This window comes from Triticum urartu, chromosome 5A (genome assembly GCF_056163025.1).
Source record: "Triticum urartu cultivar PI428250 chromosome 5A, HENAU_Tu73, whole genome shotgun sequence".
NCBI lineage: Eukaryota > Viridiplantae > Streptophyta > Magnoliopsida > Poales > Poaceae > Triticum > Triticum urartu.
This window is the reverse complement of record NC_141877.1, coordinates 171,648,345-171,720,433: the sequence shown is the minus strand read 5'-3', so window position 1 is coordinate 171,720,433 and position 72,089 is coordinate 171,648,345.

Genomic DNA, 72,089 nt, shown 5'->3' with positions numbered 1-72,089 from the left:
CCTAATATGAAAGGCACCCAAGAGGGATATAATAAAAACTTTCATTTGAAGTGCATTGATTACTATGAGAATTTTGACTCCTTATGATTGTTTTGAGATATGAAGATGGTGATATTAGAGTCATGCTAGTAAGTAATTGTGAATTTGAGAAATACTTGTGTTAAAGTTTGTGATTCCCGTAGCATGCACGTACGGTGAACCGTTATGTGATGAAGTCGGAGCATGATTTATTGATTGATTGTCTTCCTTATGAGTGGCGGTCGGGGACAAGCGATGGTCTTTTCCTACCAATCTATCCACCTAGGAGCATGTGCGTAGTACATCATTTCGATAACTAATAGATTTTTGCAATAATTTTGTGAGTTCTTTCTGACTAATGTTGAGTCCATCGATTATACGCACTCTCACCCTTCCTCCATTGCTAGCCTCTCTTGTGTCGCCCATCTTTCGCCGGCACCATAAACCCACCATATACCTTCCTCAAAACAACCACCATGCCTACCTATTATGGTATTTCCTTAGCCATTCCGAGATATATTTCCATGCAAATTTCCACCGTTCCGATTATTATGACACGTTCCATCATTGTCATATTGCTTTGCATGATCATGTAGTTGACATCGTATTTGTGGCAAAGCCACCCTTCATAATTCTTTCATACATGTCACTCTTGATTCATTGCACATCCCGGTACACCACCGGAGGCATTCACATAGAGTCATATTTTGTTCTAAGTATCGAGTTGTAATTCTTGAGTTGTAAGTAAATAAAAGTGTGATGATCTTCATTATTAGAGTATTGTCCCATGTGAATAAAGGATGATGGAGACTATGATTCCCCCACAAGTCGGGATGAGAATCCAAACGAAAAAGGAGGCCAAAAAAAAAGAGAGAAGGCCCAAATAAAAAAATGAGAGAAAAGAGAGAAGGGGCAATGCTACTATCCTTTTACCACGCTTGTGCTTCAAAGTAGCACCATGATCTTCATGATAGAGAGTCTCCTATATTGTCACTTTCATATACTAGTGGGGATTTTTCATTATAGAACATTGCCTATATATTCCAATGATGGGGTTCCTCAAATTGCCCTAGGTCTTCGTGAGCAAGCAAGTTGGATGCACACCCACTTAGTTTCTTTTGAGCTTTCATAAGCTCATAGCTCTAGTGCATCCGTTGCATGGCAATCCCTACTCACTCACAGTGATCTCTATTGATGGGCATCTCCATATCCCGTTGATATGCCTAGTTGATGTGATACTATCTCACTCTTTTTGTCTTCTCCACAACCACCATCTATTCCACCTATAGTGCTATATCCATAGCTCACGCTCATGTATTGTGTGAAAGTTGAACAAGTTTGAGAACATCAAAAGTATGAAACAATTGCTTGGCTTATCATCGGGGTTGTTCATGATTTAAATATTTTGTGTGATGAAGATGGAGTATAGCCAGACTATATGATTTTGTAGGGATAAGCTTTCTTTGGCCATGTTATTTTAAGAAGACATAAATTATCTTGTTAGTATGCTTGAAGTATTATTGTTTTTATGTCAATATTAAACTTTTGTTTTGAATCATACGGGTCTGGACATTCATTCCACAATAAATAAAATTACATGGATAAATATGTTAGGTATTCCACATCAAAAATTCTGTTTTTATCATTTACCTACTCGAGGACGAGCATGGATTAAGCTTGGGGATGCTTGATACGTCTCCAACGTATCTATAACTTTTGATTGTTCCATGCTATTATATTATCTGTTTTGGACGTTTTATATGCATTAATATGATATTTTGTATTAGTTTTGGGACTAACCTATTAACCTAGAGCCTAGTGCCAGTTCCTGTTTTTTCCTTGTTTTAGAGTTTCGCGGAAAAGGAATACCAAACGGAGTCCAAACAGAATGAAACTTTCGCGATGATTTTTCTTGCACCAGAAGACATACAAAGCACTTGGAGTACATGTTAGGAAAGCCACAAGGCGGCCACAAGGACGGAGGGTGCGCCCAGGGGGTAGGGCATGCCCCCACCCTTGTGGGCCCCTCATGACTTCACCAACCTATTTCTTCTGCATATATATTCCCAAATATTCGAAAACCTATGAGGAGAGCCATGAAAACACTTCTCCACTGCCACAACCTTCTGTACCCGTGAGATCCCATCTAGGGGCCTTTTCCGGCGTCCTGTCGGAGGGGGATTCAATCACGGAGGGGTTCTTCATCAACACCATTGCCTCTCCGATGAAGCATGACTACTTTACCACAAACATACGGGTCCATAGCTAGTAGCTAGATGGCTTCTTCTCTCTCTCTGATTCTCAATACCGTGTTCTCCTCGATGTTCTTGGAGATTTATCCGATGTAATACTTTTTTGCGGTGTGTTTGCCGAGATCCGATGAATTGTGGATTTATGATCAGCTTATCTATGAATATTACTTGAATCTTCTCTAAATTCTTATATGCATGATTTGATATCTTTGCAAGTCTCTTCGAACTATCGATTTGGTTTAGCCAACTAGATTGGTTTTTCTTGCAATAGGAGAAGTGCTTAGCTTTGGGTTCAATCTTGCGGTGGTCGATCCTAGTGATAGAAGGGGAACCGACACGTACTATATTGTTGCCATCGAGGGTAACAAGATGGGGTTTTCATCATATTGCTTGAGTTTATCCTGCTACATCATGTCATCTTGCTTAAAGCGTTACTCTGTTCTTATGAACTTAATACTCTAGATGGAGGAAAGAGTCGGTCGATGTGTGGAGTAATAGTAGTAGATGTAGGTAGGAGTCGGTATACTTGATACGGGCGTGATGCCTATATTCATGATCATTGCCTTAGATATCATCATAACTTTGCGCTTTTCTATCAATTGCTCGGCAGTAATTTGTTCACCCACCATAATATTTTCTATCTTGAGAGAAGCCTCTAGTGAAACCTATAGCCCCCGGGTCTATTTTCCATCATATAGCTTTCCGATCTATAATTATTGTTTCCAATTTACTTTCGGAATCCTTTACTTTCTGATCTATAAACAAAAATTACCAAAAATATTACTTTACCATTTATCCATCTCTATCAGATCTCACTGTGCAAATAACTGTGAAGGGATTGACAACCCCTTTATCACGTTGGGTGCAAGTTGGTGTTTGTTTGTGCAGGTATTCGGTGACTTGTGCATAGTCTCCTACTGGATTGATACCTTTGTTCTTAGAACTGAGGGAAATACTTACTCTACTTTGTTGCATCACCCTTTCCTCTTCAAGGGAAAAACCAATGCAAGCTCAAGAAGTAGCATGGTGTAGAACTTGTCAAACGCCTCACAAATGTCATGCTTGATGATGTCCCAACATGCGCGGAGGAACTCAGCCGTGAATCCATCCTGGCCAGAAGCCTTCCCCATCGATAGGCTTTTCACGACCCGCCAAATTGCATCCTCCATGAAGGGTGACTCAAGATCGGAGAGTTCTAAGGGTGCATCGCGCAGTAAGGACTGGTCTAGAGAGAAGGCACGCTCGCTGGTCGAGCCGAGGACGTCGGAGAAGTAGTTGAAGACTGCCTCGGCCATAGCGTCATGCGCTGAGACGAGCTGATCATATGCACGGAGAGAAGTGATGAGGTTGCATTGTTTCTGGTGCAATGCATGCACGCTGAGGTAGGAGGTCGGGGAGTCGCAAAGCCAGGAGAGACGTGATCGCTGGCACGATATGGAGCGGTCAAGGGAGGCCAATCCAAGGTACGTACTCTTGAGCTTGCGCCTAAGTCATGTCTCATTGATGGAGAGCGAGCGATAGTGTTGCGCAGCATCGAGGTAGGCAATCAATTCCCACGCGACCTTAAGCTATAATGAGACGCTGCCTACCGTGCATGCACTCCAACATTGGAGGTGACTCGTGGTGGCCTTTATATGAGCCACAATATGCCAGAAAGGATCCACGTCTGGGGGAACCGAGATCCTGGCCTCCGAGACCACATCATGGAAGCCTTCTAACTTTGGCCAGAAGCGCTAGAAGTGGAATCTACGTGCTCCCGGGGGGCGGGCCACACAGTCAACTACCAGCGGGCAGTGATCGGACGCGGTGGAGGAGAGGCAGTGGAGTAGACAGTGGGGTTGGGAGATCTCCCATATGGACGTGCAAAGAATTATGTCGTTCCGCACGAGAGCCGACGTGTCACGCTCACTAGACCAAGTGTCGCGGCGCCCCGTGCAAGTACATATCGCGGAGCTCGTCATTGGCGATGAATCGCTGAAATCTATTCATGACACGGTGATTTACATTCGAGTTATTCTTGTCGGCCGCCAAGGTGATCATGTTGAAGTCTCCGCCAAGGAGCCAAGGCCCGGTGCGTGAATCACGCACGTCATGGAGGTCAGCAAGGAAGTCGAGTTTGGCCTCGTCATCTTGGGGGCCGTACACGCCAGTGAGCCACCAATGACTGTCCTCGGCGGCGGGCGAGACTAGGGCGGTGATATGATGCTCGCCAGTTAGGGGGTTGGAGAGGGAGACGTGGGATCTATGCCACACGAGGAGCATGCCTCCGCGGGTGCCGGTGGCCGTAAGTAAGTAGAAGTCCTCAAAAAGGGGGCCAAGGGTGTCAAGGACGGTGGAGCTTGAGATGTGAGCAAACTTGCTCTCTTGCAAACACATGATGGCAGGGGTGGTAGCGGAGATCACGCTGCGGACGGCCGTACGCTTAGCACCAGAATTTAGACCGCGCACATTCCTGAAAAGATTTTTAAGGTTGCAATCCATAACAAGATTTTGGGGGCGTTGGGTACGCAACAAGGGGTGTCGGCTATGCCTCGATGAGACGAGGCGCTACCCAGGAGCATGAGGCCTTAACAGACGCGCGTACAGGGACTTGCCAGCCGAAGAAGTCGGCGAACGCCTCAACAACATCCTCGGCAAGGGGGCACTCAAACAAGAGAGCATACCTGTCCAACATCTCATGTGATATGGGAGCATCATCCTCTTTGATCAGCCCAGGGCAGCGTAGGAGCACACGCTTCGCCTTCATCTCGGAGTTGAGGCCCTAATCAGCTTTGGAAATCCGGAAGCTCTGGCAGGGTGTGAAGTTGGCCGGTAGCACCCGCCGGCAGTAGCATGGAGAGAAGAGGCTGGGAACGGATGAAGAGCACGTCCATGAAAGTAGTGATTGGGTTTGCATTTTCACATGCAGCTGCTATTGTGTTGGTGGAGTGATCAGCAGCAGGTAGCGGCGGCGTGCTGGAAAGCACACACGCATTGGCAGGCGCAAAGGTAGCTGAAGGGGTTTGCATGACCGCGTCACTGGGCAGTGGGCTGTCCCCAGGCGCATTGGCGACCAGTGAGCGCGAGCGAGTAGCATGGCTTCTCGAGGAAGCTACGGAGTAGATGGGATCCGATGCAGGAAAAACATTGTAGACATGCCCAGAGGAATCGGAGTGCAGGGTTGGCTCGGGCGCAAGCATGTCATGCACTGGATCCTATGCAACGGCAACGTTGTTGGCGGGCCCGGGGGAAGAATTGCATAGGATTGGTGCAACCAAAGTGGGAGACTCGGGGTGGTTGTCGGCTCCATCCCGTTGGGCGGGGCACTCGAGGAGGAGGAAAGACGCGCATGGTAGGCTTGGAGTGACATGCAACTACGGGACCACATGATCGGCGCGATCTTTGGGAGACTGGTCTCTATCGCGCGGAAGAGGGGAGGCCACGACAGTTGTGGTCAGCGCGTTCGAATTCCAAGCGGGCCAGGTCTCCCGAGCGGCCACATCCAGGGCGACAGATGGCGGTCGTTCACACGCAGCAGCCGTCACGCGATGGGGCACTTTTCTTTATATAAGAGTTTGTCCAGGCTTATCCTTTGCTACAAAAAGGATTGGGCCACCTTGTTGCACCTTTGTTACACTTGTTACTTGTTACCCGTTACAAATTATCTTATCACCAAACTATTTGTTACTGATAATTTCAATGCTTGCACAAAATACCTTGCTGAAAACCGCTTGTCATTTCCTTATGCTCCTCGTTGGGTTCGACACTCTTACTTATCGAAAGGACTACGATAGATCCCCTATACTTGTGGGTCATCATCAGCATACCAAGGAGTGTCATGAGAAGCATTTATTACAGCTAGTTGTTCATCAAGAAAACTATCATCAATTGGTAGTGGGTCATCAAGAATATTTTCTAACCTAGACAAGTTATCAGCTATGGGGTTCTCAGCTCCTTTCCTATCAGTAATATGTAAATCAAATTCTTGTAGCAAGAGAACCCACCTAATGAGTCTAGGTTTAGTATCTTTCTTTTCCATAAGATATTTTATAGTAGCATGATCGGTGTGCACAATTACTTTGGAATCAACAATGTAGAATCTAAATTTATCACAAGCAAACACAACTGCTAAAAATTCTTTCTCAGTGGTAGCATAATTTCTTTGGGCACTGTCTAGAGTTTTGCTAGCATAATGGATAACATTTAATTTTTTGTCAACTCTTTGTCCTAAAACAACACAAACAACATAATCAATAGCATCACACATAATTTCAAAAGGCAAGTTCCAATCAGGTGGTTGAACAATAGGTGCGAAACTTAAGGCATTCTTAAGTTTTTTAGAGGCTTCTACACAATCACCATTGATACGTCTCCAACATATCTATAATTTATGAAGTATTCATGCCATGTTTACAACAATTTTATATGGTTTTGGTATGATTTGATTAGAAATAACCTAGACTGATGCTGTTTTTAGCAGAACTACAGTGGTGTCGTTTTCTGTGCAGAAATAAAAGTTCTTGAAATGGGCTAAAAAATTACAGTGATTTTTTATGGACCAAAAGAGACCCCAGAAGCACCGGAGCTAGGCCAGAAGAGTCCTGAGGAGGACACAAGCCTCCAGGGCGCTCCCTAGGGGGGTGGGCGCGCCATGAGGGCTTGTGGCCCCATCGGGCACCCCCTGACTTGTTTTCGACGCCAAAAATTCTTATAAATATATAAACCTCCGAAAAGAAACCTAGATCAGAAGTTCCACTGCCGCAAGCCTCTACGGCCACAAAAAACCAATCGGGAGCCCGTTCCGGCACCCTGCCGGAGGGGAAACCATCACCGGAGGCCATCTTAATCATCCTGGTGGTCTCCATGACGAGGAGGGAGTAGTTCACCCTCGGGGCTGAGGGTATGTACCAGGAGCTGTGTGTTTGATCTCTCTCTCTCTTTCTTTCTTTCTCTCTCTCTCTCTCTCGTGTTCTTGATTTGGCATGATCTTGATGTACCGTAAGCTTTGTTATTATAGTTGAATCATATGGTGTTTCTCCCCCTCTACCTTCTGGTGATGAATTGAGTATTTGATACATCTCCGTCGTATCTATAATTTTTGATTGTTTCATGCCAATATTATACAACTTTTACATATTTTTGGAACTTTTTATATGATTTATGGGACTAACCTATTGATCCAGTGCCCAGTGCTAGTTCCTGTTTTCTGCATGTTTTTTGTATCGCAGAGTATCCATATGAAACGAAGTCCAAATGCAATAAAATTTTATGGAGAATTATTTTGGAATATATGTGATTTTTGGGAGTTGGAATCATCGCAAATGGAGGCCCACACAGCCCACAAGACACCAGGGCACGCTAGAGGCCCCTAGCGCGTGGTGGTGGGTTGTGCCCTCCTCGAACGTTGGTTGGAGCTCTACTTCGGGCGCAAGGAAGCTTATATCCGGGGGGAAAATCGTGTTAAAATTTCAGCGCAATCGGAGTTACGGATCTCCCTGAATATAAGAAACGGCTTTCGGCCAGATCTAAGAACGCGAAACAGAAGAGAACAGAGAGGGAGATCCAATCTTGGAGGGGCTCTTGACGGGGAACTCTCCTCCCATCTAGGGGTGAGGCCAAGGAAGAATAAGAAGGGGGGCTCTCCCCCCCCTCGCTTCTAGTGGGGCTGGAGTTCCACCGGGGCAACGATCGGGACGGCTATCTACATCAACAATCTTGCCATAGCCCACCTACTCGGGTTTAAGCTTCCAATAGATCCATTTTGTCATGTGGGTTAATCATGATCTTGGTTGTTATGATTGTATATTTTATTGATGGTGCTTTCCTACAGTGCCCTCCATTCTCGCGCAAATGTGAGGGGCCCCCGTTGTAGGGTGTTGCAATATGTTCATGGTTCGCTTATGGTGGGTTGCGAGAGTGACAAAAGCTTAAACCTAAGTAGGTGGGATATGGCGTATGGGATAAAGAGGACTTGATATTTAATGCTATGATTGGGTTTCACGACTTTAATGATCTTTAGTAGTTGCGGATGCTTGCTAGGGGTCCAATCATAAGTGCATATGATCCAAGTAGAGAAAGTATGTTAGCTCATGCCTCTCCCTCATATAAAATTGCAAGAATGATTACCGATAATTGTTATCGATTACATAGGGAAAAATAACTTTCTTGTTGACACAAACCCTTTTACTAAACACCTAAATTTTACTATCTTGCAAAGTACTTCTAGTTTTATTCTTGCAAAGTAGTTCTAGCATCACACCTACAAAATAGTTCCATACTTGTTTCCTATAAAGCAAATGTCAAGTGTGCGTAGAGTTGTATTGGTGGTCAATAGAACTTGAGGGAATATTTGTCCTGCCTTTAGATCCTCGTTGGGTCCGACACTCTTATTTATCGAAGAAGGCTACAAACGATCCCCTATACTTGTGGGTTATCAAGACATTTTTCTGGCGCCCTTGCCGGGGATCAATAGTGTGGGGTGAATATTCTCTTGTGTGCTTGTTTGCTTTATCACTAAGTAGTTTTCATTTCTTGTTCCAAGTTGTTCTCTATCTTTAGTTATGGATATGGAACATGAAACACCATAAAAATTAGTGGTACTTGCTACTCATGGAGATGGGGAACCTCCTAAAACCCTCGATGCTTGTTATGTGAAAATATTATGCACTACTTTGATGATCATGAGAAAACCCCATTCAACTTGATAATGGGAGTAACGTTGGATCAACGTGAACACTTTAGGGATTATCACTTGACACAAAAATGGAAACATTTATGGGATCAAATTTATATGTGCGTTGGTATGCTCGGGATCTTTGCTTGAGACATGATTATACTTGTTGCTCTAGAATGAATGCCCCACATCTTCCCTTTTCATGCAAATTTAATGATAATGAAGCCTTGGCTTCTTATGCTAATGGTATATATGATTACTATGATGTGGAACGAATAGTAGATTTTGTTGCTTTTAAGGGTGCATATGAAATTGAAACTTCATTTGAAAAGTTTCAAGATTTTGATGATTCAGTTTATAGACCTGAAAATCTTGCTATCCTTAAACACTGCTATGATAACTATAAATACAATTACGATATTGATGTATTTATTGAGAATAACCCCGCTGTCCAAGAAAAGACTAATATTTTGTAGGAGTCTATGGAAGAAGAAATTGATGAAACTGCGAGATCATGATGATGAGGAGAGCGAAGAACAAATGGAGGAAGAGCACCCATGCCCACCTTCTAATGAGAGTAACTCTTCAACTCATACATTGTTTAATTTTCATTCGTTCTTACCAAAGGATGAATGCGATGATAATTGCTATGATCCCGTTGATTCATTTGAAATATCCCTTTTGGATGAACTTGATGCTTGCTATGCTTATGGCCATGATGCCATTATGAATTATGATTATGAATATGAACTTGCTATAGATCCTTATGTTAAGAATGACATTGTTGCTATTGCACCCACACATGATAGTCCTATTATCTTTTTGAATTCTCCAAACTACACTATATCGTAGAAATTTGCACTTATTAAGGATTACATTGATGGGTGGCTTTTACCATTGCACATGATGATTTTGACGAGTATAGTATGCATGTGCTTGCTTCTCCTACTTGCAATTATTATGAGAGAGGAACTATATATCCACCTCTATATGTTTCCAACACGATAAAATTGCAAGAAACTGCTTATGCTATGTACTAGCATTTGCTTCATGTTCATGAAATGTTCTTGTATGACATGCCGATGCATAGGAAGAGAGTTACACTTTGTCATTGCATGATATATGTTGATTTGTGCTCATTACTAAATGCCAAATCATTGTTAATTAAAATTGGCTTTCATATACCTTGGGATCCGGGTGGATTCATTACTTGAGCACTTTATGCCTAGCTTAATGGCTTTAAAGAAAGCGCTGCCAGGGAGACAACCCAGAAGTTTTAGAGAGTCATTTGTCTCTGTTGAGTGCTTTTATAAATTTTAAAAACAAAAAAAATATAGAGGGGAACTTAAAAAACCTTTTCACAAAAGAGAAGCGATTGGAAGTTATGCATTGGAGAAGTGAGGGTCGACCTTGAACACTTGTGTTCATGCTCATGGAAACAATATAGAATTTTTCATGAAGATTCTCACAAAAATAATTATCCCTTGTACAATTCCATTGTATTATAAAATTATGTGCCAAGATTTGCCTTTAGGATGATTAAATTGCTTGTTGGTTAGTGCGGTGCAAAACAGAAACTTTGGTTGTAGTTCTCGATTTTACATTTTTTTACTGGAATGTCAAACGGTTATGAAACTTTTTGTACTGTATTTCTATACAAATGTTTATTTTGTCCTAATTTTTCAGAATTTTTTGAGTTACACAAGTATGGTGGATGTTCGAATCTTTACAAACTGTCCTATTTTCACAGATTACTGTTATAGCTTCATTATTTGTGTATGTTTGAATTCTTGTTGAAGCCTCCTTGACTTGGGGTCATAGAATTGTGATAGCATATAGTGGGTAATGTTTGTTTGTAATTATAAAATAATGTTACAACAGTACATGATGGGATTTCATTGCCATTTTCACTAACCCCGCCACTAAAAGTTTGGTTAAGTTTTGTGTGGATGAAGTGTTCGAAGATCGAGGAGGTCTCGATATGAGGAGAAGGAGGAGAGGCAAGAGCTCAAGATTTGGGATGCCCAAGGCACCCAAGTAAATATTCAAGGAGACTAAAGCGTCTAAGCTTGGGGATGCCCTAGATGGCATCCCATCTTTCTTCAACAAGTATCGGTATGTTTTCGGATTTGTTTCATTCATGTGATATGTGCAAATCTTGGAGCGTCTTTTGCATTTAGTTTTAATTTTTCTTTTATGCACCATGATGGTGTGAGATAGTCCATGGTTGATTTATAGAAAGCTCATTGCACTTCACTTATATCTTTTGAGTATTGCTTTATAGGATGCTTCATGTGCTTCACTTATATCATTTGAAGTATGGATTGCCTATTTCTCTTCACATAGAAAACCGTTGTTTGAAGAATGCTCTTTTTCTTCACTTATATTTATTAGAGCATGGCCTTTTGTAGAAAGAATTAAACTCTCATGCTTCACTTATATCTATTTAGAGAGCCAACAAGAATTGGTCAATTGCATGGTTAGTCATAAAATCCTACATAAAACTTGTGGATCACTGAATATGATATGTTTGATTCCTTGCAATTGTTTTGCGATATAGAGATGATAATATGTGGGAGGTACTAGCAAATGGTTGTGTTTAGTAGGAAAATTGGTGTTAGGGTTTGTAATTCCCGAAGCATGCACGTATAGTCTCTCGTTATGCTATGAAGTTGGAGCATGATTTATTATTGATTGTCTTCCTTATGATGGCGGTCAGGGACGAGCGATGGTCTTTTCCTACCAATCTATCCCCCTAGGGGCATGCGTAGTAGTACTTTGCTTCGAGGGCTAATAAACTTTTGCAGTAAGTATATGAGTTCTTTATGACTAATGTGAGACCATGGATTATACGCACTCTTACATACCTTTTCACAATTTGCTACCCTCTACGGTACCGTGCATGGCCCTTTCTCACCTCGAGCATCGGTGCAAACTTCACAGGTGCATCCGAACCCCGTGTTATGATACGCTCTATCACACACACTGGTACATCGAGCTCCTAAACAAACGGTTTAAAACCCCTTTCCACGACGGCATTTGGAACCGTCGCCAAGTGAGTGTGGGCGATAGTGGGGTCCTTCCCACACGACCAAGAAATCGTCGAGGATAGGCCCTTGTGGGACGCAGGCTGGGGCCATGTGTGGTCAGGCGAGGCATGGAAACCCAATCATTTCCGTAGGTATGTACATCCCACACGGTGAATCCCAGAAATCAATTCCGTAGGTATGTACATCCCACACGGTGAATCCCAGAAATCATTTCCGTAGGTATGTACATCCCACACGGTGAATCCCAGAAATCATTTCCGTAGGTATGTTCATCCCACACGGTGAATCCCAGAAATCATTTCCGTAGGTATGTACATCCCACACGGTGAATCCCATAAAATCATTTCCGTAGGTATGCACATCCCACACAATTCTTTGTGTGGAAACGTGTGTGCAAGGTGGCCTAGTGCAAACAGTTCGCTGCCGGAAGCCGTGTGTGATTGTTAGTTGATCGAACACGCCTACTTTCTAGAAACCGTGCGGGTTGTTTGAGTTCATCGCCCACGGTGTTGTCTGAGTAACCGTATGAAATAGAAAACCCCAATAAGCAGGGTAATTAGCCTATTATTGATAATCCATGTACTAATCAAACTGATATTTCTTATAAAACACGCCAGATATTTCATATCCGTATAAAAGCAACCAGGATGTCATAATCGAATTACATCAGATAGCTTCGGCACTCAGTTACGGCATTACACAACAGCACCAAGTTTCACCCGCAGCATCAAAAACCTTTGGAAAGTAGCATCATACACGGTAAATAGACAGATGAATCTCATCTGGGAAACTGCAGAAGCGGAAGGCAAATATTGAGCCTTCGGTGATGTTGGATGTCCTTGCAACTTTAGGCCAGTGGCTATGGATAATTGCACACCCAACCTTCGTCCTCTTCAGCAAGACTTCAATATTGTACCGTGGGTGTTGAATGAAGACCTTCCTCGCCTCTTGACCATGCAGGTGGTTTGAGAGGTAATCATCGGTGAACTGCTTTGATAAGTACTAAAAACAAAGCTATGCGTAAATCGCTGTTGTAAATTTTGAAATGGCGCAAGGGGTAAAAACAAGGTAAAAGAGTTGGTACCATCCTATAGTTGACTAATGTCTTCTTCATTGTGCAAACAAAGATCTTGTTGTTATTCGTCGCAAGTTTCTTCATCCTAACAATCTTTCTGAGTTTCTTGACTTGACTGATATTCATGGACATCTCATTTTCCCATATGCAAAATGGGTTGAACAGTAGGTCTAAGCCTCTGACAGCAGGACCTACATGTGCAAGACCAAATTGTAAGAAACCTAAATATTAGAATGATTCCTGCAACTGCACAATAATGTGCTATTAGCCAAAGGACCCTTCTTGAACAAACCTTGACGGTAAACCGTAGTGTCTCCCATTGTTTCCCTGCAACACACATAAGGAAGATCTTGATCAGGTTAACTGAGAGTTGCCATACTATTAGTAGAATATGTATTGAGTATAGCCAAATTCGATTGGTGTCACATGCATAACAATACAAAATTGTACCCACAACAAATGAAAATCAAATTGCAGAACTGAACCAAACAGTTAAATGGACATCAGACCAAATGAACCAAAATAGTTAACTGAGCACGACATTGCAGAATAGAAACATGTACTAGAAGATAAGACAGTTAACAAAACAAAGAATGCTTGAGAACAGTACTACGAAATGTAGCAATTGTTGGACCAAAGTGTTAACTGAACATTACATTCCAGGGGACCAAACTGTTAACCGAACATCAGATTGCATATTAACATTATAGAGGACAAATCACTAGAAGGCATTGGCGGTGGCCTCGAGAAAACATCACGAACTATATTTTAAAGGAGACAACCGCGTGGCGGTGTCGACGGTGGCCTCGAAGACGAGGTGCTCCTCCAAGATCTGGCGGTCGACAGCCATGTCAGCCATAGAGACCTCATTCGCGCGTGCGGCTGCATGCTACTCAACTCCACATTATACTGCATGTAAAATGACTGTGGGTGGCTCTTAATTGGAGGAGGGTGGCAGTGATTTCAGTGGAAGGTGTCGCTCCATCAGTCAGGGCATGTGGGACGGGAAAGGAGGAGGATGGTGTGGGTGGGATGTGGATTACCTGACCATATCGACTAGGCCGCGTAGCAAAGAGAAGGGTTGGCAGTGAGGAGGCCGCAGAACAATAAGAAGGGTCGCCGGCGTGGAGGCGGCGCTGCGAGAAGAAGGGTCGCCGGCGAGGAGGCGGCGCTACAAGAAGAAGGGTAGCCGGCGAGGAGGCGGCGCTGCAAGAAGAAGGGTCGCCGGCGAGGAGGCTGAGCTGCCAGTAAGCAGAAGTGAAGGTTTGAAATTGGAAAGCAAGGAGGAACATTGGAAATGTGGATTTTGGTAGGAGGGAGGGGGCGGAGAGATAGATATTTCCGTGGTGGAATTTTTTTTTGCTCGATGCCATGAGAAACTGGTGCGCAAGTGTGGTTCAAGAGGGGGCAATGGACTATAGACGATGAAGCTTCCTGCGTAAGCCAGACAAGACAGTGCGCCAAGATATTTTATATCACATCCCACACGATTCTTTCTAATAAACGGTTTGTGGTATACCTAATTTTTTTCATTATGTTTTGAAAGACAAAGTGGTGTTACGGAGGGAAAGGATGGTGTTTGAATTGCTAGAACATTTACGTACAGTGAACATGCAACTAGTACATGACTGTCGTGTTTAAATTTGGAATTATTCCGGGTTCATTTGGCATTTTTATGCATTAATTGAGTTTTCTGGGCATTTAATGTGCATAATTCAAATTTGAACTACAAGCACATGCTCTAATGCACCAAAGTTTGCTGAAAAATCACATGTGTGTCTTTGGGTGAATTTCTAGGTCCCATGCAAGAAATGGGAATAAAATTAAAACATCTGGGCTTCGTGGCTCAGCTGGAAAGATTGAAAAACTTGGTTTTTTAATTCCTGTAAATCCAAAACACGACTGAAAATCATGAAACTTGGCATGGTCCCATGACATGTCACCAACATGCTGTGGTAATTTTTTTGGTCGAATTGGGACAAGCTTTGGTGTAAGCTTCCATCAAGCTGGAGCTTCCCTCAAGAAGGCTCCTGGTTCCGAGAGGGAACGTGTCACCTCCGTTTGCGAAACGACATACATACACTGCCTTCTCCCACCTTAATTTTTTTTGCACAGGAAGATTAGACCAAATAGAAGTATCGTGCTAAAATTTGGAATTATTCCGTCTTCGTTTCGCCTTTTTAATACATCAATTGAGTTTCTAGGAATTTAATATGCGTAATTCAAATTTGAACTACAAGCAGATGCTCCAGTGCACCAAAGTTGTTTGAAAAATCACATGTGTGTTCCTAGGTGAATTTCTAGGTCCCATGCAAGAGATGGGAGTGATATTCAAACATCTGGGCATCGTGTCTCGGCCGGAAAGATTGAGAAACTTGGTTTTTTAATTCCTGTAATTCCAAAACACGCCTGAAAATCATGAAACTTGGCATGGTCTCATGACATGGCACCAACATGTTGTGGTAATTTTCCTGTCAAATTTGCGAAGGTGCACACATTAACAATCAAAAAATTCATTTTGGAACAAGTGTTGTCATGTTACAAATCGGAAATGCAAGTATTATTGAAACCGTGGGCATTCGACCTACCAACTACGTGCGTCCACGCGTCCCCTTTTTTTATTGGCTAGGATGTGCCATGCAGGCTTGCTATTTGAGTACGGGAGGCGTGCTATCAGACCCTTGTGCGTGCTCATTGGGAGGAGAGCCCTTTTGACCGCTACCAGCCGCGCACCTCCCTCCCAATGTCTCCATTAATGGCGCTTGAGCACCTGTTCTACGGCGTGGCTATATGTCTCACTAGACCGAGATTTAAGAGAGAAAAATGAAAATCTAAAAAGAAAGTTTTGCACGGATCTTGATGTAATATCCGACGGACCTATATAGCATCGACTGTGACTTATACCAAGCATGATGAATATAAGGATGATGACATTGGATAATAATTGTCTTACATATTTATAAACATAATTAAAAAAGCCACATGCGGCAATGCCCGATATACATAAGGGCAAAAGAAGAAGGAAGCCACAATAGGAACTAATCTCCGTGGCGGGCGGCGAGAGCATCCATGGATTCCTCCACCAGCCTTCTGCGCTCGATGCGTAGCATGGCATTCTTGTCCATAAGTTTCTCGATGATGACATCGGTCCTCTTCAACAAGGCAGTGGTCTGCTCCTGCTAGTCCGCACTTCCAACTATCTTTGCCCTCAGCAGGTCATGCTCAGCCCGGAGCTTCGCATTGCTCTCATTTAGTCGCCGGATGACGTCGGTAGACTGTTCAAACGAGGCTTGCAGGTCATCCTGCAACCTCGCCCACCTGGAGATCTGATCCATCTGCCTGAGGACGAGGGCACGCATGCTCCTGTAAGAGTCCTCGCCTGCCTGCGAGGCAATTTCCAAGGCCGCCGCAGCATGGGAGGACATCTCTGCTGCATTCATGGCACGGCGGGACATCTCTTCTGCTTCCGCGGCACGGCCGGACCAGCCTGCTGCATCGACGGTGCGGCAAGTCCTTCGTGCTGCTTCGGCGGTGCGGCGGGACCTCTCTGCTGCTACGGCCATGCGACGGGACATGTTGGTTGCTATCGCGGCGAGGCGGGACATCTCTCGTGCTCCGGCTTGCAGGCTTGCCTCTCCCTGGTTGCAATCTCTTGAGCTAGAACTCACGCTGGCCATGGCTGACGCACGGGAACGATGATGAATGACTTGTTTGTTTTTGACTTTTTGTGGATGAGGAGTTGAGGAGGAATGTGTAGTGATCTTGGAGTAGTAGTATTTATAATCGCATAGTAATACGCTCCAAAGTGGGAAACCATTTAGGCTTTGATCGGTGTGAAAAGGTTTGAAATTTGGAATTTGACGGGATGCATTCTCAAAATTTACTGACAGTTATAAGTGCAGCACTATTCCCGGAAGGCGTAACGTGGGCACGTACGCCTTCTCGGCCGCGTACGTGGTGTTTGCAAAATAGGGTGCACCACAATAGGAAATGTCAGCACACTTCTTTTAATTAGAATGGGTGTTTCCGTCTAGCGCACACACGTTGGTCTATTTAACTGTTTCAGTTTGTTGTGGCTAATCACATACAGTTCATCCATGTGAAGTGTATGACATCAATCGTAGACACTTTGATCTGGCTTACCCATTTCTGTTATGTTGCCTAATCACAAACAGTTAATCCTTCTGAAGCGTATGCCCTTAATCACACACACCTTGATCTGGCTGACCGTTTCTTTTGTGTTGCTGAAAGTGCGTTATATCGACTAGAGGGGGTGAATAGGAGATTTGTATGAATTCTTCACTGAGGAATTTGCAGGTGAGGAAAATCCTTAGCGAAGAACTACTAGCAGCGGAATAAGTACTCAAAAGTAAACATAACAGAACACAAGCATAGTCATCATGATGAAATGAAGACAAGCACAAAGTACAGACAGCGTAAACACAGGACAACACAGGATGAAGACAGACTGAAGAAATTGAACTGAGGAAATTGAGAAAGTCTCTAGTCAAAGTCTTCAAACACAGATACGAACAAGCACTCAACACAGTTATGAGGAAATGAAAGAGTTGAGGAAATAGAACCAGTGAGCTTGGTGAAGACAATGATTTGGTAGACCAGTTCCAACTGCTGTCTCAGTTGTACATCTGGTTGGAGCGGCTAGGTATTTAAACCTGAGGACACACAGTCCCGGACACACAATCCTCACCGTATTCTCCTTGAGCCAAGGTCACACAGACCTCGCCCAATCACTCGTGGTAAGTCTTCAGGTGACTTCCGAACCTTCACAAACTTGGTCACCCAGCGATCCACAATTCATCTTGGATGCTCAAGACTTGGACGCCTAACCGTCTGGAAGAAGCACAGTCTTCAAAGGTAACGAGTGTCGGATCCACGAAGGATCAATCTCTTCAGTGATGCTCAATCACTTGGGGTTTGTAAGTGTTTGGGTTTGGGTTTTCCTCACTTGATGATTTTTGCTCAAAGTCCTCGGAGGATGGGATGCTCTCAAATGACAAGTGTCAGTTTCTCTCGGAGCAGCCAATTAGCTAGTGGTTGTAGGGGGCGGCTATTTATAGCCTAGGGAGCAACCTGACATGATAAGACATAAATGCCCTTCAATGATATGACTGTTAGGTGGGTAGATATTTTGGGACAGCTGGCGCATGGCACAACAACGGTTGGAAATTTGAGTATCAAATTCCTTAGGGTTATCATGTTCCTCACTGTGTAGGCAATCCGCACTGGCGAATTCCTAACTCCTCAGTCAGAACAAATTCCTCAGAGAACAGAAGAACTTCATCTCTGTCACTGAAGGATATGACCGAACTGTATGAGATCTCCAATGGCTTCACTCGAAGGGATTGGTAGGTGTAGGATTTTGAGTTGAGCATCACATGGAATATTTTTCCTTAGTATTTCCTCGACCCCCTTTAACAGTATGGTGTTTCCTATGACTCAAGAAAGAGAAAATGAAACTACGAAAATAAAAGTCTTCATGCTTCATGTTCCTCAAATGAATACCAAGTCATCATGATTGCACCAATTTCTTCACTTTCAAAGTCTTCAAAAAGTCTTCAGAAATCCAAAGTCTTCAAGCAAAGAACTTCATTTTTAGCGGTCGACTTTCTTTGTAAATATCAAACTCCTCGTAGACTTATAGACCTTTGTACACTCAAAAACACATTAGTCCCTTAACCTATAAGTCTTCAATACACCAAAATCACTAAGGGGCACTAGATGCACTTACAATATCCCCCTCTTTGGTGATTGATGACAATATAGGTTAAGTTTTCAACGGGGATAAACATATGAAGTGTAATTACTGATATTGGGGAATTTGATTGCAAGATATAGAAGAACTCCCCCTGAAGATGTGCATGATGAGGAATTTGCTTTTGAAGCATTGCACACTTGAAGAATAGAATCATGGAGATATCCCCCTATATCTTGTAATTCATACATGCATTTGACATATCATAATGAGGAATTTGAAATGCATGATGAAATATGGTGACTAATGTAATTCAGCATGCGTGCATTAACATATATGAGGAATAAGCATGCACAAAGAAAACATCAAAAGTATCAGAGAACCATCGGGTTTAAGTTTACAACTCGATCCAATAAAGTTTCAGAAGAACGAGAGTTGTAACTTAGCAAAAAAACGCCCATATAGACAGACCCACTTGAAGACTAACTCAAAATTCTCCCCCTTTTCCATTGAATGACCAAAAGGATCGAAAATGAGGACTAACGCCCCTGAAGAATATCAAGTTGATGAAGGAGCGCCAGCGTTGTTGGGGTCATTTGTCGTTGAAGGGCCTGCCGCAGTGCCGTCCAAGTCCTCGTACTCGTCGGTATCGCGTGATGAAGAATATGATCTGGACACCAAAGAAGGAACCTTGACCTTCTTGAATTTCTTCAGTGGAGGTGCAGACCAGTCAAAATCTTCCTTGAGACCCATTTTCTTGAGATCTTCTTCACCATACAGATGTGATAGAATAGCCCAGGTGCGACCGAAGACTTCATGGAGGTAGTAATGGTTTTTCTTCACTTCATTGTGTGTAGCAGTCATGTTGTGAAGAAATGAACCAAACTGACGCTTAACCCATTTATGGTTTCGATCCACCTTCTGGTGAAGACTAAGCAGAAGCTCACGGTCAGTCATCACACGAGGAGCAGTGGCTTGAGGAGTAGACTTGGGTGCATTGGCAGCAGAGTCATGTGTGTGGCAGAGTCATCATTGGTGGAATAAGATGTAGCTTTGCGAAACTGACCATCCAATGGACGAATGCCTTCATCAATGACTGTAGGAGCCTTGCCCTTTTCATCAGTTGAAGTAAAAGCCTGCTTGAGGACTTCAATCGGGGGCAGGTAGCTAAGGTGATTCTGAAAATCAGCCTTGTAGTTGAGTGAATACCTTGTCCCGAGGAATCTCATGATCCAAGGTGCATAAGGTTTCAGCTCAAACGGAGAAAGTGCAGCATCTGCCAAAGTCCTCATGAAGAAATCGTCATAGTTGATAGGAATGCTATGAATAATGTTGAATAGAAGATTCTTCATGATGCCAACTATTTCCTCATCAGATGAGTCGTGGCCTTTGATGGGACTCATTGTCCTTGTCAGAATGCGATAGACGGTTCTGGGCACATAGAGTAAATCCTTCATGAGGAATTTGGTCCTTGGGGATTGACCGGGCTTCAAAGGCTTCATTAATATTTGCATGTAATGAGCTATGAGTTCCGGTTCATGATACAGGCAGCGAGCTCCTTCACTGGGTGGACTGATGGGCAGGGCGTGAAGCAATTCAGAGGTCGATGCCTTATAGTGAGTATTTTCGGTCATCCAGTCCAAGACCCAGGTGTTGATATCTTCAGGATCACCTGTGATATGCAATGTAGTGTAGAACTGAAGAATAATCTCTTCATTCCAATCAACAATGTCAGAGCAAAAGTTGAGGAGGCCTGCATCATGAAGAACACTGAGCACAGGAGAGAAGCAAGGTAATGACTCCATGTCCACGTGAGGAATATGCTCATGGTAGAAGAATTTGTCTTTGTTGAAAAGCAGTGAAGAATAGAAGTTGGCCTGGCTTGCAGTCCAGAAACGCTTCCTCCTTAGACGAGCAGAGTCATAAGGATTGTAGTTGGTGAAGAACACGTGCTCACCGAAGAAATCATCAGCCTTGAATTTCTGCTTCTTTGAGAATGGATCCTTTGGCTTGGGGTGAGGAGTGTCAGTCAATTGCATCACAACCTCTGGGATCTCGATCTTAGGTTCCACAGGCTAAGGAATTTCAGGTGCTGCTTCAATGGCAGCCTGGGACTTCAATTCTTCATCTACATGATCTTCAGCACTAGTGGCTGAAATGTCTTCATGGACAAACGGTGTGGTGTGTGGTTCATCAGATCCCATTTGTACAATAGTTACTAGGGACTGAGGAATTTGTTGCAATGGTGTGAAGAGTGGAGAGTTGGGGTGCTGACTTTCCCAAAATTCATCACTTAGCACGGGTGTGGTACAACCAATGTCCACATCTTCATCTCCCATTTCTTCAACGCCGGCCTCTTCAGAAGTAAACTAAGGCATAGGCGAGGAGACAACTAGTGTTGAAGGGATTGTATCCACTTCAATTTCTTCATCCATCTGCTCTGACGAAGCAACAGAGGGATTCTCTTCATCAGATTCACTTGGAATCACATATCCTTCATCAAAAGGAACAAGGTCCTTTGATGGCATGGTTGACATAGGAACAGCATCAATGGGATTTGCAAATGAGCTAGTCAATGGCTTCATCTTCTTCTGAGCTGAAGAATCTGATGCAGTTGATGCCTTCCTTTTCTTCACCGCTGCATGCTCTGCAGCCTTGGTCTTCTCCACATCTGATGCAGATGGAAGGATAGGAGTTGGTGTAGGTGCAGGAGGAGCAGAGGAATTGGGTTGAATTTCTTCAGGTACAACTGATGCAGTTGCCCTGACTTCTTCATTTTCTTCAGGTGCACCACTAGTGGATGCCCTGGCAATTTCTTCAGCGCCTAGAATGCAGTCATCATGCCTGGAACTCATATTTTCTTCAGCAACCTGATTGTCATCAGTGGTGCTGGCATTTTTTTCTTCAGTCGGCTGAGCAGATGCTTCAGCCTGAGGAATTTCATGTTGCGTTGGGGCTGCAACATTGGAAGTGAACTGTTCAGTTATCTTTACAAATCTGACTTTGGCTCCTAGCCAGTCGGTATAATAGCGATCAAATTCATCACTTAGTTTCTTGATTTCAGATTGAAGAGCAACAAGTTCTTCAGGTGAAAGCTTCAGAACGTTTTGCTTCAGAAAGCACTCTTTCTTGTACTGCGCTTTCTTCACCCTCCTTCCCTGTTCAAATTTCCATTTCTCTTCGTTAATGAAGTGAGTCAATACATGACTTTGACCAGGAGTGAGGTTCATCTCAGGCAGAGGTGTGTTGGGGTCCTTGTGTCACAAGTCAATGAAGTCTAGGGTCAACTTCGGATCTAGCATTAATGGCACATTACTGCCTTTGGCTCTAGCGGCCCTAAGTTGCCTGTCCCTGATGATTTCAGCAAGTTCTTCATCATCAGCTTCATCATCATCACAGGGCACTTGGAAAGCAACTTGTTTCTTGTGAGGACTTGGTCGAGGACCTCGTCCAGCAGTGGTCTTCTTCTTTAGAAGAGTGGGAGCAGCTGAGGAACTTGCAGACGCTCCTGAGGCAATAGATATGTTTGTGGTCCTTTGGCACGTGGCGAGATGCACAAGTGCTAAGATTTGATCGGAGCAGCCGAAGACTTCGGCGGAGGAGCTGAGGATTTTTTAGAAGCAGGAGCAGCGCGAGGAGTTGGCCGTGAGGGCTTTGAGGAATCTGGCCGTGAGGGCATAGCTGAGGATCTTGGCCATGAGGGCATTGCTGGTGAAGAACTGGGCTTGTGAGCAGGCTTCTTTGGCATGGCCTTCTTCGGCTTTACAGAGGCCTCAACACCAGCAGCGACAGCAGAGTCTTCGTTGAATTTCCTCACTACATCTTTTGCTTGTTTGGCCAACTTGGCCTGGCTCCTAGCCCATTCATCAGGACAATCCTCACCGCGCTTGAGGCTAGTGGGATCAGCTATTTGGCCATGTGCCAATGGAGGTCTTGGGCATGGAGTATTTAGTGCAAATTTCTTCATATATTTGGGAGTGACATATCTGTACTCCCTCCACTCTCTTGCCCATCTCCTCTCAATCTTTTGAATGTGCACCTTGCACTGATTTTTATCTTCCTCAGGGGGTGTGCAGTACCCAGCATAGATGTCCTTAGGTATTTCAAAGGCAGTGTTGACCTCAGGCCTCTTTCCTCCTTTCTGTGGCTTCTTACCATCAACCATTTTCTTCAGTCGAGGAATTTGAACAATTGAATTCTCTGAAGAGGTATGCAACTTTTCTTCGAGGAACACTGCAAATGAGTTAAGTTGATGAGAACCTAGTGATTCAGCAGCTGACATGAGTACCTGTGAATAGAGTATAGTTGTGAGAAATTTGGAGAGGTCATATGCGTTCTCAGAAGGTTTTTATAAAGAACACGTTTGAGGAATTTGACCAGATGAGTCTTGAAGAATTTCACTAAGCGTTCTTTGTCTTATGTTCCAGAGATGTATAGATCGAAAATCCACACATTTGAGGAATCTTGAAGAAAAACATAGCTTAGAGAAACGAATCAAGAACATATGACATGTGAGGTGTTTTAGTGTGTGAAGGTATGAAGAAAAACACCTTTGAGGATTTTCTTGAAATCATTTGAATCAAAGAGGGCAGTAAAAGTAACTTTTAATTACCTTGGACGAAGAACACGATGAATTGGAATGTGGAGATGTGAAGTTCGTCAGTGCAGATCTTCCACGGCCTAACTTGGTGGAGGAAGACAACTACGGCGACGGCGGAGTGAAGATTTCCACGGCCGACGCGAGTACGACGGCAATGAGGTCGAGGCAGTGAAGCTTTTCCTCACCGGTGACGATGATGTAGCGGCAGCGCTAGGGTTTGAGAAGCTCGAGCTGGAGAGAGGTCGAGCGGAGTAAAGGAAGTGAGGAAAGGGAAGAGGGGTATTTATAGCCACGGTGAAAAACTGCTCGCCCGAAGAATTTGGACGAACGTGCCCCTGACCCTTCTCATTCGCTTGACATGTGTCACCCACGTACTGAGAAGTGGAGATTGTGTGTGATCATGGGTGAATGGATAAGTATATCATGGGATGCGGAACGGTTTGAGCGGCAAAGCCGAAAATTTAGATAAGATAAGTTTTAAAGTTCCGTTCGCAATTTCTTCAGCTGACAAGGACACAGTGAAGATTTTGAACGAGTTTCAAATAGAACACACATGAAGAATTTGTGAATAGATTGGGTTGAGTATAGCATAGAGGGGGAAGGGTCCGATCACATTCACTCAGCAGAAAAACCAACTTGAAGAAATAGCCATAAGTGAATGCTGTAGAGGACATATATATATATATATATATATAGCCAATGAAGAAGGACGACGGAAACAGTGAAGACTAAGCAAAGTTGAAGAATTTGAACAACTGAGGAATTTCAACACAAAAAAAACTCAAATTGAGGATTTTCAACTTTTTGGTGGTGGCGTGACCCACCGTGTAAGAATGATGATTTCAGACACCGCGTACAATTGTCGTAGGGGTCTGAGAATCAAATTCTTCGTTAATTTCTTCACACTTAGAGTGTTATTCTTCATTGATTCAAGAAAAACGTTTCTTCATGTGTTGCACATCTAAGTCATCAATTTGCATAAGTGTTAGGATGAGTGTCCTTTTCAAATAACATTCAAAGATTCTAAGATATTTGGCTCACACCGGAACTTACTAAATCTCTTCTCATCCAAGGGCTTTGTGAAGATATCGGCTAGCTGTTCTTCAGTCTTCACATGCTCAATAGAAATGTCGCCCTTCAACACATGATCACGAAGAAAATGATGACGAATCTGAATGTGCTTTGTCTTCGAGTGCTGAACTGGGTTGTGAGCAATCTTGATGGCACTCTCATTTTCACAGTAGAGAGGCACATTCTTCATGTTAATGCCGTAGTCCTTGAGAGTTTGCTTCATCCATAGCAATTGGGCACAGCAAGAACCAGCTGCAATGTACTCAGCTTCAGCAGTAGATAGTGATACGCAGTTCTGTTTCTTCGAGGACCAATAGACCAAAGATTGTCCGAGGAAATGACATGTACCAGATGTTGACTTGCGACCCACACAATCACCAGCATAGTCAGAGTCAGAATATCCAACAAGATCAAAAGCCGAGCCCTTGGGTTACCATAATCCAAGTGTTGGTGTGTGAGCTAGATATCGAAGAATATGCTTCACAGCCTTATGGTGTGATTCCTTCGGTGCAGCTTGAAATCGGGCACACATGAAAACACTAAGCATTATATCTGGCCTAGATGCACATAAGTATAATAAGGAACCTATCATGGAGCGGTATACCTTATGATCAAAGTCAATACGATTTTCATCAGTGCACAGATGGCCATTTGTGGGCATAGGAATTTTGACGCCTTTGCAATCTTGCATGACGAATTTCCTCAGAACATCCTTGAGGTATTTCTCCTGAGATATGAATATGCCATTGCGTTGTTGATGAATTTGAAGGCCTAAGAAGAATTTCAATTCTCCCATCATAGACATTTGATATTCTTCACTCATCATATAGGCAAATTCATCACTATAACGTCGGTCAGTACAGCCAAAGATAATATCATCAACATATATTTGGCACACAAACAATTCACCATCATAAGATTTAGTGAAAAGAGTAGGGTAAAGTGAACTGGGTTTGAAGCCTTTCTTCATAAGGAATTCCTTCAAAGTATCATACCACGCCCATGGGGCCTGCTTGAGGCCATAGAGGGCCTTATTGATTCTGAAGACTTTGTCAGGATGCTTTGGATCTTCAAAACCTGGGGGTTGAGCAACATATACTTCTTCCTCAAGCTTACCATTGAGGAATGCACTTTTCACATCCATTTGATATAGAGTGATATCATGATGGTTAGCATAATCAAGTAATATGCGAATAGCCTCAAGTCTAGCAACAGGTGAAAAAGTTTCATAGAAATCAATTCCTTCAACATGTGTGTAGCCTTGAGTTACAAGTCATGCCTTATTCCTTACGTGGGCTCTGTGATAGAGACAAAAGCATAGTGCCCACAAAAGATAGATAAATGTGAAGCTTTTGAGCGTGTGAGAGGACCTGGCGCTTTAATGTCATTGATTATCTTTTCAACTTGCACTTCTTTTGCAATGCGAGGATGAGCTGGTTGTCATTGAGGAATTTGATCAGCATTTTCTTTAGTATTTTCTTCAGGTGCATTAGCTCGACGTTCTTCATGTTCTGGAATGAATTCTTCAGCAGATTCTTCAGTAGGAATGACATACTCAGTAGCCTTGAACTTGATAGTTTCCTCAGGTGCTGGTTCATCTATTACAAAAGGTTGGTGCTCTCTTTGTGAGCCATTAGTTTCATCGGACTGCACATCTATAGTTTCAACAACCTTGTGAAGAACGTAGTTGAAGACTCTGTAGGTGTGCGAGTCCTTTCCGTAACCAAGCATGAAACCTTCATGTGCTTTCAGTGCAAACTTTGAGTTGTGATGACGATCTCTAATCCAACATTTAGCACCGAAAACTTTGAAATAACTTACATTGGGTTTCTTGTCAGTGAGGAGTTCATAGGCAGTCTTTTTGAAGAATTTGTGAAGATATACTGTGTTGATGATGTGGCACGCAGTATCAATTGCATCATTCTAGAAACGACGAGGTGTCTTGTGTTCATCAAGCATAGTGTGAGCCATCTCAACAAGAGTTCTGTTCTTGCGCTCCACGACGCCATTCTGCTATGGAGTATAAGGAGCAGATAACTCATGAGTAATACCAAGTTCATCAAGATAGTCATCAAGACCAGAATTCTTGAACCCGGTTCCATTGTCACTTCTAATGTGCTTGATCTTCACACCAAAGTTGGTTGAAGCCCTCGAGGAAAATCGTTTGAAGAATTCCTGCACTTCATGTTTGTAAGTGACAATGTGTACCCATGTGTACCAAGAGTAATCATCAATAATAACAAAGCCATATAGAGATGGATCATTTGTAACAGCAGAATAATGATTAGGGCCAAAAAGATCCATATGAAGCAATTCAAATGGTCGAGTTGTAGTCATGATTGTCTTCGATGGATGCTTGGCCTTTGTCATCTTTCCAGCTTCACAGGCTCCACATAAATGATCCTTGAGGAATTTGACATTCTCAATGCCAATGACATGCTTCTTCTTCCCAAGCGTGTGCAAATTCCTCATGCCTGCATGACCAAGTTGTCGATGCCAGAGCCAACCTTCTGAAGCTTTTGCAAGTACGCACACGGCTGGTTGCGGTCCTATAGAGAAATCAACAATATACAAGTCTCCTCTCCTAAAGCCTTCGAAGACTGACTTTTTCCTTTGTCAGCGAAGATGATATCCTTCAGATGCGATGGTGATAAGGGAGCATCCATCAATAAATTCTTGTCACCAGTCATGTGATTTGTACATCCACTATCGAGGACCCACTTAGTGGCTTTGGGTTGATCATAATAGAAACATGTACTAGAAGATAAGACAGTTAACAAAACAAAGAATGCTTGAGAACAGTACTACGAAATGTAGCAATTGTTGGACCAAAGTGTTAACTGAACATTACATTCCAGGGGACCAAACTGTTAACCGAACATCAGATTGCATATTAACATTATAGAGGACAAATCACTAGAAGGCATTGGCGGTGGCCTCGAGAAAACATCACGAACTATATTTTAAAGGAGACAACCGCGTGGCGGTGTCGACGGTGGCCTCGAAGACGAGGTGCTCCTCCAAGATCTGGCGGTCGACAGCCATGTCAGCCATAGAGACCTCATTCGCGCGTGCGGCTGCATGCTACTCAACTCCACATTATACTGCATGTAAAATGACTGTGGGTGGCTCTTAATTGGAGGAGGGTGGCAGTGATTTCAGTGGAAGGTGTCGCTCCATCAGTCAGGGCATGTGGGACGGGAAAGGAGGAGGATGGTGTGGGTGGGATGTGGATTACCTGACCATATCGACTAGGCCGCGTAGCAAAGAGAAGGGTTGGCAGTGAGGAGGCCGCAGAACAATAAGAAGGGTCGCCGGCGTGGAGGCGGCGCTGCGAGAAGAAGGGTCGCCGGCGAGGAGGCGGCGCTACAAGAAGAAGGGTAGCCGGCGAGGAGGCGGCGCTGCAAGAAGAAGGGTCGCCGGCGAGGAGGCTGAGCTGCCAGTAAGCAGAAGTGAAGGTTTGAAATTGGAAAGCAAGGAGGAACATTGGAAATGTGGATTTTGGTAGGAGGGAGGGGGCGGAGAGATAGATATTTCCGTGGTGGAATTTTTTTTTTTGCTCGATGCCATGAGAAACTGGTGCGCAAGTGTGGTTCAAGAGGGGGCAATGGACTATAGACGACGAAGCTTCCTGCGTAAGCCAGACAAGACAGTGCGCCAAGATATTTTATATCACATCCCACACGATTCTTTCTAATAAACGGTTTGTGGTATACCTAATTTTTTTCATTATGTTTTGAAAGACAAAGTGGTGTTACGGAGGGAAAGGATGGTGTTTGAATTGCTAGAACATTTACGTACAGTGAACATGCAACTAGTACATGACTGTCGTGTTTAAATTTGGAATTATTCCGGGTTCATTTGGCATTTTTATGCATTAATTGAGTTTTCTGGGCATTTAATGTGCATAATTCAAATTTGAACTACAAGCACATGCTCTAATGCACCAAAGTTTGCTGAAAAATCACATGTGTGTCTTTGGGTGAATTTCTAGGTCCCATGCAAGAAATGGGAATAAAATTAAAACATCTGGGCTTCGTGGCTCAGCTGGAAAGATTGAAAAACTTGGTTTTTTAATTCCTGTAAATCCAAAACACGACTGAAAATCATGAAACTTGGCATGGTCCCATGACATGTCACCAACATGCTGTGGTAATTTTTTTGGTCGAATTGGGACAAGCTTTGGTGTAAGCTTCCATCAAGCTGGAGCTTCCCTCAAGAAGGCTCCTGGTTCCGAGAGGGAACGTGTCACCTCCGTTTGCGAAACGACATACATACACTGCCTTCTCCCACCTTAATTTTTTTTGCACAGGAAGATTAGACCAAATAGAAGTATCGTGCTAAAATTTGGAATTATTCCGTCTTCGTTTCGCCTTTTTAATACATCAATTGAGTTTCTAGGAATTTAATATGCGTAATTCAAATTTGAACTACAAGCAGATGCTCCAGTGCACCAAAGTTGTTTGAAAAATCACATGTGTGTTCCTAGGTGAATTTCTAGGTCCCATGCAAGAGATGGGAGTGATATTCAAACATCTGGGCATCGTGTCTCGGCCGGAAAGATTGAGAAACTTGGTTTTTTAATTCCTGTAATTCCAAAACACGCCTGAAAATCATGAAACTTGGCATGGTCTCATGACATGGCACCAACATGTTGTGGTAATTTTCCTGTCAAATTTGCGAAGGTGCACACATTAACAATCAAAAAATTCATTTTGGAACAAGTGTTGTCATGTTACAAATCGGAAATGCAAGTATTATTGAAACCGTGGGCATTCGACCTACCAACTACGTGCGTCCACGCGTCCCCTTTTTTTATTGGCTAGGATGTGCCATGCAGGCTTGCTATTTGAGTACGGGAGGCGTGCTATCAGACCCTTGTGCGTGCTCATTGGGAGGAGAGCCCTTTTGACCGCTACCAGCCGCGCACCTCCCTCCCAATGTCTCCATTAATGGCGCTTGAGCACCTGTTCTACGGCGTGGCTATATGTCTCACTAGACCGAGATTTAAGAGAGAAAAATGAAAATCTAAAAAGAAAGTTTTGCACGGATCTTGATGTAATATCCGACGGACCTATATAGCATCGACTGTGACTTATACCAAGCATGATGAATATAAGGATGATGACATTGGATAATAATTGTCTTACATATTTATAAACATAATTAAAAAAGCCACATGCGGCAATGCCCGATATACATAAGGGCAAAAGAAGAAGGAAGCCACAATAGGAACTAATCTCCGTGGCGGGCGGCGAGAGCATCCATGGATTCCTCCACCAGCCTTCTGCGCTCGATGCGTAGCATGGCATTCTTGTCCATAAGTTTCTCGATGATGACATCGGTCCTCTTCAACAAGGCAGTGGTCTGCTCCTGCTAGTCCGCACTTCCAACTATCTTTGCCCTCAGCAGGTCATGCTCAGCCCGGAGCTTCGCATTGCTCTCATTTAGTCGCCGGATGACGTCGGTAGACTGTTCAAACGAGGCTTGCAGGTCATCCTGCAACCTCGCCCACCTGGAGATCTGATCCATCTGCCTGAGGACGAGGGCACGCATGCTCCTGTAAGAGTCCTCGCCTGCCTGCGAGGCAATTTCCAAGGCCGCCGCAGCATGGGAGGACATCTCTGCTGCATTCATGGCACGGCGGGACATCTCTTCTGCTTCCGCGGCACGGCCGGACCAGCCTGCTGCATCGACGGTGCGGCAAGTCCTTCGTGCTGCTTCGGCGGTGCGGCGGGACCTCTCTGCTGCTACGGCCATGCGACGGGACATGTTGGTTGCTATCGCGGCGAGGCGGGACATCTCTCGTGCTCCGGCTTGCAGGCTTGCCTCTCCCTGGTTGCAATCTCTTGAGCTAGAACTCACGCTGGCCATGGCTGACGCACGGGAACGATGATGAATGACTTGTTTGTTTTTGACTTTTTGTGGATGAGGAGTTGAGGAGGAATGTGTAGTGATCTTGGAGTAGTAGTATTTATAATCGCATAGTAATACGCTCCAAAGTGGGAAACCATTTAGGCTTTGATCGGTGTGAAAAGGTTTGAAATTTGGAATTTGACGGGATGCATTCTCAAAATTTACTGACAGTTATAAGTGCAGCACTATTCCCGGAAGGCGTAACGTGGGCACGTACGCCTTCTCGGCCGCGTACGTGGTGTTTGCAAAATAGGGTGCACCACAATAGGAAATGTCAGCACACTTCTTTTAATTAGAATGGGTGTTTCCGTCTAGCGCACACACGTTGGTCTATTTAACTGTTTCAGTTTGTTGTGGCTAATCACATACAGTTCATCCATGTGAAGTGTATGACATCAATCGTAGACACTTTGATCTGGCTTACCCATTTCTGTTATGTTGCCTAATCACAAACAGTTAATCCTTCTGAAGCGTATGCCCTTAATCACACACACCTTGATCTGGCTGACCGTTTCTTTTGTGTTGCTGAAAGTGCGTTATATCGACTAGAGGGGGTGAATAGGAGATTTGTATGAATTCTTCACTGAGGAATTTGCAGGTGAGGAAAATCCTTAGCGAAGAACTACTAGCAGCGGAATAAGTACTCAAAAGTAAACATAACAGAACACAAGCATAGTCATCATGATGAAATGAAGACAAGCACAAAGTACAGACAGCGTAAACACAGGACAACACAGGATGAAGACAGACTGAAGAAATTGAACTGAGGAAATTGAGAAAGTCTCTAGTCAAAGTCTTCAAACACAGATACGAACAAGCACTCAACACAGTTATGAGGAAATGAAAGAGTTGAGGAAATAGAACCAGTGAGCTTGGTGAAGACAATGATTTGGTAGACCAGTTCCAACTGCTGTCTCAGTTGTACATCTGGTTGGAGCGGCTAGGTATTTAAACCTGAGGACACACAGTCCCGGACACACAATCCTCACCGTATTCTCCTTGAGCCAAGGTCACACAGACCTCGCCCAATCACTCGTGGTAAGTCTTCAGGTGACTTCCGAACCTTCACAAACTTGGTCACCCAGCGATCCACAATTCATCTTGGATGCTCAAGACTTGGACGCCTAACCGTCTGGAAGAAGCACAGTCTTCAAAGGTAACGAGTGTCGGATCCACGAAGGATCAATCTCTTCAGTGATGCTCAATCACTTGGGGTTTGTAAGTGTTTGGGTTTGGGTTTTCCTCACTTGATGATTTTTGCTCAAAGTCCTCGGAGGATGGGATGCTCTCAAATGACAAGTGTCAGTTTCTCTCGGAGCAGCCAATTAGCTAGTGGTTGTAGGGGGCGGCTATTTATAGCCTAGGGAGCAACCTGACATGATAAGACATAAATGCCCTTCAATGATATGACTGTTAGGTGGGTAGATATTTTGGGACAGCTGGCGCATGGCACAACAACGGTTGGAAATTTGAGTATCAAATTCCTTAGGGTTATCATGTTCCTCACTGTGTAGGCAATCCGCACTGGCGAATTCCTAACTCCTCAGTCAGAACAAATTCCTCAGAGAACAGAAGAACTTCATCTCTGTCACTGAAGGATATGACCGAACTGTATGAGATCTCCAATGGCTTCACTCGAAGGGATTGGTAGGTGTAGGATTTTGAGTTGAGCATCACATGGAATATTTTTCCTTAGTATTTCCTCGACCCCCTTTAACAGTATGGTGTTTCCTATGACTCAAGAAAGAGAAAATGAAACTACGAAAATAAAAGTCTTCATGCTTCATGTTCCTCAAATGAATACCAAGTCATCATGATTGCACCAATTTCTTCACTTTCAAAGTCTTCAAAAAGTCTTCAGAAATCCAAAGTCTTCAAGCAAAGAACTTCATTTTTAGCGGTCGACTTTCTTTGTAAATATCAAACTCCTCGTAGACTTATAGACCTTTGTACACTCAAAAACACATTAGTCCCTTAACCTATAAGTCTTCAATACACCAAAATCACTAAGGGGCACTAGATGCACTTACAATATCCCCCTCTTTGGTGATTGATGACAATATAGGTTAAGTTTTCAACGGGGATAAACATATGAAGTGTAATTACTGATATTGGGGAATTTGATTGCAAGATATAGAAGAACTCCCCCTGAAGATGTGCATGATGAGGAATTTGCTTTTGAAGCATTGCACACTTGAAGAATAGAATCATGGAGATATCCCCCTATATCTTGTAATTCATACATGCATTTGACATATCATAATGAGGAATTTGAAATGCATGATGAAATATGGTGACTAATGTAATTCAGCATGCGTGCATTAACATATATGAGGAATAAGCATGCACAAAGAAAACATCAAAAGTATCAGAGAACCATCGGGTTTAAGTTTACAACTCGATCCAATAAAGTTTCAGAAGAACGAGAGTTGTAACTTAGCAAAAAAACGCCCATATAGACAGACCCACTTGAAGACTAACTCAAAATTCTCCCCCTTTTCCATTGAATGACCAAAAGGATCGAAAATGAGGACTAACGCCCCTGAAGAATATCAAGTTGATGAAGGAGCGCCAGCGTTGTTGGGGTCATTTGTCGTTGAAGGGCCTGCCGCAGTGCCGTCCAAGTCCTCGTACTCGTCGGTATCGCGTGATGAAGAATATGATCTGGACACCAAAGAAGGAACCTTGACCTTCTTGAATTTCTTCAGTGGAGGTGCAGACCAGTCAAAATCTTCCTTGAGACCCATTTTCTTGAGATCTTCTTCACCATACAGATGTGATAGAATAGCCCAGGTGCGACCGAAGACTTCATGGAGGTAGTAATGGTTTTTCTTCACTTCATTGTGTGTAGCAGTCATGTTGTGAAGAAATGAACCAAACTGACGCTTAACCCATTTATGGTTTCGATCCACCTTCTGGTGAAGACTAAGCAGAAGCTCACGGTCAGTCATCACACGAGGAGCAGTGGCTTGAGGAGTAGACTTGGGTGCATTGGCAGCAGAGTCATGTGTGTGGCAGAGTCATCATTGGTGGAATAAGATGTAGCTTTGCGAAACTGACCATCCAATGGACGAATGCCTTCATCAATGACTGTAGGAGCCTTGCCCTTTTCATCAGTTGAAGTAAAAGCCTGCTTGAGGACTTCAATCGGGGGCAGGTAGCTAAGGTGATTCTGAAAATCAGCCTTGTAGTTGAGTGAATACCTTGTCCCGAGGAATCTCATGATCCAAGGTGCATAAGGTTTCAGCTCAAACGGAGAAAGTGCAGCATCTGCCAAAGTCCTCATGAAGAAATCGTCATAGTTGATAGGAATGCTATGAATAATGTTGAATAGAAGATTCTTCATGATGCCAACTATTTCCTCATCAGATGAGTCGTGGCCTTTGATGGGACTCATTGTCCTTGTCAGAATGCGATAGACGGTTCTGGGCACATAGAGTAAATCCTTCATGAGGAATTTGGTCCTTGGGGATTGACCGGGCTTCAAAGGCTTCATTAATATTTGCATGTAATGAGCTATGAGTTCCGGTTCATGATACAGGCAGCGAGCTCCTTCACTGGGTGGACTGATGGGCAGGGCGTGAAGCAATTCAGAGGTCGATGCCTTATAGTGAGTATTTTCGGTCATCCAGTCCAAGACCCAGGTGTTGATATCTTCAGGATCACCTGTGATATGCAATGTAGTGTAGAACTGAAGAATAATCTCTTCATTCCAATCAACAATGTCAGAGCAAAAGTTGAGGAGGCCTGCATCATGAAGAACACTGAGCACAGGAGAGAAGCAAGGTAATGACTCCATGTCCACGTGAGGAATATGCTCATGGTAGAAGAATTTGTCTTTGTTGAAAAGCAGTGAAGAATAGAAGTTGGCCTGGCTTGCAGTCCAGAAACGCTTCCTCCTTAGACGAGCAGAGTCATAAGGATTGTAGTTGGTGAAGAACACGTGCTCACCGAAGAAATCATCAGCCTTGAATTTCTGCTTCTTTGAGAATGGATCCTTTGGCTTGGGGTGAGGAGTGTCAGTCAATTGCATCACAACCTCTGGGATCTCGATCTTAGGTTCCACAGGCTAAGGAATTTCAGGTGCTGCTTCAATGGCAGCCTGGGACTTCAATTCTTCATCTACATGATCTTCAGCACTAGTGGCTGAAATGTCTTCATGGACAAACGGTGTGGTGTGTGGTTCATCAGATCCCATTTGTACAATAGTTACTAGGGACTGAGGAATTTGTTGCAATGGTGTGAAGAGTGGAGAGTTGGGGTGCTGACTTTCCCAAAATTCATCACTTAGCACGGGTGTGGTACAACCAATGTCCACATCTTCATCTCCCATTTCTTCAACGCCGGCCTCTTCAGAAGTAAACTAAGGCATAGGCGAGGAGACAACTAGTGTTGAAGGGATTGTATCCACTTCAATTTCTTCATCCATCTGCTCTGACGAAGCAACAGAGGGATTCTCTTCATCAGATTCACTTGGAATCACATATCCTTCATCAAAAGGAACAAGGTCCTTTGATGGCATGGTTGACATAGGAACAGCATCAATGGGATTTGCAAATGAGCTAGTCAATGGCTTCATCTTCTTCTGAGCTGAAGAATCTGATGCAGTTGATGCCTTCCTTTTCTTCACCGCTGCATGCTCTGCAGCCTTGGTCTTCTCCACATCTGATGCAGATGGAAGGATAGGAGTTGGTGTAGGTGCAGGAGGAGCAGAGGAATTGGGTTGAATTTCTTCAGGTACAACTGATGCAGTTGCCCTGACTTCTTCATTTTCTTCAGGTGCACCACTAGTGGATGCCCTGGCAATTTCTTCAGCGCCTAGAATGCAGTCATCATGCCTGGAACTCATATTTTCTTCAGCAACCTGATTGTCATCAGTGGTGCTGGCATTTTTTTCTTCAGTCGGCTGAGCAGATGCTTCAGCCTGAGGAATTTCATGTTGCGTTGGGGCTGCAACATTGGAAGTGAACTGTTCAGTTATCTTTACAAATCTGACTTTGGCTCCTAGCCAGTCGGTATAATAGCGATCAAATTCATCACTTAGTTTCTTGATTTCAGATTGAAGAGCAACAAGTTCTTCAGGTGAAAGCTTCAGAACGTTTTGCTTCAGAAAGCACTCTTTCTTGTACTGCGCTTTCTTCACCCTCCTTCCCTGTTCAAATTTCCATTTCTCTTCGTTAATGAAGTGAGTCAATACATGACTTTGACCAGGAGTGAGGTTCATCTCAGGCAGAGGTGTGTTGGGGTCCTTGTGTCACAAGTCAATGAAGTCTAGGGTCAACTTCGGATCTAGCATTAATGGCACATTACTGCCTTTGGCTCTAGCGGCCCTAAGTTGCCTGTCCCTGATGATTTCAGCAAGTTCTTCATCATCAGCTTCATCATCATCACAGGGCACTTGGAAAGCAACTTGTTTCTTGTGAGGACTTGGTCGAGGACCTCGTCCAGCAGTGGTCTTCTTCTTTAGAAGAGTGGGAGCAGCTGAGGAACTTGCAGACGCTCCTGAGGCAATAGATATGTTTGTGGTCCTTTGGCACGTGGCGAGATGCACAAGTGCTAAGATTTGATCGGAGCAGCCGAAGACTTCGGCGGAGGAGCTGAGGATTTTTTAGAAGCAGGAGCAGCGCGAGGAGTTGGCCGTGAGGGCTTTGAGGAATCTGGCCGTGAGGGCATAGCTGAGGATCTTGGCCATGAGGGCATTGCTGGTGAAGAACTGGGCTTGTGAGCAGGCTTCTTTGGCATGGCCTTCTTCGGCTTTACAGAGGCCTCAACACCAGCAGCGACAGCAGAGTCTTCGTTGAATTTCCTCACTACATCTTTTGCTTGTTTGGCCAACTTGGCCTGGCTCCTAGCCCATTCATCAGGACAATCCTCACCGCGCTTGAGGCTAGTGGGATCAGCTATTTGGCCATGTGCCAATGGAGGTCTTGGGCATGGAGTATTTAGTGCAAATTTCTTCATATATTTGGGAGTGACATATCTGTACTCCCTCCACTCTCTTGCCCATCTCCTCTCAATCTTTTGAATGTGCACCTTGCACTGATTTTTATCTTCCTCAGGGGGTGTGCAGTACCCAGCATAGATGTCCTTAGGTATTTCAAAGGCAGTGTTGACCTCAGGCCTCTTTCCTCCTTTCTGTGGCTTCTTACCATCAACCATTTTCTTCAGTCGAGGAATTTGAACAATTGAATTCTCTGAAGAGGTATGCAACTTTTCTTCGAGGAACACTGCAAATGAGTTAAGTTGATGAGAACCTAGTGATTCAGCAGCTGACATGAGTACCTGTGAATAGAGTATAGTTGTGAGAAATTTGGAGAGGTCATATGCGTTCTCAGAAGGTTTTTATAAAGAACACGTTTGAGGAATTTGACCAGATGAGTCTTGAAGAATTTCACTAAGCGTTCTTTGTCTTATGTTCCAGAGATGTATAGATCGAAAATCCACACATTTGAGGAATCTTGAAGAAAAACATAGCTTAGAGAAACGAATCAAGAACATATGACATGTGAGGTGTTTTAGTGTGTGAAGGTATGAAGAAAAACACCTTTGAGGATTTTCTTGAAATCATTTGAATCAAAGAGGGCAGTAAAAGTAACTTTTAATTACCTTGGACGAAGAACACGATGAATTGGAATGTGGAGATGTGAAGTTCGTCAGTGCAGATCTTCCACGGCCTAACTTGGTGGAGGAAGACAACTACGGCGACGGCGGAGTGAAGATTTCCACGGCCGACGCGAGTACGACGGCAATGAGGTCGAGGCAGTGAAGCTTTTCCTCACCGGTGACGATGATGTAGCGGCAGCGCTAGGGTTTGAGAAGCTCGAGCTGGAGAGAGGTCGAGCGGAGTAAAGGAAGTGAGGAAAGGGAAGAGGGGTATTTATAGCCACGGTGAAAAACTGCTCGCCCGAAGAATTTGGACGAACGTGCCCCTGACCCTTCTCATTCGCTTGACATGTGTCACCCACGTACTGAGAAGTGGAGATTGTGTGTGATCATGGGTGAATGGATAAGTATATCATGGGATGCGGAACGGTTTGAGCGGCAAAGCCGAAAATTTAGATAAGATAAGTTTTAAAGTTCCGTTCGCAATTTCTTCAGCTGACAAGGACACAGTGAAGATTTTGAACGAGTTTCAAATAGAACACACATGAAGAATTTGTGAATAGATTGGGTTGAGTATAGCATAGAGGGGGAAGGGTCCGATCACATTCACTCAGCAGAAAAACCAACTTGAAGAAATAGCCATAAGTGAATGCTGTAGAGGACATATATATATATATATATATATATATAGCCAATGAAGAAGGACGACGGAAACAGTGAAGACTAAGCAAAGTTGAAGAATTTGAACAACTGAGGAATTTCAACACAAAAAAAACTCAAATTGAGGATTTTCAACTTTTTGGTGGTGGCGTGACCCACCGTGTAAGAATGATGATTTCAGACACCGCGTACAATTGTCGTAGGGGTCTGAGAATCAAATTCTTCGTTAATTTCTTCACACTTAGAGTGTTATTCTTCATTGATTCAAGAAAAACGTTTCTTCATGTGTTGCACATCTAAGTCATCAATTTGCATAAGTGTTAGGATGAGTGTCCTTTTCAAATAACATTCAAAGATTCTAAGATATTTGGCTCACACCGGAACTTACTAAATCTCTTCTCATCCAAGGGCTTTGTGAAGATATCGGCTAGCTGTTCTTCAGTCTTCACATGCTCAATAGAAATGTCGCCCTTCAACACATGATCACGAAGAAAATGATGACGAATCTGAATGTGCTTTGTCTTCGAGTGCTGAACTGGGTTGTGAGCAATCTTGATGGCACTCTCATTTTCACAGTAGAGAGGCACATTCTTCATGTTAATGCCGTAGTCCTTGAGAGTTTGCTTCATCCATAGCAATTGGGCACAGCAAGAACCAGCTGCAATGTACTCAGCTTCAGCAGTAGATAGTGATACGCAGTTCTGTTTCTTCGAGGACCAATAGACCAAAGATTGTCCGAGGAAATGACATGTACCAGATGTTGACTTGCGACCCACACAATCACCAGCATAGTCAGAGTCAGAATATCCAACAAGATCAAAAGCCGAGCCCTTGGGTTACCATAATCCAAGTGTTGGTGTGTGAGCTAGATATCGAAGAATATGCTTCACAGCCTTATGGTGTGATTCCTTCGGTGCAGCTTGAAATCGGGCACACATGAAAACACTAAGCATTATATCTGGCCTAGATGCACATAAGTATAATAAGGAACCTATCATGGAGCGGTATACCTTATGATCAAAGTCAATACGATTTTCATCAGTGCACAGATGGCCATTTGTGGGCATAGGAATTTTGACGCCTTTGCAATCTTGCATGACGAATTTCCTCAGAACATCCTTGAGGTATTTCTCCTGAGATATGAATATGCCATTGCGTTGTTGATGAATTTGAAGGCCTAAGAAGAATTTCAATTCTCCCATCATAGACATTTGATATTCTTCACTCATCATATAGGCAAATTCATCACTATAACGTCGGTCAGTACAGCCAAAGATAATATCATCAACATATATTTGGCACACAAACAATTCACCATCATAAGATTTAGTGAAAAGAGTAGGGTAAAGTGAACTGGGTTTGAAGCCTTTCTTCATAAGGAATTCCTTCAAAGTATCATACCACGCCCATGGGGCCTGCTTGAGGCCATAGAGGGCCTTATTGATTCTGAAGACTTTGTCAGGATGCTTTGGATCTTCAAAACCTGGGGGTTGAGCAACATATACTTCTTCCTCAAGCTTACCATTGAGGAATGCACTTTTCACATCCATTTGATATAGAGTGATATCATGATGGTTAGCATAATCAAGTAATATGCGAATAGCCTCAAGTCTAGCAACAGGTGAAAAAGTTTCATAGAAATCAATTCCTTCAACATGTGTGTAGCCTTGAGTTACAAGTCATGCCTTATTCCTTACGTGGGCTCTGTGATAGAGACAAAAGCATAGTGCCCACAAAAGATAGATAAATGTGAAGCTTTTGAGCGTGTGAGAGGACCTGGCGCTTTAATGTCATTGATTATCTTTTCAACTTGCACTTCTTTTGCAATGCGAGGATGAGCTGGTTGTCATTGAGGAATTTGATCAGCATTTTCTTTAGTATTTTCTTCAGGTGCATTAGCTCGACGTTCTTCATGTTCTGGAATGAATTCTTCAGTAGATTCTTCAGTAGGAATGACATACTCAGTAGCCTTGAACTTGATAGTTTCCTCAGGTGCTGGTTCATCTATTACAAAAGGTTGGTGCTCTCTTTGTGAGCCATTAGTTTCATCGGACTGCACATCTATAGTTTCAACAACCTTGTGAAGAACGTAGTTGAAGACTCTGTAGGTGTGCGAGTCCTTTCCGTAACCAAGCATGAAACCTTCATGTGCTTTCAGTGCAAACTTTGAGTTGTGATGACGATCTCTAATCCAACATTTAGCACCGAAAACTTTGAAATAACTTACATTGGGTTTCTTGTCAGTGAGGAGTTCATAGGCAGTCTTTTTGAAGAATTTGTGAAGATATACTGTGTTGATGATGTGGCACGCAGTATCAATTGCATCATTCCAGAAACGACGAGGTGTCTTGTGTTCATCAAGCATAGTGTGAGCCATCTCAACAAGAGTTCTGTTCTTGCGCTCCACGACGCCATTCTGCTATGGAGTATAAGGAGCAGATAACTCATGAGTAATACCAAGTTCATCAAGATAGTCATCAAGACCAGAATTCTTGAACCCGGTTCCATTGTCACTTCTAATGTGCTTGATCTTCACACCAAAGTTGGTTGAAGCCCTCGAGGAAAATCGTTTGAAGAATTCCTGCACTTCATGTTTGTAAGTGACAATGTGTACCCATGTGTACCAAGAGTAATCATCAATAATAACAAAGCCATATAGAGATGGATCATTTGTAACAGCAGAATAATGATTAGGGCCAAAAAGATCCATATGAAGCAATTCAAATGGTCGAGTTGTAGTCATGATTGTCTTCGATGGATGCTTGGCCTTTGTCATCTTTCCAGCTTCACAGGCTCCACATAAATGATCCTTGAGGAATTTGACATTCTCAATGCCAATGACATGCTTCTTCTTCCCAAGCGTGTGCAAATTCCTCATGCCTGCATGACCAAGTTGTCAATGCCAGAGCCAACCTTCTGAAGCTTTTGCAAGTACGCACACGGCTGGTTGCGGTCCTATAGAGAAATCAACAATATACAAGTCTCCTCTCCTAAAGCCTTCGAAGACTGACTTTTTCCTTTGTCAGCGAAGATGATATCCTTCAGATGCGATGGTGATAAGGGAGCATCCATCAATAAATTCTTGTCACCAGTCATGTGATTTGTACATCCACTATCGAGGACCCACTTAGTGGCTTTGGGTTGATCATCCTGCAGATGAATTAGTGCAACATATGAACTCATATACTTCATCAGTGAAGAATATGACATCAATTCATCAGATCAATTTCATCAAGCAAGAGAACAGATAAAGCAGTATGAGGATGTGAGACATGAAAGTTCATTTCTTCATGATTAGAATGCGTCCTTTCAGGCACATTCAGGTCTCCAGCAAATTCTTCAGACAATTACGTACATCTGGAGACCTAACCCTGCAGAAGAGATTAGTTCTTTTTCTTCAGCACCCACATCTGAAGGGGTGGCAAGAGTTCATCACTCTGCGAGCTTCATACGAGAAAGGTGGCATGGAAGCCAGTCCATTTCGTTTCACATAAGAGGGTTTAGGATAAGCATAATTATTAGAAGAATAATGCTCATATTCATAGCCCTTAGCTCTTCCCTACGAAATAGAGTTGTTAGCACGATGATATTCATATGAGGACTTTGACCCTTTTGAGGAATTTGGTCCATATGAAGAATTTGATCTGGGGTTCCTATTCTTCACAGGTGGTGTCCTGAGGACATTCACCTGAAGACTTTCAAGGCACCTTTTGGGAACCCAGATTTTCTTCATAGGAGGACCGTTCCTGCAGTTACTACCAACATATCTAGCAAATATTTCACCATTCTGATTTTTGAACAGTTTATAGTTGCAGCCAAATGACTCATCATCAGAACGAGGAGATTCACATGCAAAGCCAGATAAGTTAGATGGATCAACTGGAGGTCCCTTTGTAGCAACCCATGAGGTTTTGGGGTACTGCTCAGGCTTCCAATTTGTACCATCAGCATTGAGTTTCCTCTCGAAGGCAATACCCTCTTTCCTAGGGTTCCTGTTGAGGATCTGCTTTTTAAGCACATCACAAAGAGTCTAATGCCATTTGAGGCTTTTGTACATGCCTGTCATGTACAATTCCTTCAGCCCTGCATCATCAGTGATACTAACAATGTCCTCAGATCAGGAATTAGTGATAGCAAAGGCAGGTGAAGAATTTGAAACATTAGCAACATTTGAAACATTCATGTGAAGAATTAGCAGATTCACGTTCAATGCACTTCAAGCATGGAGGAACAAATTCTTCCTGAGAAGCGCTGATTTGTTGAGCAAGTAATGAATCACGTTCCTTCTAAAGATCTTCATAACTCACTCTTAGCTTTTCAAGATCTTTCTTTCTTTGAAGAAATTCATATGAAAGCTTTTCATGATCAGATAAGAGAGTGTTGTGATGACCTTGAAGGTTGTCAAACCTAGACTGAAGTCTCTGAAGATTTTTAGTCAAAGCTTTTGACTGATCCATTTCTTCTCCCAACATATCATCACTCTTATTTAGCATGTATTGAACTTTTTCCAAAGCTCTTTGTTGTTTAGTGGCAAGGGAAGCAAGTTTGACATAGCTGGGTACAAATTCATCACTAGATTCATCATCACTGGATTCAAATAGATAGCATTCAGTTACCTTAGCATCTTTTGCCATAAGGCATGATGTAGAAGATGATGATTCTGATTCGAATGTCATCGCTTTGAGAGATTCCTTGAAGCCCTCAAACTAAGGATCATGACGGGTTCGATGACCTTCATAGACCTCAGAGAGACAGTCCCAGATAAGCTTCACATGATCGAGATGCATGATATTCCTGAACTGATTTTGAGACAGACAGGAGCAGATGACATCCTTCGCCATGAGGTTGAGAAGACTGTACTTGCGAATGTCATCAGCTTCCGCCATCTTGCACAGATCGGTCAGGCCAATCTCAGTGACGGTCCACAGCTCGCTGTTCATCGACATGAGGCACTTCTTCATCATGGCCTTCCACTTGGGATACTCGTGACCGTGAAAGATGGGGTATGACACAGTCTTCATTCCTGTGGTCGACATAACTAAAACTCTAGGCGGTTAAACCAAAATCACATAGAACAAGGGAGTACCTTGCTCTGATACCAATTTAAAGTGCGTTATATCGACTAGAGGGGGGTGAATAGGCGATTTTTATGAATTCTTCACTGAGGAATTTGCAGGTGAGGAAATTCCTTAGCGAAGAACTACTAGCAGCGAAATAAGTACTCAAAAGTAAACATAACAGAGCACAAGCATAGTCATCATGATGAAATGAAGACAAGCACAGAGTACATACAGCGTAAACACAAGATAACACAGGATGAAGACAGACTGAAGAAATTGAACTGAGGAAATTGAGAAAGTCCTCAGTCAAAGTCTTCAAACACAGATACGAACAAGCACTCAACACAGTTATGAGGAAATGAAAGAGTTGAGGAAATAGAACTAGTGAGCTTGGTGAAGACAATGATTTGGTAGACTAGTTCCAACTGTTGTCTCAGTTGTACATCTGGTTGGAGTGGCTAGGTATTTAAACCCAAGGACACACAGTCCCAGACACACAGTCCTCACCGTATTCTCCTTGAGCCAAGGTCACACAGACCTCGCCCAATCACTCGTGGTAAGTCTTCAGGTGATTTCCGAACCTTCACAAACTTGGTCACTCAGCAATCCACAATTTCTCTTGGATGCTCTAGACCTTGACGCCTAACCGTCTGGAAGAAGCACAGTCTTCAAAGGTAACGAGCATCGGATCCACACTGGATCAATCTCTTCAGTGATGCTCAATCACTTGGGGTTTGTAAGTGTTTGGTTTGGGTCTTCCTCACTTGATGATTTTCTCTCAAAGTCCTCGGAGGATGGGATGCTCTCAAATGACAAGTGTCAGTTTCTCTCGGAGCAGCCAACCAGCTAGTGGTTGTAGGGGGCGTCTATTTATAGCCTGGGGAGAAACCCGACATGATAAGTCATAAATGCCCTTCAATGATATGATTGTTAGGTAGGTAGATATTTTGGGACAGCTGGCGCATGGCACAACAACGGTTGGAAGTTTTAGTATCAAATTCCTCAGGGCTATCATGTTCCTCACTGTGTACGCAATCCGCACTGGTGAATTCCAAACTCCTCAGTCAGAACAAATTCCTCAGAGAATAGAAGAACTTCGTCTCTGTCACTGAAGGATATGACTGAACTGTATGAGCTTTCCAATGGCTTCACTCGAAGGGAGTGGTAGGTGTAGTATTTTGAGTTGAGCATCACATGGAAATTTTTCCGTAGTATTTCCTCGACCCCCTTTAACAGTACGGTGTTTCCTATAACTCAAGAAAGAGAAAATGAAACTACGAAAACAATAGTCTTCATGCTTCATGTTCCTCGAATGAATACCAAGTCTTCAGGATTGCACCAATTTCTTCACTTCCAAAGTCTTCAGAAATCCAAAGTCTTCAGGCGAAGAACTTCATTTTTAGGGGTTGACTTTCTCTGTAAATATGAAGCTCCTCATAGACTTATAGACCTGTGTACACTCAAAAACACATTAGTCCCTTAACCTATAAGTCTTCAATACACCAAAATCACTAAGGGGCACTAGATGAACTTAAAGTTGCCTAATCACAAACAGTTCATCTGAGTGAACCATATGCTGTATATCGCACATACCTTCATCTGGCTGCCCGTTTCTTTTGTGTTTCCTAATCACAAACAATTCATCCGAGTGAATCGTATGTTCCATACCGCACACGCCTTCATCAGGCTGCCCGCTTCTTTTGTTCCACCTCATCGCAAACAGTTCATTGGGCTGAACCGTATGCCCTGGATCGCACACGCAATAAAATCTGAACCGTGTTTGATGCATCCTCCATCGCAAACATTTTCACCTTTTTTGACGGTTTTCATACAGCACCATTTGCGATTATGGCATCGCACATAGTTTCTCAAAGGGTCTCTGACCGTAGTGTCGCATTAGCAGCATCCTGCAGTAGTGACATAAGACTTATTATATCTTCCTCAAAACAGCCACCATACCTACCTATTATGGCTTTTCCATGGCCATTCCGAGATATATAGCCATGCAACTTCCACCGCTTCCATTTTGATGACTTGAGCATTCATTGTCATATTGCTTAGCATGATCATATAGCTGGCATAGTAGTTGTGGCTCAGCCACCGTTCATCATTTTTCATACATGTTATGCTAGATCATTGCACATCCTAGTACATACCAGAGGCATTCATATAGAGTCATACTTTGTCATAGGTATCGAGTTGTAATTTTTATTTCTTTTGAGTTATAAGTAAATAGAAGTGTGATGATCATCATTATTCATTTTTAGAGCAGTGCCCAAGTGAGGGGAGACTATGATTCCCCCACAAGTCGGGATGAGACTCTGGACAATGAGAGAAAAAGAAAAAGAAAGAACAAGAAAGAAAAAAAAGAAAAAGAAAAGCTGAAGCGTGTTAAAAAGTATGAACCAATTGCTCGGCTTGTCATCGGGGTTGTGCATGATAAATACTTTGTGTTAAGAAGATAGAGCATGACAAGACTATATGATTTTGTAAGGATAGCTTTCTTTAGCGTTGATATTTTGAAAGACATGATTGTTTGTTGGGATGCCTGAGTATTGATGTCTTTATGTCAAGTTATATACTATTGATTTGAATCACTTATATCTTAATATTCATGCCGTGATTAGATATATGATCAAGTTTATGCTAGGTAGGATGCCACATCAAAAACTATATTTTTTATCATTTACATACTTGAGGACGAGCAGGAATTAAGCTTGGGGATGCTGATACATCTCCGTTGTATCTATAATTTTTGATTGTTTCATGCCAATATTATACAACTTTCACATATTTTTGGCAACTTTTTATATGATTTATTGGACTAACCTATTGACCCACTGCGTAGTGCCAATTCCTGTTTTCTGCATGTTTTTTGTATCGCAGAGTATCCATATGAAACGAAGTCCAAATGTAATAAACTTTTATGGAGAATTATTTTGGAATATATGTGATTTTTCGGAGTTGGAATCACCACCAACGGAGGCCCACACAGCCCACAAGACACCAGGGCGCACCAGAGGTCCCTGGCGCGTGGTGGTGGGTTGTGCCCTCCTCGAACGTCGGTTGGACCTCTACTTCGGGCACAATGAAGCTTATATTCTAAAAAAAATCATGTTAAAATCTCAGCGCAATCGGAGTTACGGATCTCCCGGAATATAAGAAACAGATTTTGGCCAGATCTGAGAACGCGAAACAGAAGAGAACAGAGAGGAAGATCCAATCTTGGAGGGGCTCCTGCCCCTCCGCCGCCATTGATACCAAGGAACAGAGGGGGAACTCTCCTCCCATCTAGGGGGGGAGGCCAAGGAATAATAAGGAGGAGGGGGGGCTCTCTCCCCCTTGCTTCCGGTGGCACTGGAGTGCCACTGGGGCAACGATCAGGATGTTGATCTACATCAATAATATTACTACCGTCAACACAAACTTTCTCCCCCTCTATGCAGTGGTGTAACACCTCTTCTCCCCACTGTAATCTCTACTTAAACATGGTGCTCAACTCCATATATTATTTCCCAATGATCTATGGTTATCCTATGATGTTTGAGTAGATACATTTTGTCCTGTGTGTTAATCGTGATCTTGGTTGGTATGATTGTATATTTTATTTATGGTGCTGTCCTATGGTGCCCTCCGTTCTCGTGCAAACATGAGGGGGCCCCATTGTAGGGTGTTGCAATACGTTCATGGTTCACTTATGGTGGGTTGCGAGAGTGACAGAAGCTTAAAACCGAGTAGGTGGGCGATGGCGTATGGGATAAAGAGGACTTGATACTTAATGATCTTTATTAGTTTTCGATGCCTACTAGGGTCCCAATCATAAGTGCATATGATCCAAGTGGATATAGTATGTTAGCTCATGCCTCTGCCTCATATAAAATTGTAAGAATGATTACCGGTACTTGTTATCAATTGCCTAGGGACAAATAACTTTCTTGTGGACACAAACCCTTTTACTAAAGACCTAAATTTTACTATCTTGCAAAGTACTTCTAGTTTTATTCTTGCAAAGTAGTTCTAGCATCACACCTACAAAATAGTTCCGTACTTGTTTCCGATAAAGCAAACGTCAAGTGTGCGTAGAGTTGTATCGGTGGTCAATAGAACTTGAGGGAATATTTGTTCTTCCTTTAGCTCCTCATTGGGTTCGATACTCTTACTTATCGAAGAAGGCTACAAACGATCCCCTATACTTGTGGGTTATCAGTCTTGCTCTTTGAGGTTTCGTTATGTTGGATTGACTATTGGATTTGAGAACACTTGATGTATGTCTTGCGATGGGATATCTGTGGTGACAATGGAATGTTCTATTGATTCAATTGATGTATGTTTTGGCACTCAACTCGCGGATTCCTGAGGTGACATTGGGGTAATCTATGCATAGGGGTTGATGCACGTTTTCGTCCTACGTTATCTGAGAGTAACTTTGGAGTGATTCATTGTCGCACATTGAGGGATTGCCATATGATTTAATTATGTTATCATTGTTAAGAGTCTTTGCGCTAGTGAAAGTATGAACACTAGGCCTTGTTTTCAAGCATTGCAATACCGATTTTGCTCACTTTTGTTACTAGTTAACTTGTTGTTTTTATATTTCTAGATTACAAAAACCTATATCTACTATCCTATTACACTTGTATCACCATCTCTTCGCCGAACTAGTGCACCTATACAATTTACCATTGTATTGGGTGTGTTGGGGACACAAGAGACTCTTTGTTATTTGGTTGCAGGGTTGTTTGAGAGATACCATCTTCATCCTACGCCTCCCCCAGATTGATAAACCTTAGGTCATCCACTTGAGGGAAAATTGCTACTGTCCTACAAAACTCTGCGCTTGGAGGCCCAACACTAGTCTATAAGAAGAAGGTTGTGTAGTAGACATCAACCATCAAAAACAAATGGAACATCCTTCTATAAAAGATTAGTGAGAGGCCTAGAAATTTTAGAGAAGTCTTTAACGAACCTCCTATACAAATCAGCATGACCAAGGAAACTACGAATACCTTTAATATCTTTAGGACATGGCATTTTTTCAATTGCGTCAACTTTAGCTTTATCTACCTCAATACCTCGTTCAGAAATTTTATGCCCCAAGACAATGCCTTCATTAACCATAAAGTGACACTTCTCCCAATTCAAGACAAGATTAGTTTGTTCACATCTCTGCAAAACTCAATCAAGGTTGCTTAAGCAATCATCATAATAAGTTCCGTAAACGGAGAAATCATCCATGAAACCTGAATAATCTTTTCACAAAAATCATAGAATATAGCAGTCATACATCTTTGAAAGTTAGCAGGTGCATTACACAAACCAAAGGGCATAAGTCTATAAGCATAAGTTGCAAAAGGACACATAAAGGTGGTTTTCTCTTGATCAGGTTGTGAAACAAGTATTTGAGAGAAACCAGAATATCCATCAAGAAAGCAAAAGTGTGTGTACTTAGATAACCTTTCTAACATTTGATTAATGAAAGACAGAGGGTAATGATCTTTTCTAATAGCTTTATTTAAATTTCTAAAATCAATTACCATTCTATAGCCAATCACTATTATTTGTTGAATAAGTTCATTTTTATCATTAGGAACAACAGTAATACCTCCTTTCTTAGGGGCACAATGAACAAGACTTACCCATCTCCTATCAGCTATAGGATATATTATACCTTCTTCCAGAAGCTTCAATATTTTAGTTCTTACCACTTCCTTCATCTTAGGATTCAATCGTCGTTGGTAATCAACAATGGGTTTAGCATCAGGTTCCATATTAATCTTGTGTTGACAGAGAGTGGTACTAATGCCCTTCAGATCATCAAAAGTATATCCAATAGCAGCACGGTGCTTCCTCGCAATTTTTAATAATATTTCTTCTTCGTGTTCTGAAAGGTTAGCACTAATAATAACATGATATATATTTTTCTCATCAAGATAATCATACTTTAGAGTGTCAGGCAATTGTTTCAATTCAAACACATGATCACCTTTAGGTGGAGGAGGACCTCCTAGAGTTTCAATATGAAAATTGTGTTGAAGGATAGGTTGTTGTTCAAAGAATATTTTATCTATTTCATTTCTTTCACGCAAGTGCATATCATTTTCATGGTCTAGAAAATATTGTTCTAGTGGATCAGTAGGTGGTACGGCAATAGAAGCAAGACCGGAGGGCGACTAGAAGGCGATCCGGCCGGCGGCCTTGCGCCGGTGGCCACTCTGGCCTTGGCGACCAACTCACGGCTCACCATGGCACCCTTTGCACTCAACTTCGACCGCGCCAAGGAGTTTCAAGCAGTGATGAGATCCATGTTTGGCCATCCAGTGGTTTTCTCTCTGGGTTTTCATCGCCGAAAATTCATTTTGGTGGTTTCCTTCATTCGAGCCTCTTTCAAGTTGGATGTGCACATGATTAGTACTCCCCTTCATGCCTCTTTTGGTGGTTATGCTCAAGGCTTTCGTGTGCGTCATCTCTTAGGCCGCACTCTGAAGTTCTTAGTGGCGTCAAGTTCAGTGGGTTTTGAGATTTACAATGCTTGTAGAGTTACTGAAAAGGATTTTGATATGGTTTTCAATCTTTGGGGTCATGGAGGACCCAACTGGCATCATGAGGAAAGGCAGTTTTATTTTGAGGAAGAGAAAGAGTGGACTGTATTGGCAAAAATGGCAAGGCTTTGGTGCGTGCCACCAGTGATCGCTGGAGCTCCTATGCGGCAGTCGTCTCGAGGAGGTCCGTTTTTGATAGGCTGTCAGAGGACAATCATGGCATGGTTATTCGGGGTCAAAATTCTATTAATCATCAGGTTAATCAGCCCATTAATGGGTCGGTAACGGCTCGCAGTTGTGCGCGCCATGGTTGGCATGATCGACGTAGTTACGTGCATGCCATTTGACATGCATGCAGGGACTTGGGTCACTATGCTCATTTTTGCGATAAGCCCAACCTTCCTGGGCTCTGGCCCTTTCTTAAGCTTGCCTCCTTCCCAAGACCACCAGAAGATGCTTGGGCCCCGGGGGTGGTGGACGACTGGTTCCGTGCTTCTGGGCCTCACATGGAAACCAGGCAGGTCTCGTCTTTCAAGGAATTAATTTCGGGACTCTTCCCAAATTTTCAGCCTAGACCGCTACTTGCCTCTTTGTATTCCACTGACATAGCCCCCACCTCCTCTGCTTCGGCTTGCTCACCACCAAACCCTCCTCTGTTGTGGCTTGCCGGCGACAACAACATGGCCATGGCCAATATTTTCATTAATCCACAACCTTTTGTTCCTGAGGGATTTCAGATTTAGTAGGTTGCAGGGCGGAATGGCGTCGTGAGTGCTATTCTTCCGCATAGGAAACAGTGACACGAGAAGTGGGCGATTGTCACCATCCAGCCGCTCCCTAATGAGGTACACTTCCAGAATGTTAGAGAGGTCATTGAGGAGTTCTGGGAAGGGGTGGAACAATTTGGTCATGGGGATATCCAGCCTTGCCCGTTTGGTGAAGCTTTTGTTCAGTTTGTGCATGTCAGAGATAGGGGCAGGCTAATTAGACAGAGTCCGCATGCTTTTGGTGATGTGTTTATTTATTTCTCTCCCCACAATCAAGGTAGGAACTAGAGGTGAGTTAACTTCAATAGGATCTGTTGGTTGTTGATTGTGGGAGTGCCTTTTGACCACTGTAACACAAATGATATTGCTATGGCTAACAACACATTTTGGTTGTGTCATTAACTTGGAGAAATAGGATGCCAGGAAAGGAATAATCCTTGTCAAAGCAAGATGCACTAAGCTGATTGATATACCTAAAAGTATTAGGTGGTCTGAGGGAGAGGGTTTTGAAGAAGAATCCTGGACCAGCTCTATTGTAGTTATTTTGGAAGATATTCAGTGTGGTGGGCCAGCAGATGAAGACCCCTTTCCACCTCCTGGTGTAGACCCCCACCCCGTTCGACAAAATGCCAATGACTTCGTAGGTGTCGGTGCAACAAACCCTGGGTCTGTTGACCAACTGTGCACATGCACAAGATCAAGATTGAAGCACCACCTTAAGTTAGAGATTGGAAAATAAAGAGATTTGAAGGACCAACATACAGTTCAGATGGGCCAAGGATTGAGCATGAGGAGCAAGGTATCGTCAAGTGAAGGGCCTCCCTTGCCCAGCAAGGGGAGAGGCCACCACCAGAAGCAAAGCAACCAAGGCTCCCTGACAGAGCCTGCCAGAGCTCGCAGGGGCAGAACCGCCCCACCAACCACTCAAGCACGACCCACGTCGTCTATCAGTGTGGTGTCAAGCCGCAAGGTGATTAAGTGGCAGCCATTCGCCACATGGCAGCCATTTCCTACAGAGAAGCCTATAGATGACACCCATCCTGCGACGTGTCGAGAGAGCAGGAGCGGAACTGGCGAGATAGCCCGACAAGCCTTGCCGGGCGCGCAGTGATGTGACACTAAGCGGTGCATTTAATGCACCCTGTCAGCCCACCGAGTTAGGTATGATAGCACTGTTTGCTATCATATCAGTGGATAATGACCACTTTTCCACTGTGGTGACCCCTTAATCTATAAAAGGAGGCCCATGGCATTTGTAGGGGGGGTTAGAAGGTTGGAAAGTTGACAACCCCAAGCCACCACATACACGTAGTCGCCACGGGCAAACCTTGCCAGGAAAGTGTACTACGCACCACCACATCCATTCTTCCATCAACCCACTAAAGAAGGAGTAGGGTCTTACGCCTCGCGGTGGCCTGAACCTGGGTAAATCGATTGTGTGCTCTCTGCCGCACAGTCGTACGCTGATATGCTCTTTGTGCAATGCGCCGTCCCCCTAGCGAACCAGCAAGGGGCCACCTGGTCCCATAGGTGGCCGCGGAAATCCCGTGACACTAGGATTTCACATTGATCCACCTGGCAGTAATGGACAAGATCAAGATGCTGATTGGGATGATTGGGAGGAGCCTGTGCATTGGGCTTTTCCTCAGCAAGGGCCACAACATGTTATGGAACAAGAATATCAAGTTGAACTACCTATGGAGGAGGAAGATGGAGCCCCTGACAACAGTACTACCACCAACATTTCCCTTTCAGAAGGTAACACCTCTCACAGCAACACGATTCTTGACAATCAGCCTCTACAAGAGGTTGATCAGGTTCAACCAGAGCCCCCCTTGGGGTTAGGGTTGCATAATATCCTTATGGCTTATGAAGATGAATAGTCTGATCTGCAAGAGGAGCAATAGGAGGGACCCAGTGAGGCCCATCCCCTAGCTGTCATGAGGACTGAATTTGTTACCGAAGCCCAGGAGGTTGATTCAGATACTGTAAGGGTGGATGGCATGAGCTCAGCAGATGATGGGAGCATCCTACGGACATCACAATGTCAAGAGTCCATTCGGCAAGTGACACGTGCGACATCTACTTCACATACACAAAGGTGAATCATCTCCTTTACACGTGCTCACTTGACCCCTTCGAGGATGGTATACTACGTGACACTCCACTCATGTGCATGCATAGGTATTGTCAGAATGGTACAGACGACGAGGAGGAGTGCGAGTGCAAGTGTACAATTACACCATCCGCGAGGGAAGCCTAGAAGAGAAGACGGAAGAAGGAGCTGCAAAGTCTACAGCGACCAGACGACCGGAAGCCGCCGGACGTCCGACCCTCTACAGCCGTCGGACGACCGACGAACACCGGACGCCTGACAAAACCCAGGCACCGGGCGTTCGACGCTTACCGGAAATCCGATGCCACCCATCCCGAAGCAAAACAACGGACGTCCGACGCCCTCCGGACGACCGGACCCCCGCGAGAGACCGGACGTCCGACGCCGACCGGACTTCCGACCCTACCTATGCACAGCCGGGCCTTTGGCCTTGTATCTCTCTCCCACTTACCCCTTCGTGGCTTAGACTATAAATAGACCTTCCCCTCATCCTTTCTAGGGTTAGCATTGTGATAGCTCATTTGAGAGATAGAGCTTCGCTCATCCATATCGGATCTACTCCACGAGAGAGACCGCGGCCCCTCTACAGAGAAGATCCACCTTGGATTCAATACCCCTCATGGGAAGATCTCCTTGTGGATTCACGAACTCCTCTACGAAGAAGATCCGGCTACCCTTTGTATCATCCCTTGTTGGATTTGGATCGTGTATCTCTTTGTGTTTCGAGGATCTAGCACATGTGTGATTGTTTTTGTTGGTTTGAGTGATTCTCTCATGATTCCCCTCGTGATTCCCCTTGTGTTCTACATGTTCTTCGCGGGATCCGCTCCTTTCGTGAAAGACCGGCCATCTAGGGTTCCACCCTATATCATCTTGGTATCATGAGCCACGTTGATCACGATTTCGGAGCCTCCCCTTGTTGTTTTCTAGCCTAATTTTGTTATGTTCTTCCCCAATTTTGAAAATCCCCACCAAAAATAGTCCCAATTTTTTTTGTGATTTGTTGGTTTGACGAAGTTTTGTTGGATTTGATCCGTGGATTTGCTTGGTTTCAAGTGGATCTAGCATCTCCCCAAGTTTCTCCATCTTTCATCCATGAAATCTCCTCATTTTTGACCCCAAAATCCCCAAATTCCGCCCAAAATTGCGTCCCAAAACTCGCATCTCACGTTGACCCCGACCCCCGGACGACCGACGCTTTCCGGACGTCCGGAGCCCCTGGAACGACCGGACATCCGGAGCCCCTGGAACGACCGGACGTCCGACCTCTACCGGACGACTAGAACCCCTAGCCCGAGCCTAATTTACGGACTTCCAAGCCCGCCGGAACGTCCGGCCACCGGACATCCGACCACCTTCGGACGTCTGATACCTCTACAATCCCATTTCGGCTGATTTTTGTTTTGTCCATAACTAATTCATCCGGAGTCCAATTTTCGCATTCTTTAGCTCGTTGAAAAGCTCTTGACATCCTCCTTCCCACAAAAATACTACCATAATAATTTTACTCCATCAAAATTTTGGAACTTTGGCATCTTTGCTTAGGGCTTCCACCACATCATCCGCTATACCCCGAGCGACTTCCGCAACCTAACCAATTTTGTTGCCCGTCGCATTAGTGGTTGTTTGAGGAGTGATTCGAGTCTCCTAAGAGGTGTTTCGGCTACTTAGGGACAGTTTCTTACTCATCAACCACCACCACCACTTCCGCATAACCTTGCCCACCATACACTTCCACCACCCAACTTAACCCAATTTTGTTTGTGTTGTGAGTTGTGTCTCCTAATGTGTTTTGGCTACTTAGGGACCGTGCTTCCAACTCCGACACCGTGTATAGTCCAGCACCTTTCCTCCATTTCCGCATTGCATACTCTGCAACCCATCATTGCATTTCCGCAATCCAATGGAGCTTCCGCAATCACCACCGCATCCATCTACCACCATTTGACATTTGAGATTTTGAGCTTGCGGTTTTTCCACTTCCTAAGGTGTTTCGGCTACTTAGGGACGAGTCTCCATCATCTTGGTGTCTTCATCAAGATATCCACCACTCATCATCGACACGGACGGTAACCTCCATATCATCTTGGTATCGTGGTATCCCTCCATTGTATATTCCCTTGCCATTGCATTGATAACTCCTAGCCCATTTTGCGTCACTTGCTTATCGAGACTAGCCATTTGAGTATTGCCGGCAATGTTACTTGTGCACATTAGTAATCTAGACCATACATTGCATACATACCATACCATATCGGTATCATCTTGGTATCATATCATCCTTTGTGCCACAAGTTTGTTGCCGCATATATACAATTGCTATCTTGGTTTGTGCATTGTGCAAAAGTGGCCATACAAAAAAGAGAAGAATAAGCTTTTAAGAAAAAGAGAAAGAGCAAAGAAGCTTGTAAGCAATAGCCATAGCATCATACCAAATTGCATATAAGATTGTCATATCCGATCATCTTGGATCATATCACCAGGACACCATACATACATAGCATACTTGGGATAGAAAGTTATCCATTTTGCATCTTATAGGTTGTGCACAAGTGTCGTATCCGCCTATTGAGAAATCGTGCTAGCGTCTCTCTTGAGTTGTGCAACACGAGCGTTTTTCGTGGATTCCACATTTTGTGCTCATCCTTGGTTGCACGACCCCATTTATCTATCCGTGTGTGTGTTTCCGTGTGCCACATATTGCCATTGGTCTACTTGTTTCACTTGCGAATTTGTGAATCTCTTTCAACATTATTGACTCTTTCTAACATTTTGCATCAAGTTTTTGTGCCACTATCCTCACCGAGCTCCACCATAAGCCTTACTTGTGTAGGTGTGATAAACCGACAAGAATTGGTACCAATTGTGCTATTTCCCTGTTACATCATTGAGTGATCATTGATCCATCTTCAACTTCGGTCAAGGTACATTTGGTATAGTTCTTCTCCTTTCTCCACTCATATTGGCTCGAGTTTTGTGATGGATAGGCAAGGCATTTCATCTTCGGTCTACAACAACAACGACGAGTTCGATGCCACGAATAACTCTACCGGGGCCCAGATGCAAGCTCAAATGGAAGAGATCAAAGCCCTCATCAAGTCCTACAAGCGATCTTCCTCATCTTTGCGAAGACGCTCAAGTACACATGCTTCCAAGCTACCATCTCTAGCAAGGTCACATCGGCATCGACACCATCACCACCACGAACGTGAAGGTCAAGAGCTCAACACCAACAACCGCTCAACGACTTCACCATCGCCCTTGGCATCTTCGCCAAGCGACTTCAAGGCATCTTCTCCTATGGACATATGGCATCTTCGCCAACAGGCACCTCAAGACTACGCTCAAGAGAAGCTCCCCAAGCTCAAGTCCGTGACTTCCATGAGCTACTCCGACCTCGACATCAACCACAAGATTCCTTTCTATGGGACTCAAGAACCCAAGGAGTATCTCGAGTGGGAGCGCCTAATGGACGACTACCTCAAGCTACATCAAGTCCCTCCCGAATTTCAAGTGAAGTGCGCCACAAGGAACTTCCACGACTACGCGTCCACATGGTGGCTTCACACACCTTCGGAGAGCTACGATATGAGTTGACCCAAGACAAAGAGAGCTTTGCGGCGAGAGTTCGTGCCTCCAACCTACGCGGAACAACTTCAACGCCAATTGGAGAACACCATCTAAGGATCCAAGTCCATCGACGAGTACTTCAAGGAGATGAAGAAAGCCTTGCGACAAGCCGGCATGGACTACCCCATTTTGATGAAGTTCCACTTCACGATGGGATTGCACAACGACATCTCCAAGACTCTCTTCCTCGAGAACTACAAGTCCCTCGATGACTACTACATTAGTGCTCTCAAGGCGGAACAAGAGCTCATGAAGGCCAAGGCTTCTCCACCCCAAGCACACTTCTCGAAGACCAAGCTCCAAGACGACGAGCATGAGGCTAGTACCACCATGATGTCCAAGCCCGACGAGCTCCAAGATGATGCTCCCAAGTTCGACTTCACCGCCATACCTCTTTGTGGCATTGATGATGCCGAGTCTACTTTACTCTTTTTCAAGATTGTGCGATGACGAGTATGACTACGGAGACACTCAAGGACCAAGCTTTGGAGGTGAGCGACAAGGTGGCGAGCAAGGATGATGCTTCCATCTTAGGAGGCAAGAGTGATGATGTGCCATCTTCGGCCTTCATCCACGGCGACGGCGATGAGATGGTTGAGCATGGGATTTTCCCTTCGACCACAACGACGTATGATGACATGAGTGAGTTTTTCCACCATATTGAGAGTGAGAGTGACTTCACCACTAGCCCCATATATGATGTGTTACCACAATTCCCATGTGAGAAGAGCCACAACCCCCACTACTTGAGTGAGATGAGTGACTGCACCATATGTGACATTGAGTACACCTACCTTGAGGGAGTGAGTGAACCACCACATAGAGAGAGTGAGATAGTCGATAGGTCATGTGAGGCCACTTTCAACACTAACGACTTCACCTCTACCTCTATTGTGTCTTCTCATTTGGTGCTAGGTCCCATATATGATGACGTGCCGATTCACAACGACTATGTCCTCCCTTTGGACAAGTCGATGGCCATGGTGGAATATGATGCACCCCCACATGGTTCCATCAAGATGAAGATGACCACCATTTGGTCTTTCGCACCTCCCCTACACCACTTGAGAGGAATGAACAAGGTAACATAGGTGAAGGTGATGCTCTAGTCCCACTAGTGGACATTCTTGACATTGATTGCTTGCATGATGTTGATCAACCTATTTCCATGCTTCATGCTAGTGTGACTTCCCCATGCGATTATTTACCCATTTATGACGTGTACGATGATTGCCATGTGGAGTCTATTAGTTGTGGTGCCATGTTACATAGGATTTCTTGTGCTAATTCTCTCGGTCACATCATGTTTGCCAATCCGCTTGACTTGTCATATGCTATGCATGAGATCAATCATATGTCATATTTGCAATCTCTTCATAGTGACTATGCATGTGCTAACAAAATAAACCCAATTTGCACATATGGCATAGATGACAAGCCTATGGTTATTGGCATTTGTTTCTCTTGTGATGATATTGACATGCTACTTTTGCATCACTTATCTCATATGCCATGCCATAACCACCTAGCTTCGGATATGCATTGTTTTGGATGTTGTCCATTTTCTCCATATGATGTTTCCAATATTGCACATGAGGAGACCCCCATAGTTTCCTCATACATTTTAGGAGATTGTGATCACTCCCATACATTGCCTGATCCTTATAGATGTATGCTCAATTTGCATCCCCTTCGTGTTATACACAATAACTATTCTTTCATGATGGATGACATGTTCTTGTACCATGCATCAAATTTCTTTGATCGATGCTTATCTTGTGCTAACTCTCACGTGCACATACACATCATGTTGGATGATGTGTACATTTAGCACACACACAATTTCTTTCTCTTGTGTATTTGTTGTGTAGGTACCCATGAATACTTGTCAACCTCGCAATCCCACGAGTTGACAAAATGAGCTCTAGAGAGCAATGATGCCTTGGGATCCCATGGATTGTCTTCCCGCCGCTCTCTTCGCGCAAAGACTTCGCACATTTCTTTTGCATCACCCTCACTTGGCTATGGGTTATTGTCCATTACATATTATATGCCCATCTTGCCATGTTCACTTTGCATGATATGCTCATTACTATGCCTTTGCCATGCATTCATGACCCATGCTTTGCATTACACATGATGATTGATTCTCATACTTGTATGTGTATTTTCAAGCTTGGTGGAGATATTGCGTGTTATTGCCATGTTTTCTTTGTGCCCCATGCCTATGATGATACTATGATCTTGCTTTGTGTTCGTGCTTGCGATATGTCATGTGCATTGCATATGACTATTATTTTCTCACATGACATGATTGCCATGCTTTCCCCTAGTATGTTGCATCTTCGCACTGCTAGCTTGCACGACTTGATTCCTATGTTTGCTTGCCTTGTTGCATCACCGATGATTCATACTTGCTCATTTCATGCGATTGATGAAAACCATCTACATGCTTTGCACATGATTGTTGTTGCTTCTTGTCATATATCTCCATATGTCGCCTCTCTCATGCTAGATGATTTGACATGTATTGAGTGCAACAATGCCCCTAGTCTTGATAATGAGTTTTCCCCCATAGCATTCTCACATATGATTGGAGATTTTGACATTTTTCTTGTGAAGCATGCTTATCTTGCCTCTCTGCACCATATACCTAGTGCCATGAATATAGCCATTGTTTCATCATATTATTCATGCACTTGTGCTTCTAATGGTTATGTGCAAGAGAAGAGAACCATGATGATGGATGATGTGTTTATCTACCATGCGCATCCGTTCTTTGTTTTGTTGTGTGCATGTGTAGGATACTTGGACTTTGTGTCAACTTCGATGTCACATGAGTTGACCATTCGAGCTCTGGAGAGCGAGCATCATACATTCACCCATGACTCGCTTCTACACCACCTTTCCTACCACTTTGGCAATGTGAAGAATGTAGAAGCACACGCCTTCCAGGTGACATCTTTCTTGAGAATGGATATTGCGAATCATACTACTTGTGTTGCTTGCACCATGAGACTTATTGTTCATATTGGACCACTTGATTGCACACTTGTTAGAGATCTTTCTTCGACTTGTCATTTTCACAATTCCATGCATCATGATATATATGCCTTGTGTGTTGCATCCAATTCTTGGATTACTTGCTCCTATCACATGTTTGGTTGCAACAATGCCGGCTCTTCACATATGCCATGTCCCATTGATTTCTACATGCTTGCCTTGATTGACTCACACATGATGAATAATTGCTCCTTCTATTGTGTTGAGTGCCACACTATCTTCACTACACCCTATGCACGTTATGCTTGGATTGTCTTGCACTTGACCCATGTGTTTAGACACTTCATTTCTTTTGGTGTTGTGAATGATTTCTATGCCTACCATAGACCATTCATTGAGAGCTTTATGCATGATTGCTATGACCATGAGGTAGATGCTTCTTCTCTTGTCACACACATTTGCATCACTACCTCACACTTGCATACTTCTTTCCATGATATCCTTGCTTGTGCTCAATTTATGTGCTTATATTCCATGTCACAATCCTTTGTCAAACCATATGCTTTGCATGATGACGACACTTGTTTGGTGAATCACCTCTTGAATGCTTGGTTTTGCACTAACGCTAACCACATTTGTTTTTCCAAGTGTTTGTTGTCTTTGCTCCTTTTGAAGGAATCCCAAGATGGTGTGACATTGGAGAGTGCCCATTTCGAGCTTCAAGATGACGAGAACTTGGTGATCGACCACTCCTACACAGCGACGCCATCTCTTTCCCATGGTGATTTGGATTTCAATCCGAGGTTGGATCTTTCCCAAGGGAGGGGAGATGATGTGGAGCATCCTACGGACATCACCATGTCAAGAGTCCATTCGGCAAGTGACACGTGCGACATCTACTTCACATACACAAAGGTGAATCATCTCCTTTACACGTGCTCACTTGACCCCTTCGAGGATGGTATACTACGTGACACTCCACTCATGTCCATGCATAGGTATTGTCGGAATGGTACAGACGACGAGGAGGAGTGCGAGCGCAAGTGTAGATCTACACCATCCGCGAGGGAAGCCTGGAAGAGAATACGGAAGAAGGAGCTGCAAAGTCTACAGCGACTGGACAACCGGAGGCTGCCAGATGACCGACGAACACCGGTCGTCCGACAAGTCCCAGGCGCCGGACGTCCGACGCTCACCGAAAATCCGGTGCCACCCATCCCGAAGCAAAATGACGGACGTCCGACGCCCTCTGGACAACCGAACCCCCGCGAGCGACCGGGCGTCCGACGCCGACCGGACATCCGACCCTGCTTGTGTGCAGCCGGGCCTTTGGCCTTTAATCTCTCTACCACTTAAACCTTCGTGGCTTAGACTATAAATAGAACTTCCCCTCTTCCTTCCTTTGGTTAGCATTGTGATAGCTCACTTGAGAGATAGAGCTTCACTCATCCATATCGGATCTACTCGACGAGAGAGAGACCGCGACCCCTCTACAGAGAAGATCGACCTTGGATTCAAGAACCCTCATGGGAAGATCCCCTTTTGGATTCAAGACCTCCTCTACGGAGACGAACCGGCTACCCTTTGTATCGTCCCTTGTTGGATTTGGATCGTGTATCTCTTTATGATTCGAGGATCTAGCACATGTGTGATTGTTCTTATTGGTTTGAGTGATTCTCTCGTGTTTCCCCTCGTGTTGCCCCTCGTGATTCCCCTCATGTTCTTTGTGTTCTTCCTGGGATCCGCTCCTTTCGTGAAAGATCGGCCATCTAGGGTTCCACCCTACATCAGCAGACCTCACCACCCATGTTCTTGCCGAGGAGGTGGAGAATTCTGTAATTCAGAGTCAAGGGGTTAAGAAAATTGCCTTGACTGCAAATACTACATAGGTTTCTGAGGGGGAACAAATTTTGGGCGATGTTTCTGCCTTTGAGGTGCATATTGACCATAATAAGGACATTGTGGAAAAAGAACAGGTGCAGTCAATGTAGAATCTTCCATAAATCCTCCTGTTGAATCTCTCAAAGTGGATGGTAAAGGTACCTATGTTGATTTTGAAATTAAATCCTCTTCACTTAATTAGGGTATTGAGTCCTTAGTACAACACCATGATTTATCTGTACTTGATGGAGCTCATCTCATTACAGAGGAGGGTTTGGGACCTATGGGTAAAGCACTTTGCTCTAGGAACCAACAACAACGACCACGCTTTCAAGATTGACATACCTGTAAGATGGTTCAACTTCATTCAACACCTTCTGTTAACACCTCACAAATTTGGATGGACACTACACCTATTAAAATATTCCTTGTGGCAACTCCTAACAGCAAACTGTGGTTTAGAAGATGTTCTTGAATTTCATATACCAGATTCTTGTGTGGTCTCTCAAGCTCCTAGTTGTCTGCGGGGACCTGTCAATGAACAGGAAGGGGAGGGTCAAGGGGATCAGGAGACCAATAAGCCCCACAATGTGGTCTTGGGAGACACTAGCACCAGGAAAAGGAGGGGTAAAGGCCCTCTGGTTGAAACAGAGGTAAGAAGGAGTGATAGAATCAAGTTGGATAATAATGGCTTTAAGAGAAATTCATGTAATGACAATATCTGCTTACCTTGCAATGCATTACCACCCATTACAAATTTTAAATTAGTCAAAAACCTCACAAAATCATTTTTTAAGGTGGCTGAGGAGGAGTTGCATGAGAAGTTAACTAAGAAGCCCAGGAAGAAAGCTTAGGAGGAGGTGGCTAGGGTGTCCAAGGCCACTGGAGAAGCAAACCAAGCAAGAGTTTCAAAATGAAGTACCAGCTCCAGCATAAATACCTTTTGTGGTTGTTGGGATGTTAGAACATCTAGGATGTTTTATATATTATGCTAATGTGGAGCTTCTGTAGTGCATGTAATAGTCTCTATGGTCTTGGGTCCTTGAAGCAGATCTTTATAAGTATGGACAGTTTATGCTATTCTGATGGACATGTTTGCTTTTGAAATAATGAGTGGCTGATGTTGAATGTTAAAAGCTCCTATAATATTGTTGTTAAAGTGAGAAATAATCCTAGTATTAGGATTTTGTCTCAAGGGGTGGACTTTGAGGGGCTGATCATATATCCCAATAGTACTTGTGAATAACAACACATCTTGGTATATTCTTGATTGGAACATTAGGGGTATAAATTCATCTAACAGATGGCTTGCTCTTAAGCCAAAGATTGAAGAAAGTGCAACTGGTATTAGTTGCCTACAAGAGACTAAAAGAGAGGATTTTGATCTAACCTACATTCCCAACTTCTGCCCACAAATATTTACAAAGTTCTTCTTCCTCCCTTCAGTATGTGCTTCTGATGGGCTACTTATTGCATGTAATGGTTCTCTTTTCAGTGGAGATTTGATGTTTCGGAACAAGTTCTCATTGGCTGTTAAATTCACATGTAATTTATCTCATCAATCTTGGATTGTCGCAAATATGTATGGACCTTGTAGACAAGAAGACAAACTTGAATTTATACAGTGGTTCAGCAACATTCGAATGCTTAATGATGTAGACAGTATTGTTATGGGGGATTATAATTTCAATAGATCTCCTACTGACAGAAACAATCCAGGGGGTGATGTCAACCAATTGCTTTTATTTAATGAGGCCATTAGCAATTTGGGGCTTATTGAATTGCCACTTAAAGGGAGACATTTTAGCTGGAGCAATATGCAAGAAAACCCTCTTCTGGAAAAGCTTGACTGGTTCTTTACCTCAGCTTCTTGGGTAATCTCATACCCTAACACTACAACTCTTCCTATGGCCAAGCTAGTTTCTAACCATCTCCCCTACATGATCAAAGTGGGCACTTCTATCCCAAAGTCAAAGGTGTTCAGATTTGAATACTGGTTGCAGCATTCTGATTTCAAGGATATTGTTCAAAATACTTGGAATATGCCAGTAGGACACACTGACTCTGCCGAAAGGATCAATGCTAAATTCAAAAACCTGAGGAGAGCTTTCAAAATTTAGGCAAAAAATCTTTCTTGTCTTAAGAAAACCATCCTAGAGATCAATGACTGCATCTTTTTTGGGTTCTGATTGAGGAATATATAAGTCTGAGCCAATATGAAGGGAATTGTAGAACATTACTCAAAGAATACTTGCTGGTGGTTGTCGGTGTCAAAACCGGCGGATCTCGGGTAGGGGCTCCCGAACTGTGCGTCTAAGGCGGATGGTAACAGGAGGTAGGGGACACGATGTTTACCTAGGTTCGGGCCCTCTCAATGGAGGTAAAACCCGACATCCTACTTGATTGATCTTGATGATATGAGTATTACAAGAGTTGATCTACCACGAGATCATAGAGGCTAAACCCTAGAAGCTAGCCTATGGTATGATTGTATATTATCCTACAGACTAAACCTTCTGGTTTATATAGACACCGGAGGGGGCTAGGGTTACACAAAGTCGGTTACAAGGGAGGAAATCTTCATATCCATATTGCCAAGCTTGCCTTCCACGCCAAGGAGAGTCCCATCCTGACACGGGACGAAGTCTTCAATCTTGTATCTTCATTGTCCAACAGTCCGGCCAAAGGATATAGTCCGGCTGTCTGGAGACCCCCTAATCGAGGACTCCCACAGTAGCCCCTGAACCAGGCTTCAATGACGATGAGTCCAGCACGCAGATTTGTCTTCGGCATTGCAAGGCGGGTTCCTCCTCCAGCATGCCATCACACCATGGCCCGGTCATTATTCGAACTGTTTTCTCAACCAGCACCGCACATATCGCGACGCGGTTTTCTTGACAAGTCTTGTCAAAGCAGAGATCGTGTCCCCCTTATTATGAGATTCTCATCAATACGGACGTGGGTAACCCAACTGCGCCATCAATTACGGTGCTTGGGGAATAAGCGATTTTACCAGGCAAGTGGGGAGGCGCATCGCCTCTTCCGTCCTTATAAAGGGACAAGGATTCACCCTTTTTACCCACGCCTTCTTCCTCCTTGCTTACCCATTCTCGCACACGCGAGCTCCAGCGCCCAAGTTCGCGTCTTTCTTCTCAAACCACTCCAAGCATGTCCGGAGCGGGAGGCAAGTGGATGGTCTCCTCCGTGACGGAGGAGAACATCACAAAGTTACGGGAAGCCAGATATCTGGCTGCGGATATCGCGCACCGGCTGCCAGATGCAGGGCAGACCATCCCTACGCCTGAACCCCATGAGAGGGTAGTTTTTCTTACTTACTTCGTCCGCGTACTGGGATTTCCCCTCCACCCGTTTGTCCGCAGGCTCATGTTCTACTACGGGCTGGATTTTCATGATCTGGCCCCCAATTTCATCCTCAACATCTCGGCCTTTATCGTTGTGTGCGAGGCCTTCCTTCGCATCAGGCCCCACTTCCGCCTGTGGCTGAAGACCTTCAATGTTAAACCGAAGGTGGTGGTCGGCCAGCAAGCAGAGTGCGGAGGCACCATGGTGGGAAAAATGCCTAACGTCACCTGGCTCGAAGGCTCCTATGTGGAGACCATAAAGGGGTGGCAATCGGGGTGGTTCTACATCACCGAGCCGCGCGACACCAACTGGGTGGCGGCCCCCAAATTCCGATCCGGAATCCCCATGCGGCTCACTTCCTGGAAAGAGAAGGGCCTGTCCTGGGGTTCCTCGGTAGATCTGACCGGACTCCAGACCTGCATCAGGAACATGATGAGCAATAAAATCAAGCTCGTCAATGTGGTCCATGTCATGCTCTTCCGCCAGATTCTCCCGTGTCAACGACGAGCCTTCAATTTGTGGGAGTTCAACCCGGCCAAGCACCAGACGCTGCGAGAGCTCTACCGCACGACGCATAAGGATGTCTAGAGGGTGTTGTTCAAGGGCGCCGACGTACCTCCTTCCCTCACCGAGGACCGCGGACTCAGCGCAAAGCTCCATGCCAATCCGGTAAGTTTTTGTATCTCACAGGGTATTTATTTTCCGCAGTTAAATGATGTGCAGGATCTAAGCTTCCATGCCATTAACAAGACTAGATAAAGACAACGGAGCAGCTCGATTTCCCAGCCCCCCCTGCCTGAAGATCCTATGGATGCTCTCCTAACGGAGATGCTGGCTCCGGCACCTTACATGGTGCCGAAGAAGAAGACCAAGAAGAAGGCCACGGGGACCCAAAAGGGTCTCAGGCAAGGTTGTATTGGACTCATCGTTAGATGACTCCGACACACACTCCTCCCATGAAAACGAGGATGAGGAAGAGAAAAGTTCTCCCCCCAGCTGGGGGAAACAAGAAAAGGAAGGCCGCCCCAACCGGGGAGGCCGAAGGGTCTAAGAAGGGAAGGACCCTCCCTCCAGACTGCTCCACGACGGCCGCCTACAACGGCGACGAGTGGCTACCCAGGGTCAAGCCCCTAGCAAAGTCGTAAGTATTCGAATACCATAGTAATTCATGGTACATTTTATTGCCCTGCTTCTCCTCATGCCGAACATGATTATGTAGTCTATCCCGAGTTCATCTCGACACATCTTCATCGAGCGGTTCTTTGGACTCGTCGGATATGAATAGTGGTTCTCTTCCGACCGCCTCCACCCCTTGCCCTACGGAAAATAGTGAGGTGTTGTCTTGAAAGGCACCAAGCCGAGGGGAGGTTGTCCTAGGGGCGCCTCAAGGCGACCTTCCGGACCCTGGGCGCAAAGGGAGCAAGACTCCCACGAGCTCCGTGTTCGGCCCCCAGTCGAACACTGCGCCGGAACCTTCGATGGTTCCGGACTCCGGCAGGCGATCCCCCATTAAGGGGGCAAGCCGCCCGTGCCGGTGGCCTCTGCCCATCCAGAGGCACCGGACAACTTGTTGGAAGCGCTTCACGGCGCTTCCATTGATGAAGAGCACCACACTGTCATGAGTGTGGTGATCGAGATGGTCCAGTCCGCCAAAAACGGACTAACCGAAGCTTGTGCCAGCCTCGTAACAGGCTTTGAGGTAAGCAATACAAATATAAGAAAATATTACCGCATAGACAGTAGACCCTGATGCTCTATTCGGCGTTCACGAAGAAAGGCCGAATAGAGGATCAAATAATGACTCAGGAGTCCAATCAGAATGTGTCTATGTGCATGTGCAGGCTTCACTGCTGGCCACTGCCGCACGTACTGCGGAGGTCTCTGTACTGAAGCAGGACCTGGAGCGGTCCGAGGACGAGCTCGGCCTTGCCAAGAGGCAGCTCGAGGAGAGCAAAGGTAAGCAATACCTTGTCTGTACATTAAAAAGAAGTTCGGTTGGAAAGTAATAGGATCATCATGAACTTGCCAGGGGCCACGACCGAGGTGATTACCCTGAAGAAGGCGTTGTCCGAGGCCGAAGACAAAGCGGCCAAGGAGCGCATGGAGCGGGAAAAGCAAGAAGCCCGGGTAGGCGAGGTGCAGCAAGAGCTCAAGGCTCTCGCCTAAAAACACGAGTCCTTGGAGCTTGACTCTAAGACGCGAGAGTCCGAGCTTGTGAAGGCGCTCGAAAGCGCCCGGAGCGCCAAGGCGGAAGCCCACAAGGCCCTCCAGGAGATTTATGCGGTGAAGAAGATAGCAGCGGGTAAGGCATTCATTATGCAAAGCAAGCACGTGAAGGAAACTTTCCTTTTACTTACCCGAGTTCGGAGCTCTCCAGGAGCGTTCGTAGATCTTCCCCGCAGTGTACTGGATGCCGCGGAATTTTACCGAGCTAACGAGGGAAGCTCGACGGAAAAGTTGCTCTGCTCTCATTATACTGGGACCAAACACCCAATGCCCTTGAGTGACCAGCTGAAGCAATTGGTCGAGCTTCACAAGGCGGCCGAATAGGCCATGAAGGGTCTTATAGTCCGTATGTGGCCTAGCGAGCCCCTGCCCGACAGCTACTTCGGTCTGGTGGGGTGGCTTGTGGATGCCTGCCCATGGCTTGAAGTCATAAAGCGGTCCGTCTGCATCGAGGGTGCGCGCAGGGCTTTTGCCCGGGCGAAGGTGCACTGGGTGAAGCTGGACGCCGTGAAGGTGGTGAAGGAGGGGTCGCCAGAGGGCAAGGAGCATCGCCACCCCGAAATGTATTATGACATTGTCCTGAAGGGTTCCCGCCTTGTGGCGGATGAATGTGCCAGAGATGTAATTTTTGAATGAACATGCTTATGTGATCCTATTTATTTGAAACAAGTTCATTTGCGCTATGCAACGCTTTTTGAATTTAAAATATTACCTTCTGTGCGGCCGTTTATAAAATCTGAGAGTTGGCTAGTCGTCGGCTTCTGCCCCCATGTACCTATTACTAGGGTGTTCGGGATAAACCTGAGCACTATTTATCCCAATTTTGGGTCCTTCGAGGCAGGTGTTCAGCACAACGAACCAGGAAATCAGACTATAAGGCTTTATCACTCTCACTTAGCCATAGAAGTCTACAATTTTAAATTTTTGTGAATCCCCTAATATTCGGAAGGACAAATTGGGGGCGCTATACATGCCTAAGTCGGGCAAGGCCGACTCCTCACCCGAAGCGGAAAAAGTCTTTAAGGACTTGAGACCTCTCGAACATTGACCAACTCTCGCCTTATCATGACAGTCGGTTTTCGGCTTTCTCTACTGAGGTGTTCGTGCGGAAGAACCGGGACACAATCGCAGTAGTTCTCTCAGCGCTACCTTAGCCGATATAGCAGTAGTTCTCTCATGGGAGTCGGGCAAACCCAACTATTGACCCAAGACATGATTCGGAGCTGATTCATATAATGCTATAAGTTCGGGGTGCCGCACTGTCGAAAGTGTTCGGACTTCTCACATTGTATTATGGGGTAAAAGAAAGCCTCTGGCGTATTGACCGTACCAGAATGTACGGGTGCAAGTTGTCATAAATGAACATATAAGAAAAAAGGGATAAATAAAGCAATAATAGACTAATGCTATGCATTGTTATTTAAATAATACGTCGAAGCGTACTGCTACAAGTAGTGCAATAAGCAAGAAATAGGACTATCTGACATGTCCTATCCAAGGGCAAGCTGCATATGGGTAGTAAAAAGCGGGTATATCTATTGTTATTAGAGACCACGTGGGGGTTCCCTTGTACGTCTTAGATTCTTGCCTCCTTGGTTGTTCCCGTAATGTGTCCGACAATCATACTATCAGAAAGGGCTTCCATAGAGTAAGGTCCTGAAAGAGAAAAAATGAAAAAGGTATGCAACCCCTAGTACAGTTAAGCCGCATTGTGGGACGTTCCCTGATCGTGCCCCCGCCTATGCCCATGGTATTTTCAGTGCGTAATTATGTACACGCGGCACATATTTCATCACTTGACTGGGACTCAGACGGGGGCCGGACTGCTAGGCGAGCTCTGAACGTGCCAGGAGATCCTGTTGCAGTTTACTCCGGACTCGCTTGAAGGTGTCTGGGGGCTGTATTGCCGAATTAGCGGTTTGCCTTAAAAAGGTTGATTTGTGCTTCTGCTGCGAGGGCCGCAGCGTGCTCTTCCATGCGGAGCAAGCGTTATGTGTTTCCATTGACTGTTATGACCCCCCTAGGTCCTGCCATCTTGAGCTTGAGGTATGCATAATGTGGTACCGCATTAAATTTTGCAAATGCGGTTCGCCCGAGCAGTGTGTGCTAGCCACGGCGGAACGGGACGATATCGAAGATTAACTCCTCATTTCGGAAGTTTTCTGGAGATCCGAAGACCACTTCCAGTGTGATTGAGCCCGTGCAATGGGCCTCTACACCTGGGATGACGCCCTTAAAGGTTGTTTTGGAGGTTTGATCCTCGAGGGATCTATACCCATTTTGCGCACTGTATCCTGATAGAGCAGGTTCAGGCTGCTGCCGCCATCCATAAGGACTCGAGTGAGGTGAAATCCGTCGATGATGGGGTCTAGGACCAGTGCGGCGGATCCGCCATGACGGATACTAGTGGGGTGGTCCCTGTGATCAAAGGTGATCGGACAGGTGGACCATGGGTTGAACTTTGGGGCGACGGGCTCCATCGTATAGACATCCCTTAGTGCACGCTTCCGTTCCCTCTTGGGAATGTGGGTTGCGTATATCATGTTCACCGTCTTTACTTGTGGGGGGAACCTCTCCTGTCCTGCCGTGTTTGGCAGCCGGGGCTCCTCCTCATCATTGCTATGCAGCCCCTTGTCCTTGTTTTTGGCATTTAACTTGCCGGCCTGCTTGAACACCCAGCATTCTCTGTTGGTGTGATTGGATGGCTTATCGGGGGTGCCATGGATTTGACACGAGCGATCGAGTATGCGATCCAAACTAGATGGGCCCGGAATACTTCTTTTGAATGGCTTTTCTGCTGACCGGATCTAGAGCCTCTGAATCCGGCATTGACTGTCATATCACCGGTGTTATTGCCGTTATTGCGGCGCTTTTGTTTGTTGCGACGTGGTATGCCGTTAGCATCCTTGGTATCTGGAGTGCTCGGATTCCTTGATGTGTTGTTGCTACGAGCCAGCCAGCTATCCTCGCCCATGCAAAAGCGGCTCATGAGTGTCGTGAGGGCTGCCATAGACTTCGGCTTCTCCTGGCCGAGGTGTCGGGCAAGCCACTTGTCACAATTTGGTTTTTCTTAGTTAGGAACCGTGTCCAGAATTGCCTGGCCAATTCCCCTGGCTGCTGAGTTATATGGATCAAGTCATCATCATCTGGTGGTCGCACATAAGCGCCCTGGAAGTTGTCAAGGAATGCGTCTTACAAATCCTCCCAACTGCCGACGGAGTCCGCTGGCATGCTATTCAGCCAATGCCGAGCTGGTCCTTTGAGTTTTAGTGGGAGGTACTTGATGGCATGCAGATCATCACCGCGGGCCATGTGGATGTGGAGGAGGAAATCCTCAATCCATACAGCAGGATCTGTTGTACAATCATATGATTCGATATTTACGGGTTTAAAACCCTCCGGGAATTCGTGATCCATAACTTCATCGGTGAAGCATAGGGGGGTACGGCGCCTCTGTGCCAGGCTATATCACGACGCAGTTCGTATGAGTCTTGTCTGCTGTATTCGGCCTGGCCGGATTTACTTTTAGTGTGTCCGGCGCGGTGGTCATCGTCCCGTGTTGGCGCGCACCCCCGTGACCCATATATTGACCTTGCATGTTTTGCCCTCCTATCCAGTACATCTTGTAGGTCCCGTGTGTTGCCCCGGGCCTTGGTATTTTTGTTTGAGTGGCGGCGGGGTGCAGGCTGAACTTCAGGCTGAAACGCCTCTCTAGCTCGGCCACGAGGTGGTCGGTCAGCCGCATCGTACACTAGTGATGTGGGTTTCAATGCTTCATCCTTGAGGTGAGGTAGCAACCTGCGCTTTGGGTAACTCTTGGAGGGGCGCTCGAGTTTGTATTCCTCGGCCGCAAGGACTTCGGGCCATCTGTCTGCTAGCAAGTCTTGATCAGCTTGAAGTTGTTGTTGCTTTTTCTTTAGGCTATTTGTTGTGGCCATAAGCCGGCGCTTGAAGCGCTCCTGCTCGACGGGATCCTCAGGTACGATAAATTCTTCGTCGCCGAGGCTCACCTCGTCTTCGGAGAGAGGCATGTAATTGTCCTCCTCCGATTCTCCATTCGCTGCCTATTCTGGAGGGCTAGCTCGTTCACCCTCCTGCTATACATCGTGCTTGAGGGGATTGTGGTTGTCTTCGGCACTATTCGGAGTGTTATTGTCTCTTGTGCCGGTATCACTACTATTGCTGCGGCGAGACTTAGAGCGGCACCGCTGACGTCGGTGCTTGGGTTGCTTCTTGGAGGGGTCATCCTCCGCTATCTCCTCGCCATTGCCTTCTTTAGGGGTGTCCACCATGTATATATCATATGATGAGGTGGCGGTCCAGCTCCCTGTGGGCGATGGTTCTAGTTCGTCTCCTGCATTGTCGTCCATACCGTCGATGTCTTCGGAGTCGAAGTCGAGCATGTCGGTTAAATCGTCGATAGTGGCTACTAAGTGGGTGGTGGGTAGGCAGTGAATTTCTTCGTCGTCCGCATCCCATTCTAGCCGGACATAGTTCGGCCAAGGTTCTCCTGACAAGGAGAGAGACCTTAATGAATTTAGCACGTCGCCGAAAGGCGAGTGCTGAAAGATATCCGCGGAGGTGAATTCCATGATCGGCGCCCAATCGGATTCGATAGGGACGGATGCAGGTGGCTCAGAGTCCATGGCCGGAGACGAATCTAGTGGTTTGGCGACACGGCTCTTGTAAGGGGTGAAGTCAGTGTCCGGCTCCATCGCCACTGAGAGTGCGGCTTCCATGGCGGGGTCTATCCCTCCACCCTCGGATGGCGCCATTTGCTCCGGATTGAAGGTCGGAGTAGTTGTAGATGCGATCTCCCGAACACTGTCCGATGGCAGAGTTACGCCATGCTCGTCGTGATTGCGCGGCACACCTGACATGGGCTCGAATCCGTCGAAGAACAAGTCTCCGCGGACGTCGGCAGTGTAGTTTAGGTTTCCGAACCTGACCTGATGGCTAGGGGTGTAGCTCTCGATCTGCTCTAGATGGCTAAGCGAATTGGCCCGCAGTGCGAAGCCGCCGAATATGAAGATCTGTCCGGGGAGGAAAACCTCACCCTGGACCGCATCGTTACTGATGATCGAAGGGGCCATCGAGCCTTATGGTGACGGCACAGTGGAACTCCCAATGAAAGCACCAATGTCGGTGTCAAAACCGGCGGATCTTGGGTAGGGGGTCCTGAACTGTGCGTCTAAGGCGGATGGTAACAGGAGGCAGGGGAAACGATGTTTACCCAGGTTTGGGCCCTTTCGATGGAGGTAAAACCCTACATCCTACTTGATTGATCTTGATGATATGAGTATTATAAGAGTTTATCTACCACGAGATCGTAGATGCTAAACCCTTGAAGCTAGCCTATGGTATGATTGTATATTGTCCTACGGACTAAACCCTCCGGTTTATATAAACACCGGAGGGGGCTAGGGTTACATAAAGTCGGTTACAAGGGAGGAAATCTTCATATCCGTATTGCCAAGCTTGCCTTCCACGCCAAGTAGAGTCCCATCCGGACACGGGACGAAGTCTTCAATCTTGTATCTTCATAGTCCAACAGTCCGGCCAAAGGATATAGTCCGACTGTCCGGAGACCCCCTAATCCAGGACTCCCTCAGTGGTTTTAAACAATCAGAAGATCTATTGGAGACAAATAGGGAAAATCAAGGGAGTTAAATTTGGTGATGAAAACACAAAGTTTTTCCATGCTAAGGCCTCAATCAATTACAAACATAACAAAATTGCCATGCTGCACAATGAGGATAATGTTGAAGTGACTGACCATGCAGGTAAAGCTGCAATTCTGTAGGAAGCTTTCAAAAAAAGGCTAGGACATTCAGAAGGGCATAATATGAATTTTGACCTCAACAATTTATTTGAGCAATCAACACCTAGCTCTG